The following is a 71,802-nucleotide window of genomic DNA, read 5'->3' on the forward strand; positions in this document are numbered from 1 at the left end:
TTTTCAAAATGTACACCCCGGAAAGGTCCCCCCCTGCCATGATCACCCCCGGTATACCTGCTGTAGGGCTTGGGCCCGTGGGTTGAGTAGTATTTGCGCCGAGTAGTATTTGCGCCGCGTAGCACCAGCGCCGCGCCAGCTAATTAAATGAGGGTTAGCAGTTTTGACAGGTTAACAAAGGCGGAACCAATCAACTGCACTAATAGGATTATTGAGGACTTATGTTCCTACCACATTTTACTTTCAGCGTAAAGTGGTTGCATGCAGTCACCTCGTGACCCATAATTTTAAATCTAATACGCCTAACTGCAAAATTGATGACACCAAAAATATCTGCAAATATTGTTCACTGGTTGACAACAATACACAGTACACTCCGCCGTTTCAGTATAAGAGCTACCTAAAACCAATTAATTACCAATAACTCAAAAGAGAGGAAATTACGAAAAAAATAGTTTGTTTCTGTACCAGGTTTGGTAGTAATACATTGCGCTTCGTGAAGCCTGGGAGTTGACAGGCCTTATATCAATTTAAGTTTATCTTAAGTCTAGAAATACAAGTACATATTAAGTTTACAAAATAACTCTCTAAAACGTGTAGTGGCAATACCAGAAAGATACCCCACTTTAGGTGTTTTCCCCATAAAAATAACGTGGGGATCATTTTTTAGCCACTTATTCCAAAAATCCTGATCTTTGCCTACATATCCCTACATATAATCCTCATATACTATATTAGAAATCAAGCTAAAAAAGCTAATTCTTTCATTTATTGACCCATTAAATGTAAAGGAGGTATACTATAGTAATATGACCTCACTTTAGGCACTTTTTCTCCATAAGAATAACATGGGTGAGTTTTTTTAGCCATTTTCTAAAAACCCTGCTTTGGGCCTATACAAGCTCATGCAAATGTTCAATACTATTGTACAACTCAATAAACATTACAAATCCCCATCCATTCCCACGAATATTTTAAAAATCATCAACTTGACGGTGCGAGGTTTGCACGTGAACTCGGGCGCGCTCCCGGCCTATGCTTATCGCTTCTCGTGCGATTTTGATTAAATTTGGCATGAAAATTGAATCACCTTGATTAAGTTTACGAACCACCGATATCGGAATGAAACCTGTTGTTATTTACCTACACATATAGGTATAATATAAATAAATTAACGATACTTACGTCTTCTGTACCATAATGTTAAATTCGCAAAAAATTGATGTTTTTAAGATTAATCAGTGTGGCAGATTGCGTGTAATAAATATAAAGGTTACTTACAGTCTTCGCAATCCTGTTAATTGAGCACTACGGCCGTTTCGGAGATAACTCCATCGTCGGGTGCGTAGTCATTATACACTAATCTGAGCTATTTACATATTTACATTTTTTACGTGGTTTCTTCATTTTCATTGCGTCAAAGTTTAATAAATAGTACATGCACAAAACACGAACACGACACGAAAACATTAGGCATGTGCACGGCTAAAAACTGACGACCGACTGATCGAACTTTAACTGCAAAGGTTTGGTGGACGACTGGAACAGCTGATAACACGTGTACCAACATAGCTGCTCAAATTATACTTGTCCTGTTTGATTTGTATTATTTTCAAAAATTGGATTGGCTGCTGAATAAGTCTGGGAATTAATTATTAAGTTCGGTTCTTTACTGTACTATTTACTAAACTATGTACTATTTATGTACTTTGACGCAATGAAAATGAAGAAACCACGTAAAAAATGTAAATATGTAAATAGCTCAGATTAGTGTATAATGACTACGCACCCGACGATGGAGTTATCTCCGAAACGGCCGTAGTGCTCAATTAACAGGATTGCGAAGACTGTAAGTAACCTTTATATTGATGTTTTTAGCGAATTCCCTATAGGGAAGTAACTATTACCGTAGGTGGCACCGTAAGACCTAGGCCCGTGACCAATTCACTTTTTAATTTTGTATAGATTTATATACGTCCGTGAGTAACTTGAGTAATTTTAGTTTGCTTGTATATGGATATATTTTGATCAAACTTGGCAAATTTATTTATTTTATACTAAGCTATCCACATTTTACTAAAACTCCACTTTAATAGTTTCCTTGTAGCAGCTAACCTAGGTACTCGTTAAACCTAATTTTATTTATATACATTCAATTGAAAATCAATTCAGACAAATGGAAATTCGCTTAGTCGGCAGGTTTGCTGCGGCGGGGGTATTGTCTGTTAAGTTTAGCTAAGTGTTAACACACATTGCAACTGTGTACCTGATACCATAAGGTTTTTTTTTTTAATAACTTTTCACCCGTTTTGATTAACCAATGTTTTCGATGTAGGTGTCCTTGTACATCTTATGATATAGCAGAGAGACGAATGGTAGCTAAAAGTGTCATTTTGGGCTTGCCCCCCCCCCCTCAAGTTATTAATTTATTTACATGGTTAACTTTTTTAGAACATGTAATTATGACAAACCTTTTTATAATGGGGTGTTATGTATGAACCCGTGATCCTTCACTTCGATGTATAACCTTTAGATAACAAACAAAAGACGAAACCATATGGGTCTAAACTATATAACGTTTTAATCACCAGTAGTAAAAAGCCTTTTTAGTCCCTAGGGAGTACAAGTCAACTGTTGTGAACAGTTGTAAATGTCGATTGTAAGCAATTGCATGGTTCGAAATTATTTGTACGACATATCGATGATATAATGTACAGTAGGTCAATTGTAGTAGACGAAATGATTTAAAACCGAGCCCTTCTTTGTGGATTCGACGATGTTCATTCTGCTAAATTCTACTCGAAACTGACAATGACAACACCATTGAGTGACCAAAGGTAACATAAGGGAGTGGGTTACTACGAAAGGTATGGGGATATATACCTCTAGAAAATCCCCCTAATACCAATATGCCGAGCTGTTTGCATTCCACATAGCACCGCAGACTATCCTGGTGCAACTATTTTCTAAAAACTTCATAGGAAAACAAAAGTCCCCCTTTCTCCTAAATTAGTAATGTGATAAGTAGAAATGTCTACTGGTTATAATAATTATAGTTCAGGAAAAATATCTATACTAACTCAATACTGCATGTGGTGGTATACAAGTGTTCTTTTTTATGTGCAATAGTGCACTGCTAGTACAAGTTAATTAGGAGTATGGAAAACGACACTATTTACAAGCAACTCAGTCAAGTAATGTGTAAGTAATTATGACCCTCGTCACTTCTGCATCATTGAACTAATCTAACTCCGCGGCGCTGGAAGCACGATTTAATCCGCGGCGCAAATGCTACTCGGCGCAACTGCTACTACACGGGGCCCGTGACTCGAGCCAGCTATTGTTCACAAGGGTGAGGCCTGTCCCATATTACCACCGCTCGACTTAACTCTCGTGAATGTGAAGGATTTTAACTTCCATGAATGGGAAGGATTTTTATTACGCAAATTTTGTTGATATTAAGATAAATACAAATTAATACTTCGATATTGTGCTTTCTCTAGACATTTCCCGTTAATTTTATACATCAAATGTATAAATCTTACTATTATAAATGTGAAAGTTTGTGTGTTTGTTTGAAGTTCAATCACGCATTAACTACTGGACGGATTGGGCTGAAATTGACATAATAGCTCATATTCCCGAATAACATATATGCATATTCTTATTTCAAAAACCCTTTCGGGCTCCGCCCCAGTGGCTCTGTAGTTCTCCATATTAACCTTATGAGTATTCATATTTAAAGGGAATTAAAGAATTTAGTCAGCTGTTACAACTAACAAAGTTGGTTCTATGATATGCAAAATCATTAAAAAGTTATAAGATTTACCAACAGGTAGCACTATTATTTTGTAATGAATAAAAACAGCTATTGAACTAAGCAGCAACGAACAACTGTGATACGCAATGAGAACTGTATAAGTAGGATTGTTTACAGTTATGTTTATGTTTTAAATTTCATGAATAATTTGTGATATTTTACAAATTTATCGTAATTTATTGTTTTCTATTGTTTAGGTGAAGCGGTAGAACATTATGGCTATCGTAGATGTGTAATACTATAGTATACCGTAAATTTAAGTATGCAAATTTTATCAAACTGTGTCCTCCCCCATTGCAAACGCAAAGCTCGAGTACAACTTTACTGCAATTGGAGTTCGGAGTAACGTACGAAAGGATTATTGAGACTTCCTGTACACTGGTCACTCTAATAAATTCTTTCACCTTTCCAAGTACTGTTTATCAGCTTCCTTTCAGTAGTCAACACAACAATAATATTAAAAAGTTGAACTCACGTATAGGTCTATATTCCACTTAGTAATAATGAAACATAATTTTGCAAACTTCAGTAGCAAAACGGCTTTCTAAATATATACATCTTATAACAAAACTAATTTATTGGTATTTCAACACTGATTGCAAGTAATCTTCTCGATTTAAAGTGATTCTGATATTTTTATTATACTTTCATTAAATTTTGACTCTATTCCAGTGATATGATTCTAGCCTAGGCTGTTTCTGGATTAAGATACTTTTTGGCATAACCTTTAGAATAGATCGTGGCCAAACCTAAAGCAATGCGATTTATTTTTAATACATTTAGAAATTATTATATCTTAAACAAATATGTTGCTTAACAATTACCATAGGGTGTAAGATGAGTTTACTGATGTTGATAAGTATAACTACTATTTTTAATGCAACAGAAAATGTATACGCATTATCGCTGGTAGTTTTTTTATGAATTGAGTATAAAATAATTATTCTTTAAAGTCAAACTATGCTCTTATTATTTAGTTGTCTTAGAAGTTTATACACATCTAAATGTACTGATTGATATTCCACCACAACGTCTGTTATTTTTTCTGTGGAAAAGTGGTTGTCCAAGCGACAGTAATAATGAACTAGCGGCCGCCCTCAGAACAATGGGCTGGGGAGGACGGGCAGCAGGTAGGCTGCCGAGCAGCCCAGCCCTACTAGGGGTAGCGTTTCAGGGGGGGACGATTCCGGGGTGTACATAGGGGATGTCTTGCCGGGGGAACCTTTCCGTTTCTACTTGTTTGAATTAAAATTAATAACATAATTAGTTCATATCAACTAGACTTTGATAAATTACTTGTCAAGCCCTTGGGGGGTACGATTCCGGTCGCGGACATAGATTTTATACCAGCTGGTTGTCTGGTTTCGTGACGTCACGTTTAGCCTGGGGGGTGATGTTTCCGGGGGCGACCATTCCGGCGACCCCTCCTACGGGTGTCACCGTAGTTTACCCACTAAACCAACTACCCCCTCCCTGTCCTTGCTCCCGGGAGGGCGGTCGCAGCGTAGCAGGCTGGTGCTGTGCTGCTTGTTAAGAATTGTGATTCTGCGCCCTGACCTACGTACCGTACAGAATATGCTTGGTGGACGTTTCTCTCAAGACTTTAGCAAACGGTTGTTTTGGAAAATTTACAATTAATAGTTGGCCTCCAGAGTCATGCAGAGACAGATGGATGTCCTGTCCCCGGGGCCTGACACCGCAGTCTGCTTCGTGAAGCGCCGGAATAGACGACGTGGCCAACCTCCCGCAGTGATGCTGGATGCAACGCCGATCCCGTGGAGACATACGGTCAAGTACCTGGGCGTCACGTTGGACTCGAAGCTTTACTCTCGGCATCATGTAAACAGGAAGGTGTCTGAGGTGTCCGGAAAGATGGGGACGAAGAAACTTAGGGACACGGAAACTTGGGGACAAATCGGGTTTTGAGCCGAGGGGGAGGCAAACGGAGGCTGACTAAGCTCTGAGAACGACTCTTTAAATCGACTCGTTCTCTATTGTTATTGTACCTAGGTCTAGTTGTCTAGTAGGTCTAGTTGTTGTAACTACGACACACTTGTTGTATTTATATCTAGTTCTACCTCCCCTTACATTTTTCACCTTGTTTAAATGGTTACTATTTGTAGAGCTTAGGGACAACAGATTTAGTACATTTAAGTGTATTTGTAGGGTTATTTTATTAATCACGGAGTAAACCCGAATTTTAAATGATTATTCAAGCATACATTTTTTTAATCAAAAATGCACTTGAATATTTCTAAAACAGTAGCATCAACTTCGTGATGATGTTATAGCCTTCAATTTATGTTATGCGACCGTGAACATGGACGAATTTCTCTCGTTTGTATTAGAACAATAATACAATATAATTCAGGAACAATCCGTGACTAGCTATTACTGAGAAAGATTAAAGAAATGCCTGTTGTAAAATGTAGTCATAGGCATCTGGTACAAAGTATTCCACCTATTGTTTAATCCAAGCAAACCCAGAAACATTCAGTACTTGGAAAGGTAAAGGAAATATGAGTGAACAGAATACATCGATGTCCCGTTAATCCCCTCTCCGAATCGACTTCATTTGCAATTTGCAGATTTTCCTTTCAAACAGGCCAGTTATTGGGGTGTCAGGTCACTCGGGTCAGTTAACTTTTGTGTAGTTGCGAGAGTGTGATTGACCTCCAATTTCCAACATAATTATTGTTTTGGTTTTACGTGGCAATCGCAAAAGAGGAACTCTAAGGATCAGCTGTTGGTAAAACTATTTTTTTCTGAATTCTTAAAAGTGGTGGTAATTTAGGCCTAATTTATTCCTTCGTCGTCAATATATACTGATTGAAATATTTATATACAAAATTACCCAAAACACTGATTTGTATGATATTAGACACGTTTTCTTCAATTCTGTACTGCGAACGTCACTTACCAAATACCAATAATGTGACGATATAATATTTCGTCTAAAAACAAATGCCGATCTGTTTAGAATTGTGTTCTTCCTACAAAATTGCACTTGTATCTTTAAGTTATAAGTTATTTACAATCAGTGACGTGTTTTGGAATCACTTCCAGGACAATTAATTTAGTGACAAATTTTACACGTTCGTTATCAGTACAGGTTTTTGAAAAAAATGTATTATTGGTTCAAAGTACCAGTAAACAGTACAATCGGTACATAATAACTCATGTCACAGACTCGCAGGCAAGAATAACTCGTAGTAGTGAATCAATAGTACTAAGTCCTACAAAGAAATACATTTTGATCAATTTTTGGTCAGGGAGTAAACATCATTTTTATTCTCTAGGGAGTAAAAATCAGCTGTTGTAAACAGTTGTAAATTACGATTGTGGCAATCGTATCGATATAAATTATTTATCGATCGATTTATTAGGTAAGGGTTTAGCCCATTGTTATCGATTGCTCGACCTATCGATGGTACAATGAACTGTAACACAATCGTAATAGACGAAATGATTGAATCACTTACTAAACAGCTGCTTATTTGCATTGACAGAATTCAAAACAAGCTGGAATTCGTTTTGAAAAGTTATCTTTACATAACAATTATTATGTTTTCTAGCTTTGTTTGTTAATTAATTATGAAATATGACAAAAAATATAGTTCACCGCACGGTCAAAAAGTGTCACTTTAGGCCCTAGCGATGAAATATGCTATTAGTTACAACTATCTATAAGAGAAAATGAATTCGGTCCATCCAACTCCAAGCTAACATCTACATATTAATATGCAAAGCTTGTTTCTTGAAAACCTTTTTTCTCAGCTCGTGTGCATCGCAGGGTAAATCTACGCATACTGTTGAAAAGATATTTTTCCGTAGATGTGAAAAATCCCTTTATTAATTAAAATGGGCTAAAAAAACACAAACAATTTAATTTTAATTTTAATAAATTAATATGGACCTTTTGGGTTGCCATGCTGGTGACGAAATAACGCAAAAAATATTCAAAATCAAAACAAATGGAAAAAATTCCAATCACCTGTTTCATTTACAGCGTGGGTCAATATAGAAAAGTCTGTAAATTACATATTTTTGGTCGAGATTTCGACCACTGGACAACCTATAGTTTATTTAAAACCTTTACATTAAAAAAGTTATAAATTTATTACATTAATTTATTACCTCAGCCTATGTTGGGTAATTTATTGCCGAGAGATATATAGTTTGTATTTTACTTTTAAGTCTAATTTTAAAAGGTTTAGCTTTTAAACCCTCCCCATAAATGAAACAAGCAAATCAAGTATACTGTGAAGTTACAAACAGTTAAACAATAAAATTGGTCAGTTTTTTAAAATGTTCACCAGTTCCACATTTCACATTTAAACATTCAAAACTACTTGAACTCGATAGTATGCGACCGTTATTGCCAAGTGTTCTACGAAATAGACCCCCCAACGGACGACATTCATTATTTCCATGTTCTGCAAATTCATTGAATAGAATACTGAACCTCTCAGAGAATTCGAGATAGTTTTGCCAATGTTAGACCTTCCACGAAATACAGGTCCACTGAACTATACCCCAATCCGTTATGTACACATATTAAAAAAAAAAATACATTGGGCCATTTTCACCAATTTAGTGAATATAAAAAAAAGAGTTTAATCCCGTGGCGGATCCAGCCAAGGATCCCTTGGCCAGAAAATCTTTAACCATCGGGTAATATCATATAACATATTTCGCTTTAATTTTACAAAGCCTTGTAAACCGATTTGAACCCCTTAAAAAAAATACTGAATTTTCGTTGAAAATATATGTCAAAATATTCAATCTTGACCGCGCAGTCGGGCAGTCCTATAATTTTCCCAGAGTAGGCCGCATAAAATATTGTCTTCTTAAGCGTTTCCGAAAAAAAAAATGACAGCGGATCAGAAATTCAGAGATAAAATGTCTATCTGACATAAAAGTAACCAAATACACGCAATGTACAAACAAAAATACAATTTATTTCATAACGTTTATCGTAGGCCTACACAATCACAAAAATATTTTAATTTTAAACTAATTATAACAATATATCTTAACAATGTGTCATAACATTATATTCAGTAATATTATTGCATAGAATGCGTTTATATTTTCTGTAATATATATTCAACTTACCCAAAATGGGTAAAAAAAGAAGCTAGCTAACCTAGGCGATTAGGCCTGGATCAATCAGAACTTGTCTGACTTTTAACATTTTTAGGTTTACTGTTTGGAAATATTCAAATTATGATTTTAAAGTCAATCCCGTTACTGTAGCTAAGCTCTCTGTGGACTGAAACAGGGGAACGATTCGTTCTAAAAGAGTCGTTTCAGAGCCTAGTTCAGCTAATCTCTCCCTCCCCCCCGGTCGAACCCCTATTTGGCCCTAACTTTCCGTGTCCCTAACTTTCCTTGTCCCCATCTTTCCTAAACTCGGTGTCTGAGAATACCGGCATTCTCGGACTGATGTGGCCACTCCTCAAGGTGAGAATTCCTCTGCCGCTGAAGACGAAGATCACCGTGTTTCTACTCCTTGTACGCTCCTGCATGATGTACGCTTCGGAGGCCTGGTGGGCCCTCGCCAGCAGGACCAACAGGAGGAGGAGACTGGAAGCCGTCCAGTCGAGGACACTGCGCCGGATCACCGGCAAGCCCTGGTTCGTCCGGAACACCACCATCAGAGCAACGGCTGGGGTTCCAACGCTGGAGGACTTCACCAAGGCGAAATCAGCGAAGCTCTTCCAGAAGGCTGCGGAGTCGGCGTTCGACCACATCAGGGAACTCTACAGCCACAACGACATCGCAGAGGATCGGGGACCTACTTTGAAGATATACTGTGTGCAGCAGAAACCAAAGAGGTGTTGTACAAAATTGTACTTGAAGTTATCAATGTGGCAAGGAAAAACCACATTCAACTGAATAAGGATCAAATTCAATACTTTGTTGAAAAAGTGCGATTTTTAGGACAAGAATTTGATTGTAATGGCGTTAAACATGACTGTGACAGAATCAGAGCTTTTAATGAACTGGAAATACCTAAGAATAAGACAGAACTTCAACGAATTTTAGGCACTGTGAATTACCTTAGGCCTTTCATTCCTAACTTAGCAGAGCAACCAATTTCGTCTATTGTTGTTATTTATACTTCGTTTTAGTGTTCACTCATTAAAAAAAAACCTACGTGTAGCCTACTTTCTCCGTCATGGATAGATAACAACTTACAAAACAATTTTCGAATTGTATATAAATGTTTTCATTCTTGAATGTGTATTTGTTTCTGACTCACACACAAAAATACAACATATTAACTATATCGTCTCAAGAAACAAATTATTTCTCCCCACGGCACATGTGATTTACCAAGTGTGCGACTATGGCATGACCGATGTCGCGTTAAGTGTACACCTACAACTACATCAGTAACACACAAGTTAAGTCTATTATTATATAACACGAACATTATTTTGTTGGGGTTTTTTATTATTTGCTAAAATAAACCAACTAATCTAATAAACAATATCAAATTTTGATATTATGAATTGACACACACTGACAACCGTTGTTCGGAAAACGTCTCGAGTTGTGTCTAAGACGCGGTGGACATAAGTGGCTGGTGTTGGAACTGACGGATCGCTCAACATGCAGTAGCTGATTTTGTTTAATCCAATGTTTCGCTTAACCTTATTATCGCTCTTTACATTAATCAAAAGTAGCACATTCGGATTACAAACGTTTTTATAACTGCTTACAGTGTTGCGTGGGGGTACTGTCGCAGCGACGACACTATTCAACACGCGATAAAACGTTGTCTATGTCTTGGAATCCACACACTCCGTTACACCAATTAGTAATGTACAGTTTTAAATGAAAACGGAATCTTAATATTTTTATTTTCTTTCGAAAAAAAAAACCAACTGTTAATTGTAAATTTTCCAAAACAACCGTTTGCTAAAGTCTTGAAAGAAACGTCCACCAAGCATATTCTGTACGGTACGTAGTGTTAGATAGTTAAATCTGTAAGTGATTAATTCATCAGCTGATTTATTATTGTTTGTTAGTAAATATTCTGTTTACATTGATGTGTTTAAGAATTAAATAAAATGGTTCTTGTGTATCATAAATATCTTTTAGTGTAATTCTATATTGGCGACGATGAGTAAACGAACCAAAAGAAGAAATAGTTATTTCAACGAAGAAGAGAAGTATGAAACTAAAGAAGACACATTACAATCAAAGATAGAGAAGTTCAAATGTCAAAGCTATGATGAGTCTAGTAGGTGGGACGATTATGAAGCACATTTTCTATTATTATGCAAGGTAAAAGGATTGAGAGAAGACTCTCATAGAGCAGAGGATGCTCGAAGGGATCTTTTGCTTGCATATGTGGGTCCTGCACCATTAAGAAAAATTTCAAACTTTCTACTGCCTTTGAAAGTACATCAGGCTACATGGGCAGAACTAGGTAATGGTTTCAGGTCAGTATACAAAGCTAGAAAAACTATATTTTCAGCTAGAATGGAGTTTGAAAAATGCATCAGAGAAGATAGCGAAAGCCTTTAAGAATTTGTAATACGTTTGAAAAATGTAGCAGAATTTTGCAAGTATGAGAATAAGTTTGATGAAAGAATAAGAGACAGATTGGCAGGAGGTATACATTTTCCAGAGTTTGAAGTAGAAATTAGACAACGATGGCCTGATGGTGTAAAAGAAAATGGTGACAAATAAACATCTGAAGATATTTTTGAACTGGCCACTTCAATGGAAAGAGCTCGTCATGAAATATTCAAGAATAACGATAAAGAGCTGGAAGTATCGCAAGTAAGAAGAAACAATAGGGGGTCTAAGAGAGAAGTGGAATATAACGGAAAGACAAATCATCCATGTAGTAGATGTGGAACAAAACATGAATTTGGCAAATGCCCAGCCTACCAAAAACAGTGTTTGAATTGCAAAAAAAATAGGACATTTTGGAAAGGTATGTCGGCAAAAACGAGTGAATAATTTGCATGAAAAATCAGAAGATAAAGAATCTGAAGCAGACTCTCATGACATGAGGATAAACGATGTTAAAAAGGAAAGAGGACATATTTTTAAAGCACGTATTTATTTAAAGTTAAATAAGGTAGCTACAAACATGGAATTTGACTCAGGAGCTTGGGCCTCAATGATAGGTAAGCCTCTTTGGGAGAAGATTGGTTCACCACGACTTGACAAGACTAATCCAAAATTTGTGGCATATAGGAACAATATTTTAGATATACTTGGTGAATGTTATGTCAATGTTTCAGTAAGTAATGAGACACGTAGATTAAAAGTAGCAGTAGTAAATGGAAATGAGAAACCATTATTTGGTTTACCATGGATATTAGCTTTTAATATGGAACTCCCTCCTGATGTAACTATTAGTAAAGTAAGATGTAAGCAAAATCTAAAACAACAAAAGATGGATGATGTGAGGGTTAAGGAAGTACTAAAAGACTTTGAAGATGTATTCTCTGAAGGACATGGGAAAATCAAGGGTTATAAAGCACAAATTCACGTTCAAGAAGATGCAAACCCCCAACATTTTTCTGCGCGCAGGGTTCCATTTCCCTTGAAAAAACGAATTGAGAGTGAACTTGCAAGACTTGTCAATGAGGATATCATTGAAGAGGTAGATCCTGCTACTACAGCTATTCCATGGGCCACTCCAACAGTCAACGTAGAGAAGGACGATGGTTCAATAAGAATTTGTGGAGATTTTCGAGTCACGTTGAATCCAAATTTGGTCCCAGAAAATGCTATTATTCCAACATTTGAGGAACTAACAAATAAAGTTGCAGGTGGACAAGAGTTTTCCAAGATAGACCTACGAGATGCTTACCTACAAATGGAGGTTGCAGAAGAACACCGAAAGTATTTAGTAATAGCAACGCATAGTGGTTATTATAGATACAAACGTTTACCTTTTGGGATATCATCCAGCCCAGGTATTTTCCAGAGATATATGGAAAGACTCTTAGCTGGAATACCACAGGTTGGAGTTCTTCTGGATGATATTATAATATTTGGAAAGAATAAGAACGAACATCTAAGAAATTTAAGAGAGGTTTTGAAACGAATGAAAGAATCTGGTATAAAAGCAAAATCTAGCAAATGCAAATTTTTTGAAGAGTCAGTAACTTACTTGGGACATACAATCAACCGAAATGAAATATATCCTACTGAAGAAAAAATAAAAGCCATACGAGAGGCACGGTCAGAGGTCGGAGATGGAATGCTAGCTCTTCAAAATGTTCTTTTTAGCTACCGAAACTCGCCTCAGAAAACAACCGGTAGGGCTCCGGCAGAATTGTTTCTCGGTCGTAGACTACCAACACTTTTTGATAATATGAAACCTAATCTTAGGAAAAAGATGGAAATGAAGCTTTGGAAAGAACAAGGGAGAAACAACAAGAAAGTTCGATCTTTTGAAGAAGGAGAAGATGTGTGGATTAAGAATGAACATGGAAATGGTTGGTCAGCTGGAATGGTGAAAAATAGAAATGAACTGTATTCATATGATGTACTTTGTGGAGGTGTTATAAAAAGAAAGCATGCCAACCAGATGAGACAAAGAATGGGAGCTGTAGAGTCTGCGTAAAAAGAAGGAGGGGAAAAGTGTTAGACAGTTAAATCTGTAAGTGATTAATTCATCAGCTGATTTATTATTGTTTGTTAGTAAATATTCTGTTTACATTGATGTGTTTAAGAATTAAATAAAATGGTTCTTTTGTATCTTGAATATCATTTAGTGTAATTCTATACGTAGGTCAGGGCGCAGAATCACAATTCAATATGACTGCATCTCTACTATGTGGGCTTGGTACAAGTCGTTTATTCCCTCAACATCTACATTACGATTGGTATAGTTTTTCCTAGCAGGTTTGTGCAGTTCTTCCGCTATGCCTTCCATGGTGAAAATTATGTATATTAACACCGGTTACGTATAATATAGCTTAGTTTTGGATAGGGTTTGAGAATAAATCCCTACTGGACTGAGGCTGTTTTAGGACTTAGTCCTCTTCAGCCAGGGAAAGGATAGCAGCAGTAGCAGAGACGTGTAAATAACGAGAGAGTGTGTAACTACGAAGCGCTATTCTGCCACCGCTGCCGGTTGAGGTTGGGTTGAGTGGTATTTGTTTTATTGAGGATAGCTTTACGGTTGGATTGTGGTTTTCGGAAAGGGAGGTTTGGTTTTGGTTGGGTCGGGTTGCGGGTTTACATCGTTGATTTGACCGACGATGCTCTAAATTTGTCCCGGTAAGAATTGTGATTCTGCGCCCTGACCTACGTTCCGTACAGAATATGCTTGGTGGACGCTTCTCTCAAGACTTTAGCAAACGGTTGTTTTGGAAAATTTACAATTAATAGTTGGCCTCCAGAGTCATGCAGAGACAGATGGATGTCCTGTCCCCGGGGCCTGACACCGCAGTCTGCTTCGTGAAGCGCCGGAATAGACGACGTGGCCAACCTCCCGCAGTGATGCTGGATGCAACGCCGATCCCGTGGAGACATACGGTCAAGTACATGGGCGTCACGTTGGACTCGAAGCTTTACTCTCGGCATCATGTAAACAGGAAGGTGTCTGAGGCTACCGGCATTCTCAGACTGATGTGGCCACTCCTCAAGGTGAGAATTCCTCTGCCGCTGAAGACGAAGATCACCGTGTTTCTACTCCTTGTACGCTCCTGCATGATGTACGCTTCGGAGGCCTGGTGGGCCCTCGCCAGCAGGACCAAAAGGAGGAGGAGGAGACTGGAAGCCGTCCAGTCGAGGACACTGCGCCGGATCACCGGCAAGCCCTGGTTCGTCCGGAACACCACCATCAGAGCAACGGCTGGGGTTCCAACGCTGGAGGACTTCACCAAGGCGAAATCAGCGAAGCTCTTCCAGAAGGCTGCGGAGTCGGCGTTCGACCACATCAGGGAACTCTACAGCCACAACGACATCGCAGAGGATCGGGGACCTACTTTGAAGATATACTGTGTGCAGCAGAAACCAAAGAGGTGTTGTACAAAATTGTACTTGAAGTTATCAATGTGGCAAGGAAAAACCACATTCAACTGAATAAGGATAAAATTCAATACTTTGTTGAAAAAGTGCGATTTTTAGGACAAGAATTTGATTGTAATGGCGTTAAACATGACTGTGACAGAATCAGAGCTTTTAATGAACTGGAAATACCTAAGAATAAGACAGAACTTCAACGAATTTTAGGCACTGTGAATTACCTTAGGCCTTTTATTCCAAACTTAGCAGAGCAACCAATTTCGTCTATTGTTGTCATTTATACTTCGTTTTAGTGTTCACTCATTAAAAAAACAACAAAAAAAACCTACTTGTAGCCTACTTTCTCCGTCATGGATAGATAACAACTTACAAAACAATTTTCGAATTGTATATAAATGTTTTCATTCTTGAATGTGTATTTGTTTCTGACTCACACACAAAAATACAATATATTAACTATATCGTCTCAAGAAACAAATTATTTCTCCCCACGGCACATGTGATTTACGAAGTGTGCGACTATGCCATGACCGATGTCGCGTTAAGTGTACACCTACAACTACTTCAGTAACACACAAGTTAAGTCTATTAATATATAACACGAACATTATTTTGTTGGGGTTTTTTTATTATTTGCTAAAATAAACCAACTAATCTAATAAACAATATCAAATTTTGATATTATGAATTGACACACACTGACAACCGTTGTTCGGAAAACGTCTCGAGTTGTGTCTAAGACGCGGTGGACATAAGTGGCTGGTGTTGGAACTGACGGATCGCTCAACATGCAGTAGCTGATTTTGTTTAATCCAATGTTTCGCTTAACCTTATTATCGCTCTTTACATTAATCAAAAGTAGCACATTCGGATTACAAACGTTTTTATAACTGCTTACAGTGTTGCGTGGGGGTACTGTCGCAGCGACGACACTATTCAACACGCGATAAAACGTTGTCTATGTCTTGGAATCCACACACTCCGTTACACCAATTAGTAATGTACAGTTTTAAATGAAAACGGAATCTTAATATTTTTATTTTCTTTCGAAAAAAAACCAACTGTTAATTGTAAATTTTCCAAAACAACCGTTTGCTAAAGTCTTGAAAGAAACGTCCACCAAGCATATTCTGTACGGTACGTAGTGTTAGATAGTTAAATCTGTAAGTGATTAATTCATCAGCTGATTTATTATTGTTTGTTAGTAAATATTCTGTTTACATTGATGTGTTTAAGAATTAAATAAAATGGTTCTTGTGTATCATAAATATCTTTTAGTGTAATTCTATATTGGCGACGATGAGTAAACGAACCAAAAGAAGAAATAGTTATTTCAACGAAGAAGAGAAGTATGAAACTAAAGAAGACACATTACAATCAAAGATAGAGAAGTTCAAATGTCAAAGCTATGATGAGTCTAGTAGGTGGGACGATTATGAAGCACATTTTCTATTATTATGCAAGGTAAAAGGATTGAGAGAAGACTCTCATAGAGCAGAGGATGCTCGAAGGGATCTTTTGCTTGCATATGTGGGTCCTGCACCATTAAGAAAAATTTCAAACTTTCTACTGCCTTTGAAAGTACATCAGGCTACATGGGCAGAACTAGGTAATGGTTTCAGGTCAGTATACAAAACTAGAAAAACTATATTTTCAGCTAGAATGGAGTTTGAAAAATGCATCAGAGAAGATAGCGAAAGCCTTTAAGAATTTGTAATACGTTTGAAAAATGTAGCAGAATTTTGCAAGTATGAGAATAAGTTTGATGAAAGAATAAGAGACAGATTGGCAGGAGGTATACATTTTCCAGAGTTTGAAGTAGAAATTAGACAACGATGGCCTGATGGTGTAAAAGAAAATGGTGACAAATAAACATCTGAAGATATTTTTGAACTGGCCACTTCAATGGAAAGAGCTCGTCATGAAATATTCAAGAATAACGATAAAGAGCTGGAAGTATCGCAAGTAAGAAGAAACAATAGGGGGTCTAAGAGAGAAGTGGAATATAACGGAAAGACAAATCATCCATGTAGTAGATGTGGAACAAAACATGAATTTGGCAAATGCCCAGCCTACCAAAAACAGTGTTTGAATTGCAAAAAAAATAGGACATTTTGGAAAGGTATGTCGGCAAAAACGAGTGAATAATTTGCATGAAAAATCAGAAGATAAAGAATCTGAAGCAGACTCTCATGACATGAGGATAAACGATGTTAAAAAGGAAAGAGGACATATTTTTAAAGCACGTATTTATTTAAAGTTAAATAAGGTAGCTACAAACATGGAATTTGACTCAGGAGCTTGGGCCTCAATGATAGGTAAGCCTCTTTGGGAGAAGATTGGTTCACCACGACTTGACAAGACTAATCCAAAATTTGTGGCATATAGGAACAATATTTTAGATATACTTGGTGAATGTTATGTCAATGTTTCAGTAAGTAATGAGACACGTAGATTAAAAGTAGTAGTAGTAAATGGAAATGAGAAACCATTATTTGGTTTACCATGGATATTAGCTTTTAATATGGAACTCCCTCCTGATGTAACTATTAGTAAAGTAAGATGTAAGCAAAATCTAAAACAACAAAAGATGGATGATGTGAGGGTTAAGGAAGTACTAAAAGACTTTGAAGATGTATTCTCTGAAGGACATGGGAAAATCAAGGGTTATAAAGCACAAATTCACGTTCAAGAAGATGCAAACCCCCAACATTTTTCTGCGCACAGGGTTCCATTTCCCTTGAAAAAACGAATTGAGAGTGAACTTGCAAGACTTGTCAATGAGGATATCATTGAAGAGGTAGATCCTGCTACTACAGCTATTCCATGGGCCACTCCAACAGTCAACGTAGAGAAGGACGATGGTTCAATAAGAATTTGTGGAGATTTTCGAGTCACGTTGAATCCAAATTTGGTCCCAGAAAATGCTATTATTCCAACATTTGAGGAACTAACAAATAAAGTTGCAGGTGGACAAGAGTTTTCCAAGATAGACCTACGAGATGCTTACCTACAAATGGAGGTTGCAGAAGAACACCGAAAGTATTTAGTAATAGCAACGCATAGTGGTTATTATAGATACAAACGTTTACCTTTTGGGATATCATCCAGCCCAGGTATTTTCCAGAGATATATGGAAAGACTCTTAGCTGGAATACCACAGGTTGGAGTTCTTCTGGATGATATTATAATATTTGGAAAGAATAAGAACGAACATCTAAGAAATTTAAGAGAGGTTTTGAAACGAATGAAAGAATCTGGTATAAAAGCAAAATCTAGCAAATGCAAATTTTTTGAAGAGTCAGTAACTTACTTGGGACATACAATCAACCGAAATGAAATATATCCTACTGAAGAAAAAATAAAAGCCATACGAGAGGCACGGTCAGAGGTCGGAGATGGAATGCTAGCTCTTCAAAATGTTCTTTTTAGCTACCGAAACTCGCCTCAGAAAACAACCGGTAGGGCTCCGGCAGAATTGTTTCTCGGTCGTAGACTACCAACACTTTTTGAAAATATGAAACCTAATCTTAGGAAAAAGATGGAAATGAAGCTTTGGAAAGAACAAGGGAGAAACAACAAGAAAGTTCGATCTTTTGAAGAAGGAGAAGATGTATGGATTAAGAATGAACATGGAAATGGTTGGTCAGCTGGAATGGTGAAAAATAGAAATGAACTGTATTCATATGATGTACTTTGTGGAGGTGTTATAAAAAGAAAGCATGCCAACCAGATGAGACAAAGAATGGGAGCTGTAGAGTCTGCGTAAAAAGAAGGAGGGGAAAAGTGTTAGACAGTTAAATCTGTAAGTGATTAATTCATCAGCTGATTTATTATTGTTTGTTAGTAAATATTCTGTTTACATTGATGTGTTTAAGAATTAAATAAAATGGTTCTTTTGTATCTTGAATATCATTTAGTGTAATTCTATACGTAGGTCAGGGCGCAGAATCACAATTCAATATGACTGCATCTCTACTATGTGGGCTTGGTACAAGTCGTTTATTCCCTCAACATCTACATTACGATTGGTATAGTTTTTCCTAGCAGGTTTGTGCAGTTCTTCCGCTATGCCTTCCATGGTGAAAATTATGTATATTAACACCGGTTACGTATAATATAGCTTAGTTTTGGATAGGGTTTGAGAATAAAACCCTACTGGACTGAGGCTGTTTTAGGACTTAGTCCTCTTCAGCCAGGGAAAGGATAGCAGCAGTAGCAGAGACGTGTAAATAACGAGAGAGTGTGTAACTACGAAGCGCTATTCTGCCACCGCTGCCGGTTGAGGTTGGGTTGAGTGGTATTTGTTTTATTGAGGATAGCTTTACGGTTGGATTGTGGTTTTCGGAAAGGGAGGTTTGGTTTTGGTTGGGTCGGGTTGCGGGTTTACATCGTTGATTTGACCGACGATGCTCTAAATTTGTCCCGGTAAGAATTGTGATTCTGCGCCCTGACCTACGTTCCGTACAGAATATGCTTGGTGGACGCTTCTCTCAAGACTTTAGCAAACGGTTGTTTTGGAAAATTTACAATTAATAGTTGGCCTCCAGAGTCATGCAGAGACAGATGGATGTCCTGTCCCCGGGGCCTGACACCGCAGTCTGCTTCGTTAAGCGCCGGAATAGACGACGTGGCCAACCTCCCGCAGTGATGCTGGATGCAACGCCGATCCCGTGGAGACATACGGTCAAGTACATGGGCGTCACGTTGGACTCGAAGCTTTACTCTCGGCATCATGTAAACAGGAAGGTGTCTGAGGCTACCGGCATTCTCAGACTGATGTGGCCACTCCTCAAGGTGAGAATTCCTCTGCCGCTGAAGACGAAGATCACCGTGTTTCTACTCCTTGTACGCTCCTGCATGATGTACGCTTCGGAGGCCTGGTGGGCCCTCGCCAGCAGGACCAAAAGGAGGAGGAGGAGACTGGAAGCCGTCCAGTCGAGGACACTGCGCCGGATCACCGGCAAGCCCTGGTTCGTCCGGAACACCACCATCAGAGCAACGGCTGGGGTTCCAACGCTGGAGGACTTCACCAAGGCGAAATCAGCGAAGCTCTTCCAGAAGGCTGCGGAGTCGGCGTTCGACCACATCAGGGAACTCTACAGCCACAACGACATCGCAGAGGATCGGGGACCTACTTTGAAGATATACTGTGTGCAGCAGAAACCAAAGAGGTGTTGTACAAAATTGTACTTGAAGTTATCAATGTGGCAAGGAAAAACCACATTCAACTGAATAAGGATAAAATTCAATACTTTGTTGAAAAAGTGCGATTTTTAGGACAAGAATTTGATTGTAATGGCGTTAAACATGACTGTGACAGAATCAGAGCTTTAAATGAACTGGAAATACCTAAGAATAAGACAGAACTTCAACGAATTTTAGGCACTGTGAATTACCTTAGGCCTTTTATTCCAAACTTAGCAGAGCAACCAATTTCGTCTATTGTTGTCATTTATACTTCGTTTTAGTGTTCACTCATTAAAAAAACAACAAAAAAAACCTACTTGTAGCCTACTTTCTCCGTCATGGATAGATAACAACTTACAAAACAATTTTCGAATTGTATATAAATGTTTTCATTCTTGAATGTGTATTTGTTTCTGACTCACACACAAAAATACAATATATTAACTATATCGTCTCAAGAAACAAATTATTTCTCCCCACGGCACATGTGATTTACGAAGTGTGCGACTATGCCATGACCGATGTCGCGTTAAGTGTACACCTACAACTACTTCAGTAACACACAAGTTAAGTCTATTAATATATAACACGAACATTATTTTGTTGGGGTTTTTTATTATTTGCTAAAATAAACCAACTAATCTAATAAACAATATCAAATTTTGATATTATGAATTGACACACACTGACAACCGTTGTTCGGAAAACGTCTCGAGTTGTGTCTAAGACGCGGTGGACATAAGTGGCTGGTGTTGGAACTGACGGATCGCTCAACATGCAGTAGCTGATTTTGTTTAATCCAATGTTTCGCTTAACCTTATTATCGCTCTTTACATTAATCAAAAGTAGCACATTCGGATTACAAACGTTTTTATAACTGCTTACAGTGTTGCGTGGGGGTACTGTCGCAGCGACGACACTATTCAACACGCGATAAAACGTTGTCTATGTCTTGGAATCCACACACTCCGTTACACCAATTAGTAATGTACAGCTTTAAATGAAAACGGAATCTTAATATTTTTATTTTCTTTCGAAAAAAAAACCAACTGTTAATTGTAAATTTTCCAAAACAACCGTTTGCTAAAGTCTTGAAAGAAACGTCCACCAAGCATATTCTGTACGGTACGTAGTGTTAGATAGTTAAATCTGTAAGTGATTAATTCATCAGCTGATTTATTATTGTTTGTTAGTAAATATTCTGTTTACATTGATGTGTTTAAGAATTAAATAAAATGGTTCTTGTGTATCATAAATATCTTTTAGTGTAATTCTATATTGGCGACGATGAGTAAACGAACCAAAAGAAGAAATAGTTATTTCAACGAAGAAGAGAAGTATGAAACTAAAGAAGACACATTACAATCAAAGATAGAGAAGTTCAAATGTCAAAGCTATGATGAGTCTAGTAGGTGGGACGATTATGAAGCACATTTTCTATTATTATGCAAGGTAAAAGGATTGAGAGAAGACTCTCATAGAGCAGAGGATGCTCGAAGGGATCTTTTGCTTGCATATGTGGGTCCTGCACCATTAAGAAAAATTTCAAACTTTCTACTGCCTTTGAAAGTACATCAGGCTACATGGGCAGAACTAGGTAATGGTTTCAGGTCAGTATACAAAGCTAGAAAAACTATATTTTCAGCTAGAATGGAGTTTGAAAAATGCATCAGAGAAGATAGCGAAAGCCTTTAAGAATTTGTAATACGTTTGAAAAATGTAGCAGAATTTTGCAAGTATGAGAATAAGTTTGATGAAAGAATAAGAGACAGATTGGCAGGAGGTATACATTTTCCAGAGTTTGAAGTAGAAATTAGACAACGATGGCCTGATGGTGTAAAAGAAAATGGTGACAAATAAACATCTGAAGATATTTTTGAACTGGCCACTTCAATGGAAAGAGCTCGTCATGAAATATTCAAGAATAACGATAAAGAGCTGGAAGTATCGCAAGTAAGAAGAAACAATAGGGGGTCTAAGAGAGAAGTGGAATATAACGGAAAGACAAATCATCCATGTAGTAGATGTGGAACAAAACATGAATTTGGCAAATGCCCAGCCTACCAAAAACAGTGTTTGAATTGCAAAAAAAATAGGACATTTTGGAAAGGTATGTCGGCAAAAACGAGTGAATAATTTGCATGAAAAATCAGAAGATAAAGAATCTGAAGCAGACTCTCATGACATGAGGATAAACGATGTTAAAAAGGAAAGAAGACATATTTTTAAAGCACGTATTTATTTAAAGTTAAATAAGGTAGCTACAAACATGGAATTTGACTCAGGAGCTTGGGCCTCAATGATAGGTAAGCCTCTTTGGGAGAAGATTGGTTCACCACGACTTGACAAGACTAATCCAAAATTTGTGGCATATAGGAACAATATTTTAGATATACTTGGTGAATGTTATGTCAATGTTTCAGTAAGTAATGAGACACGTAGATTAAAAGTAGCAGTAGTAAATGGAAATGAGAAACCATTATTTGGTTTACCATGGATATTAGCTTTTAATATGGAACTCCCTCCTGATGTAACTATTAGTAAAGTAAGATGTAAGCAAAATCTAAAACAACAAAAGATGGATGATGTGAGGGTTAAGGAAGTACTAAAAGACTTTGAAGATGTATTCTCTGAAGGACATGGGAAAATCAAGGGTTATAAAGCACAAATTCACGTTCAAGAAGATGCAAACCCCCAACATTTTTCTGCGCGCAGGGTTCCATTTCCCTTGAAAAAACGAATTGAGAGTGAACTTGCAAGACTTGTCAATGAGGATATCATTGAAGAGGTAGATCCTGCTACTACAGCTATTCCATGGGCCACTCCAACAGTCAACGTAGAGAAGGACGATGGTTCAATAAGAATTTGTGGAGATTTTCGAGTCACGTTGAATCCAAATTTGGTCCCAGAAAATGCTATTATTCCAACATTTGAGGAACTAACAAATAAAGTTGCCGGTGGACAAGAGTTTTCCAAGATATACCTACGAGATGCTTACCTACACAAGGAGGTTGCAGAAGAACACCGAAAGTATTTAGTAATAGCAACGCATAGTGGTTATTATAGATACAAACGTTTACCTTTTGGGATATCATCCAGCCCAGGTATTTTCCAGAGATATATGGAAAGACTCTTAGCTGGAATACCACAGGTTGGAGTTCTTCTGGATGATATTATCATAACTGGAAAGAATAAGAACGAACATCTAAGAAATTTAAGAGAGGTTTTGAAACGAATGAAAGAATCTGGTATAAAAGCAAAATCTAGCAAATGCAAATTTTTTGAAGAGTCAGTAACTTACTTGGGACATACAATCAACCGAAATGAAATATATCCTACTGAAGAAAAAATAAAAGCCATACGAGAGGCACGGTCAGAGGTCGGAGATGGAATGCTAGCTCTTCAAAATGTTCTTTTTAGCTACCGAAACTCGCCTCAGAAAACAACCGGTAGGGCTCCGGCAGAATTGTTTCTCGGTCGTAGACTACCAACACTTTTTGACAATATGAAACCTAATCTTAGGAAAAAGATGGAAATGAAGCTTTGGAAAGAACAAGGGAGAAACAACAAGAAAGTTCGATCTTTTGAAGAAGGAGAAGATGTGTGGATTAAGAATGAACATGGAAATGGTTGGTCAGCTGGAATGGTGAAAAATAGAAATGAACTGTATTCATATGATGTACTTTGTGGAGGTGTTATAAAAAGAAAGCATGCCAACCAGATGAGACAAAGAATGGGAGCTGTAGAGTCTGCGTAAAAAGAAGGAGGGGAAAAGTGTTAGACAGTTAAATCTGTAAGTGATTAATTCATCAGCTGATTTATTATTGTTTGTTAGTAAATATTCTGTTTACATTGATGTGTTTAAGAATTAAATAAAATGGTTCTTTTGTATCTTGAATATCATTTAGTGTAATTCTATACGTAGGTCAGGGCGCAGAATCACAATTCAATATGACTGCATCTCTACTATGTGGGCTTGGTACAAGTCGTTTATTCCCTCAACATCTACATTACGATTGGTATAGTTTTTCCTAGCAGGTTTGTGCAGTTCTTCCGCTATGCCTTCCATGGTGAAAATTATGTATATTAACACCGGTTACGTATAATATAGCTTAGTTTTGGATAGGGTTTGAGAATAAAACCCTACTGGACTGACCCTGTTTTAGGACTTAGTCCTCTTCAGCCAGGGAAAGGATAGCAGCAGTAGCAGAGACGTGTAATAACGAGAGAGTGTGTAACTACGAAGCGCTATTCTGCCACCGCTGCCGGTTGAGGTTGGGTTGAGTGGTATTTGTTTTATTGAGGATAGCTTTACGGTTGGATTGTGGTTTTCGGAAAGGGAGGTTTGGTTTTGGTTGGGTCGGGTTGCGGGTTTACATCGTTGATTTGACCGACGATGCTCTAAATTTGTCCCGGTAAGAATTGTGATTCTGCGCCCTGACCTACGTTCCGTACAGAATATGCTTGGTGGACGCTTCTCTCAAGACTTTAGCAAACGGTTGTTTTGGAAAATTTACAATTAATAGTTGGCCTCCAGAGTCATGCAGAGACAGATGGATGTCCTGTCCCCGGGGCCTGACACCGCAGTCTGCTTCGTGAAGCGCCGGAATAGACGACGTGGCCAACCTCCTGCAGTGATGCTGGATGCAACGCCGATCCCGTGGAGACATACGGTCAAGTACATGGGCGTCACGTTGGACTCGAAGCTTTACTCTCGGCATCATGTAAACAGGAAGGTGTCTGAGGCTACCGGCATTCTCAGACTGATGTGGCCACTCCTCAAGGTGAGAATTCCTCTGCCGCTGAAGACGAAGATCACCGTGTTTCTACTCCTTGTACGCTCCTGCATGATGTACGCTTCGGAGGCCTGGTGGGCCCTCGCCAGCAGGACCAAAAGGAGGAGGAGGAGACTGGAAGCCGTCCAGTCGAGGACACTGCGCCGGATCACCGGCAAGCCCTGGTTCGTCCGGAACACCACCATCAGAGCAACGGCTGGGGTTCCAACGCTGGAGGACTTCACCAAGGCGATATCAGCGAAGCTCTTCCAGAAGGCTGCGGAGTCGGCGTTCGACCACATCAGGGAACTCTACAGCCACAACGACATCGCAGAGGATCGGGGACCTACTTTGAAGATATACTGTGTGCAGCAGAAACCAAAGAGGTGTTGTACAAAATTGTACTTGAAGTTATCAATGTGGCAAGGAAAAACCACATTCAACTGAATAAGGATCAAATTCAATACTTTGTTGAAAAAGTGCGATTTTTAGGACAAGAATTTGATTGTAATGGCGTTAAACATGACTGTGACAGAATCAGAGCTTTTAATGAACTGGAAATACCTAAGAATAAGACAGAACTTCAACGAATTTTAGGCACTGTGAATTACCTTAGGCCTTTTATTCCAAACTTAGCAGAGCAACCAATTTCGTCTATTGTTGTCATTTATACTTCGTTTTAGTGTTCACTCATTAAAAAAACAACAAAAAAAACCTACTTGTAGCCTACTTTCTCCGTCATGGATAGATAACAACTTACAAAACAATTTTCGAATTGTATATAAATGTTTTCATTCTTGAATGTGTATTTGTTTCTGACTCACACACAAAAATACAATATATTAACTATATCGTCTCAAGAAACAAATTATTTCTCCCCACGGCACATGTGATTTACCAAGTGTGCGACTATGCCATGACCGATGTCGCGTTAAGTGTACACCTACAACTACTTCAGTAACACACAAGTTAAGTCTATTAATATATAACACGAACATTATTTTGTTGGGGTTTTTTATTATTTGCTAAAATAAACCAACTAATCTAATAAACAATATCAAATTTTGATATTATGAATTGACACACACTGACAACCGTTGTTCGGAAAACGTCTCGAGTTGTGTCTAAGACGCGGTGGACATAAGTGGCTGGTGTTGGAACTGACGGATCGCTTAACATGCAGTAGCTGATTTTGTTTAATCCAATGTTTCGCTTAACCTTATTATCGCTCTTTACATTAATCAAAAGTAGCACATTCGGATTACAAACGTTTTTATAACTGCTTACAGTGTTGCGTGGGGGTACAGTCGCAGCGACGACACTATTCAACACGCGATAAAACGTTGTCTATGTCTTGGAATCCACACACTCCGTTACACCAATTAGTAATGTACAGTTTTAAATGAAAACGGAATCTTAATATTTTTATTTTCTTTCGAAAAAAAAACCAACTGTTAATTGTAAATTTTCCAAAACAACCGTTTGCTAAAGTCTTGAAAGAAACGTCCACCAAGCATATTCTGTACGGTACGTAGTGTTAGATAGTTAAATCTGTAAGTGATTAACTCATCAGCTGATTTATTATTGTTTGTTAGTAAATATTCTGTTTACATTGATGTGTTTAAGAATTAAATAAAATGGTTCTTGTGTATCATAAATATCTTTTAGTGTAATTCTATATTGGCGACGATGAGTAAACGAACCAAAAGAAGAAATAGTTATTTCAACGAAGAAGAGAAGTATGAAACTAAAGAAGACACATTACAATCAAAGATAGAGAAGTTCAAATGTCAAAGCTATGATGAGTCTAGTAGGTGGGACGATTATGAAGCACATTTTCTATTATTATGCAAGGTAAAAGGATTGAGAGAAGACTCTCATAGAGCAGAGGATGCTCGAAGGGATCTTTTGCTTGCATATGTGGGTCCTGCACCATTAAGAAAAATTTCAAACTTTCTACTGCCTTTGAAAGTACATCAGGCTACATGGGCAGAACTAGGTAATGGTTTCAGGTCAGTATACAAAGCTAGAAAAACTATATTTTCAGCTAGAATGGAGTTTGAAAAATGCATCAGAGAAGATAGCGAAAGCCTTTAAGAATTTGTAATACGTTTGAAAAATGTAGCAGAATTTTGCAAGTATGAGAATAAGTTTGATGAAAGAATAAGAGACAGATTGGCAGGAGGTATACATTTTCCAGAGTTTGAAGTAGAAATTAGACAACGATGGCCTGATGGTGTAAAAGAAAATGGTGACAAATAAACATCTGAAGATATTTTTGAACTGGCCACTTCAATGGAAAGAGCTCGTCATGAAATATTCAAGAATAACGATAAAGAGCTGGAAGTATCGCAAGTAAGAAGAAACAATAGGGGGTCTAAGAGAGAAGTGGAATATAACGGAAAGACAAATCATCCATGTAGTAGATGTGGAACAAAACATGAATTTGGCAAATGCCCAGCCTACCAAAAACAGTGTTTGAATTGCAAAAAAAATAGGACATTTTGGAAAGGTATGTCGGCAAAAACGAGTGAATAATTTGCATGAAAAATCAGAAGATAAAGAATCTGAAGCAGACTCTCATGACATGAGGATAAACGATGTTAAAAAGGAAAGAGGACATATTTTTAAAGCACGTATTTATTTAAAGTTAAATAAGGTAGCTACAAACATGGAATTTGACTCAGGAGCTTGGGCCTCAATGATAGGTAAGCCTCTTTGGGAGAAGATTGGTTCACCACGACTTGACAAGACTAATCCAAAATTTGTGGCATATAGGAACAATATTTTAGATATACTTAGTGAATGTTATGTCAATGTTTCAGTAAGTAATGAGACACGTAGATTAAAAGTAGCAGTAGTAAATGGAAATGAGAAACCATTATTTGGTTTACCATGGATATTAGCTTTTAATATGGAACTCCCTCCTGATGTAACTATTAGTAAAGTAAGATGTAAGCAAAATCTAAAACAACAAAAGATGGATGATGTGAGGGTTAAGGAAGTACTAAAAGACTTTGAAGATGTATTCTCTGAAGGACATGGGAAAATCAAGGGTTATAAAGCACAAATTCACGTTCAAGAAGATGCAAACCCCCAACATTTTTCTGCGCGCAGGGTTCCATTTCCCTTGAAAAAACGAATTGAGAGTGAACTTGCAAGACTTGTCAATGAGGATATCATTGAAGAGGTAGATCCTGCTACTACAGCTATTCCATGGGCCACTCCAACAGTCAACGTAGAGAAGGACGATGGTTCAATAAGAATTTGTGGAGATTTTCGAGTCACGTTGAATCCAAATTTGGTCCCAGAAAATGCTATTATTCCAACATTTGAGGAACTAACAAATAAAGTTGCCGGTGGACAAGAGTTTTCCAAGATATACCTACGAGATGCTTACCTACACAAGGAGGTTGCAGAAGAACACCGAAAGTATTTAGTAATAGCAACGCATAGTGGTTATTATAGATACAAACGTTTACCTTTTGGGATATCATCCAGCCCAGGTATTTTCCAGAGATATATGGAAAGACTCTTAGCTGGAATACCACAGGTTGGAGTTCTTCTGGATGATATTATCATAACTGGAAAGAATAAGAACGAACATCTAAGAAATTTAAGAGAGGTTTTGAAACGAATGAAAGAATCTGGTATAAAAGTAAAATCTAGCAAATGCAAATTTTTTGAAGAGTCAGTAACTTACTTGGGACATACAATCAACCGAAATGAAATATATCCTACTGAAGAAAAAATAAAAGCCATACGAGAGGCACGGTCAGAGGTCGGAGATGGAATGCTAGCTCTTCAAAATGTTCTTTTTAGCTACCGAAACTCGCCTCAGAAAACAACCGGTAGGGCTCCGGCAGAATTGTTTCTCGGTCGTAGACTACCAACACTTTTTGACAATATGAAACCTAATCTTAGGAAAAAGATGGAAATGAAGCTTTGGAAAGAACAAGGGAGAAACAACAAGAAAGTTCGATCTTTTGAAGAAGGAGAAGATGTGTGGATTAAGAATGAACATGGAAATGGTTGGTCAGCTGGAATGGTGAAAAATAGAAATGAACTGTATTCATATGATGTACTTTGTGGAGGTGTTATAAAAAGAAAGCATGCCAACCAGATGAGACAAAGAATGGGAGCTGTAGAGTCTGCGTAAAAAGAAGGAGGGGAAAAGTGTTAGACAGTTAAATCTGTAAGTGATTAATTCATCAGCTGATTTATTATTGTTTGTTAGTAAATATTCTGTTTACATTGATGTGTTTAAGAATTAAATAAAATGGTTCTTTTGTATCTTGAATATCATTTAGTGTAATTCTATACGTAGGTCAGGGCGCAGAATCACAATTCAATATGACTGCATCTCTACTATGTGGGCTTGGTACAAGTCGTTTATTCCCTCAACATCTACATTACGATTGGTATAGTTTTTCCTAGCAGGTTTGTGCAGTTCTTCCGCTATGCCTTCCATGGTGAAAATTATGTATATTAACACCGGTTACGTATAGTATAGCTTAGTTTTGGATAGGGTTTGAGAATAAAACCCTACTGAGGCTGTTTTAGGACTTAGTCCTCTTCAGCCAGGGAAAGGATAGCAGCAGTAGCAGAGACGTGTAATAACGAGAGAGTGTGTAACTACGAAGCGCTATTCTGCCACCGCTGCCGGTTGAGGTTGGGTTGAGTGGTATTTGTTTTATTGAGGATAGCTTTACGGTTGGATTGTGGTTTTTGGAAAGGGAGGTTTGGTTTTGGTTGGGTCGGGTTGCGGGTTTACATCGTTGATTTGACCGACGATGCTCTAAATTTGTCCCGGTAAGAATTGTGATTCTGCGCCCTGACCTACGTTCCGTACAGAATATGCTTGGTGGACGCTTCTCTCAAGACTTTAGCAAACGGTTGTTTTGGAAAATTTACAATTAATAGTTGGCCTCCAGAGTCATGCAGAGACAGATGGATGTCCTGTCCCCGGGGCCTGACACCGCAGTCTGCTTCGTGAAGCGCCGGAATAGACGACGTGGCCAACCTCCTGCAGTGATGCTGGATGCAACGCCGATCCCGTGGAGACATACGGTCAAGTACATGGGCGTCACGTTGGACTCGAAGCTTTACTCTCGGCATCATGTAAACAGGAAGGTGTCTGAGGCTACCGGCATTCTCAGACTGATGTGGCCACTCCTCAAGGTGAGAATTCCTCTGCCGCTGAAGACGAAGATCACCGTGTTTCTACTCCTTGTACGCTCCTGCATGATGTACGCTTCGGAGGCCTGGTGGGCCCTCGCCAGCAGGACCAAAAGGAGGAGGAGGAGACTGGAAGCCGTCCAGTCGAGGACACTGCGCCGGATCACCGGCAAGCCCTGGTTCGTCCGGAACACCACCATCAGAGCAACGGCTGGGGTTCCAACGCTGGAGGACTTCACCAAGGCGATATCAGCGAAGCTCTTCCAGAAGGCTGCGGAGTCGGCGTTCGACCACATCAGGGAACTCTACAGCCACAACGACATCGCAGAGGATCGGGGACCTACTTTGAAGATATACTGTGTGCAGCAGAAACCAAAGAGGTGTTGTACAAAATTGTACTTGAAGTTATCAATGTGGCAAGGAAAAACCACATTCAACTGAATAAGGATCAAATTCAATACTTTGTTGAAAAAGTGCGATTTTTAGGACAAGAATTTGATTGTAATGGCGTTAAACATGACTGTGACAGAATCAGAGCTTTTAATGAACTGGAAATACCTAAGAATAAGACAGAACTTCAACGAATTTTAGGCACTGTGAATTACCTTAGGCCTTTTATTCCAAACTTAGCAGAGCAACCAATTTCGTCTATTGTTGTCATTTATACTTCGTTTTAGTGTTCACTCATTAAAAAAACAACAAAAAAAACCTACTTGTAGCCTACTTTCTCCGTCATGGATAGATAACAACTTACAAAACAATTTTCGAATTGTATATAAATGTTTTCATTCTTGAATGTGTATTTGTTTCTGACTCACACACAAAAATACAATATATTAACTATATCGTCTCAAGAAACAAATTATTTCTCCCCACGGCACATGTCATTTACCAAGTGTGCGACTATGCCATGACCGATGTCGCGTTAAGTGTACACCTACAACTACTTCAGTAACACACAAGTTAAGTCTATTAATATATAACACGAACATTATTTTGTTGGGGTTTTTTATTATTTGCTAAAATAAACCAACTAATCTAATAAACAATATCAAATTTTGATATTATGAATTGACACACACTGACAACCGTTGTTCGGAAAACGTCTCGAGTTGTGTCTAAGACGCGGTGGACATAAGTGGCTGGTGTTGGAACTGACGGATCGCTTAACATGCAGTAGCTGATTTTGTTTAATCCAATGTTTCGCTTAACCTTATTATCGCTCTTTACATTAATCAAAAGTAGCACATTCGGATTACAAACGTTTTTATAACTGCTTACAGTGTTGCGTGGGGGTACAGTCGCAGCGACGACACTATTCAACACGCGATAAAACGTTGTCTATGTCTTGGAATCCACACACTCCGTTACACCAATTAGTAATGTACAGTTTTAAATGAAAACGGAATCTTAATATTTTTATTTTCTTTCGAAAAAAAAACCAACTGTTAATTGTAAATTTTCCAAAACAACCGTTTGCTAAAGTCTTGAAAGAAACGTCCACCAAGCATATTCTGTACGGTACGTAGTGTTAGATAGTTAAATCTGTAAGTGATTAACTCATCAGCTGATTTATTATTGTTTGTTAGTAAATATTCTGTTTACATTGATGTGTTTAAGAATTAAATAAAATGGTTCTTGTGTATCATAAATATCTTTTAGTGTAATTCTATATTGGCGACGATGAGTAAACGAACCAAAAGAAGAAATAGTTATTTCAACGAAGAAGAGAAGTATGAAACTAAAGAAGACACATTACAATCAAAGATAGAGAAGTTCAAATGTCAAAGCTATGATGAGTCTAGTAGGTGGGACGATTATGAAGCACATTTTCTATTATTATGCAAGGTAAAAGGATTGAGAGAAGACTCTCATAGAGCAGAGGATGCTCGAAGGGATCTTTTGCTTGCATATGTGGGTCCTGCACCATTAAGAAAAATTTCAAACTTTCTACTGCCTTTGAAAGTACATCAGGCTACATGGGCAGAACTAGGTAATGGTTTCAGGTCAGTATACAAAGCTAGAAAAACTATATTTTCAGCTAGAATGGAGTTTGAAAAATGCATCAGAGAAGATAGCGAAAGCCTTTAAGAATTTGTAATACGTTTGAAAAATGTAGCAGAATTTTGCAAGTATGAGAATAAGTTTGATGAAAGAATAAGAGACAGATTGGCAGGAGGTATACATTTTCCAGAGTTTGAAGTAGAAATTAGACAACGATGGCCTGATGGTGTAAAAGAAAATGGTGACAAATAAACATCTGAAGATATTTTTGAACTGGCCACTTCAATGGAAAGAGCTCGTCATGAAATATTCAAGAATAACGATAAAGAGCTGGAAGTATCGCAAGTAAGAAGAAACAATAGGGGGTCTAAGAGAGAAGTGGAATATAACGGAAAGACAAATCATCCATGTAGTAGATGTGGAACAAAACATGAATTTGGCAAATGCCCAGCCTACCAAAAACAGTGTTTGAATTGCAAAAAAAATAGGACATTTTGGAAAGGTATGTCGGCAAAAACGAGTGAATAATTTGCATGAAAAATCAGAAGATAAAGAATCTGAAGCAGACTCTCATGACATGAGGATAAACGATGTTAAAAAGGAAAGAGGACATATTTTTAAAGCACGTATTTATTTAAAGTTAAATAAGGTAGCTACAAACATGGAATTTGACTCAGGAGCTTGGGCCTCAATGATAGGTAAGCCTCTTTGGGAGAAGATTGGTTCACCACGACTTGACAAGACTAATCCAAAATTTGTGGCATATAGGAACAATATTTTAGATATACTTAGTGAATGTTATGTCAATGTTTCAGTAAGTAATGAGACACGTAGATTAAAAGTAGCAGTAGTAAATGGAAATGAGAAACCATTATTTGGTTTACCATGGATATTAGCTTTTAATATGGAACTCCCTCCTGATGTAACTATTAGTAAAGTAAGATGTAAGCAAAATCTAAAACAACAAAAGATGGATGATGTGAGGGTTAAGGAAGTACTAAAAGACTTTGAAGATGTATTCTCTGAAGGACATGGGAAAATCAAGGGTTATAAAGCACAAATTCACGTTCAAGAAGATGCAAACCCCCAACATTTTTCTGCGCGCAGGGTTCCATTTCCCTTGAAAAAACGAATTGAGAGTGAACTTGCAAGACTTGTCAATGAGGATATCATTGAAGAGGTAGATCCTGCTACTACAGCTATTCCATGGGCCACTCCAACAGTCAACGTAGAGAAGGACGATGGTTCAATAAGAATTTGTGGAGATTTTCGAGTCACGTTGAATCCAAATTTGGTCCCAGAAAATGCTATTATTCCAACATTTGAGGAACTAACAAATAAAGTTGCCGGTGGACAAGAGTTTTCCAAGATATACCTACGAGATGCTTACCTACACAAGGAGGTTGCAGAAGAACACCGAAAGTATTTAGTAATAGCAACGCATAGTGGTTATTATAGATACAAACGTTTACCTTTTGGGATATCATCCAGCCCAGGTATTTTCCAGAGATATATGGAAAGACTCTTAGCTGGAATACCACAGGTTGGAGTTCTTCTGGATGATATTATCATAACTGGAAAGAATAAGAACGAACATCTAAGAAATTTAAGAGAGGTTTTGAAACGAATGAAAGAATCTGGTATAAAAGTAAAATCTAGCAAATGCAAATTTTTTGAAGAGTCAGTAACTTACTTGGGACATACAATCAACCGAAATGAAATATATCCTACTGAAGAAAAAATAAAAGCCATACGAGAGGCACGGTCAGAGGTCGGAGATGGAATGCTAGCTCTTCAAAATGTTCTTTTTAGCTACCGAAACTCGCCTCAGAAAACAACCGGTAGGGCTCCGGCAGAATTGTTTCTCGGTCGTAGACTACCAACACTTTTTGACAATATGAAACCTAATCTTAGGAAAAAGATGGAAATGAAGCTTTGGAAAGAACAAGGGAGAAACAACAAGAAAGTTCGATCTTTTGAAGAAGGAGAAGATGTGTGGATTAAGAATGAACATGGAAATGGTTGGTCAGCTGGAATGGTGAAAAATAGAAATGAACTGTATTCATATGATGTACTTTGTGGAGGTGTTATAAAAAGAAAGCATGCCAACCAGATGAGACAAAGAATGGGAGCTGTAGAGTCTGCGTAAAAAGAAGGAGGGGAAAAGTGTTAGACAGTTAAATCTGTAAGTGATTAATTCATCAGCTGATTTATTATTGTTTGTTAGTAAATATTCTGTTTACATTGATGTGTTTAAGAATTAAATAAAATGGTTCTTTTGTATCTTGAATATCATTTAGTGTAATTCTATACGTAGGTCAGGGCGCAGAATCACAATTCAATATGACTGCATCTCTACTATGTGGGCTTGGTACAAGTCGTTTATTCCCTCAACATCTACATTACGATTGGTATAGTTTTTCCTAGCAGGTTTGTGCAGTTCTTCCGCTATGCCTTCCATGGTGAAAATTATGTATATTAACACCGGTTACGTATAGTATAGCTTAGTTTTGGATAGGGTTTGAGAATAAAACCCTACTGAGGCTGTTTTAGGACTTAGTCCTCTTCAGCCAGGGAAAGGATAGCAGCAGTAGCAGAGACGTGTAATAACGAGAGAGTGTGTAACTACGAAGCGCTATTCTGCCACCGCTGCCGGTTGAGGTTGGGTTGAGTGGTATTTGTTTTATTGAGGATAGCTTTACGGTTGGATTGTGGTTTTTGGAAAGGGAGGTTTGGTTTTGGTTGGGTCGGGTTGCGGGTTTACATCGTTGATTTGACCGACGATGCTCTAAATTTGTCCCGGTAAGAATTGTGATTCTGCGCCCTGACCTACGTTCCGTACAGAATATGCTTGGTGGACGCTTCTCTCAAGACTTTAGCAAACGGTTGTTTTGGAAAATTTACAATTAATAGTTGGCCTCCAGAGTCATGCAGAGACAGATGGATGTCCTGTCCCCGGGGCCTGACACCGCAGTCTGCTTCGTGAAGCGCCGGAATAGACGACGTGGCCAACCTCCTGCAGTGATGCTGGATGCAACGCCGATCCCGTGGAGACATACGGTCAAGTACATGGGCGTCACGTTGGACTCGAAGCTTTACTCTCGGCATCATGTAAACAGGAAGGTGTCTGAGGCTACCGGCATTCTCAGACTGATGTGGCCACTCCTCAAGGTGAGAATTCCTCTGCCGCTGAAGACGAAGATCACCGTGTTTCTACTCCTTGTACGCTCCTGCATGATGTACGCTTCGGAGGCCTGGTGGGCCCTCGCCAGCAGGACCAAAAGGAGGAGGAGGAGACTGGAAGCCGTCCAGTCGAGGACACTGCGCCGGATCACCGGCAAGCCCTGGTTCGTCCGGAACACCACCATCAGAGCAACGGCTGGGGTTCCAACGCTGGAGGACTTCACCAAGGCGATATCAGCGAAGCTCTTCCAGAAGGCTGCGGAGTCGGCGTTCGACCACATCAGGGAACTCTACAGCCACAACGACATCGCAGAGGATCGGGGACCTACTTTGAAGATATACTGTGTGCAGCAGAAACCAAAGAGGTGTTGTACAAAATTGTACTTGAAGTTATCAATGTGGCAAGGAAAAACCACATTCAACTGAATAAGGATCAAATTCAATACTTTGTTGAAAAAGTGCGATTTTTAGGACAAGAATTTGATTGTAATGGCGTTAAACATGACTGTGACAGAATCAGAGCTTTTAATGAACTGGAAATACCTAAGAATAAGACAGAACTTCAACGAATTTTAGGCACTGTGAATTACCTTAGGCCTTTTATTCCAAACTTAGCAGAGCAACCAATTTCGTCTATTGTTGTCATTTATACTTCGTTTTAGTGTTCACTCATTAAAAAAACAACAAAAAAAACCTACTTGTAGCCTACTTTCTCCGTCATGGATAGATAACAACTTACAAAACAATTTTCGAATTGTATATAAATGTTTTCATTCTTGAATGTGTATTTGTTTCTGACTCACACACAAAAATACAATATATTAACTATATCGTCTCAAGAAACAAATTATTTCTCCCCACGGCACATGTGATTTACCAAGTGTGCGACTATGCCATGAACGATGTCGCGTTAAGTGTACACCTACAACTACTTCAGTAACACACAAGTTAAGTCTATTAATATATAACACGAACATTATTTTGTTGGGGTTTTTTATTATTTGCTAAAATAAACCAACTAATCTAATAAACAATATCAAATTTTGATATTATGAATTGACACACACTGACAACCGTTGTTCGGAAAACGTCTCGAGTTGTGTCTAAGACGCGGTGGACATAAGTGGCTGGTGTTGGAACTGACGGATCGCTCAACATGCAGTAGCTGATTTTGTTTAATCCAATGTTTCGCTTAACCTTATTATCGCTCTTTACATTAATCAAAAGTAGCACATTCGGATTACAAACGTTTTTATAACTGCTTACAGTGTTGCGTGGGGGTACTGTCGCAGCGACGACACTATTCAACACGCGATAAAACGTTGTCTATGTCTTGGAATCCACACACTCCGTTACACCAATTAGTAATGTACAGTTTTAAATGAAAACGGAATCTTAATATTTTTATTTTCTTTCGAAAAAAAACCAACTGTTAATTGTAAATTTTCCAAAACAACCGTTTGCTAAAGTCTTGAAAGAAACGTCCACCAAGCATATTCTGTACGGTACGTAGTGTTAGATAGTTAAATCTGTAAGTGATTAATTCATCAGCTGATTTATCATTGTTTGTTAGTAAATATTCTGTTTACATTGATGTGTTTAAGAATTAAATAAAATGGTTCTTGTGTATCATAAATATCTTTTAGTGTAATTCTATATTGGCGACGATGAGTAAACGAACCAAAAGAAGTGATAGTTATTTCAACGAAGAAGAGAAGTATGAAACTAAAGAAGACACATTACAATCAAAGATAGAGAAGTTCAAATGTCAAAGCTATGATGAGTCTAGTAGGTGGGACGATTATGAAGCACATTTTCTATTATTATGCAAGGTAAAAGGATTGAGAGAAGACTCTCAGAGAACAGAGGATGCTCGAAGGGATCTTTTGCTTGCATATGTGGGTCCTGCACCATTAAGAAAAATTTCAAACTTTCTACTGCCTTTGAAAGTACATCAGGCTACATGGGCAGAACTAGGTAATGGTTTCAGGTCAGTATACAAAGCTAGAAAAACTATATTTTCAGCTAGAATGGAGTTTGAAAAATGCATCAGAGAAGATAGCGAAAGCCTTTAAGAATTTGTAATACGTTTGAAAAATGTAGCAGAAATTTGCAAGTATGAGAATAAGTTTGATGAAAGAATAAGAGACAGATTGGCAGGAGGTATACATTTTCCAGAGTTTGAAGTAGAAATTAGACAACGATGGCCTGATGGTGTAAAAGAAAATGGTGACAAGTTAACATCTGAAGATATTTTTGAACTGGCCACTTCAATGGAAAGAGCTCGTCATGAAATATTCAAGAATAACGATAAAGAGTTGGAAGTATCGCAAGTAAGAAGAAACAATAGGGGGTATAAGAGAGAAGTGGAATATAACGGAAAGACAAATCATCCATGTAGTAGATGTGGAACAAAACATGAATTTGGCAAATGCCCAGCCTACCAAAAACAGTGTTTGAATTGCAAAAAAATAGGACATTTTGGAAAGGTATGTCGGCAAAAACGAGTGAATAATTTGCATGAAAAATCAGAAGATAAAGAATCTGAAGCAGACTCTCATGACATGAGGATAAACGATGTTAAAAAGGAAAGAAGACATATTTTTAAAGCACGTATTTATTTAAAGTTAAATAAGGTAGCTACAAACATGGAATTTGACTCAGGAGCTTGGGCCTCAATGATAGGTAAGCCTCTTTGGGAGAAGATTGGTTCACCACGACTTGACAAGACTAATCCAAATTTTGTGGCATATAGGAACAATATTTTAGATATACTTGGTGAATGTTATGTCAATGTTTCAGTAAGTAATGAGACACGTAGATTAAAAGTAGCAGTAGTAAATGGAAATGAGAAACCATTATTTGGTTTACCATGGATATTAGCTTTTAATATGGAACTCCCTCCTGATGTAACTATTAGTAAAGTAAGATGTAAGCAAAATCTAAAACAACAAAAGATGGATGATGTGAGGGTTAAGGAAGTACTAAAAGACTTTGAAGATGTATTCTCTGAAGGACATGGGAAAATCAAGGGTTATAAAGCACAAATTCACGTTCAAGAAGATGCAAACCCCCAACATTTTTCTGCGCGCAGGGTTCCATTTCCCTTGAAAAAACGAATTGAGAGTGAACTTGCAAGACTTGTCAATGAGGATATCATTGAAGAGGTAGATCCTGCTACTACAGCTATTCCATGGGCCACTCCAACAGTCAACGTAGAGAAGGACGATGGTTCAATAAGAATTTGTGGAGATTTTCGAGTCACGTTGAATCCAAATTTGGTCCCAGAAAATGCTATTATTCCAACATTTGAGGAACTAACAAATAAAGTTGCCGGTGGACAAGAGTTTTCCAAGATATACCTACGAGATGCTTACCTACACATGGAGGTTGCAGAAGAACACCGAAAGTATTTAGTAATAGCAACGCATAGTGGTTATTATAGATACAAACGTTTACCTTTTGGGATATCATCCAGCCCAGGTATTTTCCAGAGATATATGGAAAGACTCTTAGCTGGAATACCACAGGTTGGAGTTCTTCTGGATGATATTATCATAACTGGAAAGAATAAGAACGAACATCTAAGAAATTTAAGAGAGGTTTTGAAACGAATGAAAGAATCTGGTATAAAAGTAAAATCTAGCAAATGCAAATTTTTTGAAGAGTCAGTAACTTACTTGGGACATACAATCAACCGAAATGAAATATATCCTACTGAAGAAAAAATAAAAGCCATACGAGAGGCACGGTCAGAGGTCGGAGATGGAATGCTAGCTCTTCAAAATGTTCTTTTTAGCTACCGAAACTCGCCTCAGAAAACAACCGGTAGGGCTCCGGCAGAATTGTTTCTCGGTCGTAGACTACCAACACTTTTTGACAATATGAAACCTAATCTTAGGAAAAAGATGGAAATGAAGCTTTGGAAAGAACAAGGGAGAAACAACAAGAAAGTTCGATCTTTTGAAGAAGGAGAAGATGTGTGGATTAAGAATGAACATGGAAATGGTCGGTCAGCTGGAATGGTGAAAAATAGAAATGAACTGTATTCATATGATGTACTTTGTGGAGGTGTTATAAAAAGAAAGCATGCCAACCAGATGAGACAAAGAATGGGAGCTGTAGAGTCTGCGTAAAAAGAAGGAGGGGAAAAGTGTTAGACAGTTAAATCTGTAAGTGATTAATTCATCAGCTGATTTATTATTGTTTGTTAGTAAATATTCTGTTTACATTGATGTGTTTAAGAATTAAATAAAATGGTTCTTTTGTATCTTGAATATCATTTAGTGTAATTCTATACGTAGGTCAGGGCGCAGAATCACAATTCAATATGACTGCATCTCTACTATGTGGGCTTGGTACAAGTCGTTTATTCCCTCAACATCTACATTACGATTGGTATAGTTTTTCCTAGCAGGTTTGTGCAGTTCTTCCGCTATGCCTTCCATGGTGAAAATTATGTATATTAACACCGGTTACGTATAATATAGCTTAGTTTTGGATAGGGTTTGAGAATAAAACCCTACTGGACTGAGGCTGTTTTAGGACTTAGTCCTCTTCAGCCAGGGAAAGGATAGCAGCAGTAGCAGAGACGTGTAAATAACGAGAGAGTGTGTAACTACGAAGCGCTATTCTGCCACCGCTGCCGGTTGAGGTTGGGTTGAGTGGTATTTGTTTTATTGAGGATAGCTTTACGGTTGGATTGTGGTTTTCGGAAAGGGAGGTTTGGTTTTGGTTGGGTCGGGTTGCGGGTTTACATCGTTGATTTGACCGACGATGCTCTAAATTTGTCCCGGTAAGAATTGTGATTCTGCGCCCTGACCTACGTTCCGTACAGAATATGCTTGGTGGACGCTTCTCTCAAGACTTTAGCAAACGGTGGTTTTGGAAAATTTACAATTAATAGTTGGCCTCCAGAGTCATGCAGAGACAGATGGATGTCCTGTCCCCGGGGCCTGACACCGCAGTCTGCTTCGTGAAGCGCCGGAATAGACGACGTGGCCAACCTCCCGCAGTGATGCTGGATGCAACGCCGATCCCGTGGAGACATACGGTCAAGTACATGGGCGTCACGTTGGACTCGAAGCTTTACTCTCGGCATCATGTAAACAGGAAGGTGTCTGAGGCTACCGGCATTCTCAGACTGATGTGGCCACTCCTCAAGGTGAGAATTCCTCTGCCGCTGAAGACGAAGATCACCGTGTTTCTACTCCTTGTACGCTCCTGCATGATGTACGCTTCGGAGGCCTGGTGGGCCCTCGCCAGCAGGACCAAAAGGAGGAGGAGGAGACTGGAAGCCGTCCAGTCGAGGACACTGCGCCGGATCACCGGCAAGCCCTGGTTCGTCCGGAACACCACCATCAGAGCAACGGCTGGGGTTCCAACGCTGGAGGACTTCACCAAGGCGAAATCAGCGAAGCTCTTCCAGAAGGCTGCGGAGTCGGCGTTCGACCACATCAGGGAACTCTACAGCCACAACGACATCGCAGAGGATCGGGGACCTACTTTGAAGATATACTGTGTGCAGCAGAAACCAAAGAGGTGTTGTACAAAATTGTACTTGAAGTTATCAATGTGGCAAGGAAAAACCACATTCAACTGAATAAGGATCAAATTCAATACTTTGTTGAAAAAGTGCGATTTTTAGGACAAGAATTTGATTGTAATGGCGTTAAACATGACTGTGACAGAATCAGAGCTTTTAATGAACTGGAAATACCTAAGAATAAGACAGAACTTCAACGAATTTTAGGCACTGTGAATTACCTTAGGCCTTTTATTCCAAACTTAGCAGAGCAACCAATTTCGTCTATTGTTGTCATTTATACTTCGTTTTAGTGTTCACTCATTAAAAAAACAACAAAAAAAACCTACTTGTAGCCTACTTTCTCCGTCATGGATAGATAACAACTTACAAAACAATTTTCGAATTGTATATAAATGTTTTCATTCTTGAATGTGTATTTGTTTCTGACTCACACACAAAAATACAATATATTAACTATATCGTCTCAAGAAACAAATTATTTCTCCCCACGGCACATGTGATTTACCAAGTGTGCGACTATGCCATGAACGATGTCGCGTTAAGTGTACACCTACAACTACTTCAGTAACACACAAGTTAAGTCTATTAATATATAACACGAACATTATTTTGTTGGGGTTTTTTATTATTTGCTAAAATAAACCAACTAATCTAATAAACAATATCAAATTTTGATATTATGAATTGACACACACTGACAACCGTTGTTCGGAAAACGTCTCGAGTTGTGTCTAAGACGCGGTGGACGTAAGTGGCTGGTGTTGGAACTGACGGATCGCTCAACATGCAGTAGCTGATTTTGTTTAATCCAATGTTTCGCTTAACCTTATTATCGCTCTTTACATTAATCAAAAGTAGCACATTCGGATTACAAACGTTTTTATAACTGCTTACAGTGTTGCGTGGGGGTACTGTCGCAGCGACGACACTATTCAACACGCGATAAAACGTTGTCTATGTCTTGGAATCCACACACTCCGTTACACCAATTAGTAATGTACAGTTTTAAATGAAAACGGAATCTTAATATTTTTATTTTCTTTCGAAAAAAAACCAACTGTTAATTGTAAATTTTCCAAAACAACCGTTTGCTAAAGTCTTGAAAGAAACGTCCACCAAGCATATTCTGTACGGTACGTAGTGTTAGATAGTTAAATCTGTAAGTGATTAATTCATCAGCTGATTTATTATTGTTTGTTAGTAAATATTCTGTTTACATTGATGTGTTTAAGAATTAAATAAAATGGTTCTTGTGTATCATAAATATCTTTTAGTGTAATTCTATATTGTCGACGATGAGTAAACGAACCAAAAGAAGTGATAGTTATTTCAACGAAGAAGAGAAGTATGAAACTAAAGAAGACACATTACAATCAAAGATAGAGAAGTTCAAATGTCAAAGCTATGATGAGTCTAGTAGGTGGGACGATTATGAAGCACATTTTCTATTATTATGCAAGGTAAAAGGATTGAGAGAAGACTCTCAGAGAACAGAGGATGCTCGAAGGGATCTTTTGCTTGCATATGTGGGTCCTGCACCATTAAGAAAAATTTCAAACTTTCTACTGCCTTTGAAAGTACATCAGGCTACATGGGCAGAACTAGGTAATGGTTTCAGGTCAGTATACAAAGCTAGAAAAACTATATTTTCAGCTAGAATGGAGTTTGAAAAATGCATCAGAGAAGATAGCGAAAGCCTTTAAGAATTTGTAATACGTTTGAAAAATGTAGCAGAAATTTGCAAGTATGAGAATAAGTTTGATGAAAGAATAAGAGACAGATTGGCAGGAGGTATACATTTTCCAGAGTTTGAAGTAGAAATTAGACAACGATGGCCTGATGGTGTAAAAGAAAATGGTGACAAGTTAACATCTGAAGATATTTTTGAACTGGCCACTTCAATGGAAAGAGCTCGTCATGAAATATTCAAGAATAACGATAAAGAGTTGGAAGTATCGCAAGTAAGAAGAAACAATAGGGGGTATAAGAGAGAAGTGGAATATAACGGAAAGACAAATCATCCATGTAGTAGATGTGGAACAAAACATGAATTTGGCAAATGCCCAGCCTACCAAAAACAGTGTTTGAATTGCAAAAAAATAGGACATTTTGGAAAGGTATGTCGGCAAAAACGAGTGAATAATTTGCATGAAAAATCAGAAGATAAAGAATCTGAAGCAGACTCTCATGACATGAGGATAAACGATGTTAAAAAGGAAAGAAGACATATTTTTAAAGCACGTATTTATTTAAAGTTAAATAAGGTAGCTACAAACATGGAATTTGACTCAGGAGCTTGGGCCTCAATGATAGGTAAGCCTCTTTGGGAGAAGATTGGTTCACCACGACTTGACAAGACTAATCCAAATTTTGTGGCATATAGGAACAATATTTTAGATATACTTGGTGAATGTTATGTCAATGTTTCAGTAAGTAATGAGACACGTAGATTAAAAGTAGCAGTAGTAAATGGAAATGAGAAACCATTATTTGGTTTACCATGGATATTAGCTTTTAATATGGAACTCCCTCCTGATGTAACTATTAGTAAAGTAAGATGTAAGCAAAATCTAAAACAACAAAAGATGGATGATGTGAGGGTTAAGGAAGTACTAAAAGACTTTGAAGATGTATTCTCTGAAGGACATGGGAAAATCAAGGGTTATAAAGCACAAATTCACGTTCAAGAAGATGCAAACCCCCAACATTTTTCTGCGCGCAGGGTTCCATTTCCCTTGAAAAAACGAATTGAGAGTGAACTTGCAAGACTTGTCAATGAGGATATCATTGAAGAGGTAGATCCTGCTACTACAGCTATTCCATGGGCCACTCCAACAGTCAACGTAGAGAAGGACGATGGTTCAATAAGAATTTGTGGAGATTTTCGAGTCACGTTGAATCCAAATTTGGTCCCAGAAAATGCTATTATTCCAACATTTGAGGAACTAACAAATAAAGTTGCCGGTGTACAAGAGTTTTCCAAGATATACCTACGAGATGCTTACCTACACATGGAGGTTGCAGAAGAACACCGAAAGTATTTAGTAATAGCAACGCATAGTGGTTATTATAGATACAAACGTTTACCTTTTGGGATATCATCCAGCCCAGGTATTTTCCAGAGATATATGGAAAGACTCTTAGCTGGAATACCACAGGTTGGAGTTCTTCTGGATGATATTATCATAACTGGAAAGAATAAGAACGAACATCTAAGAAATTTAAGAGAGGTTTTGAAACGAATGAAAGAATCTGGTATAAAAGTAAAATCTAGCAAATGCAAATTTTTTGAAGAGTCAGTAACTAACTTGGGACATACAATCAACCGAAATGAAATATATCCTACTGAAGAAAAAATAAAAGCCATACGAGAGGCACGGTCAGAGGTCGGAGATGGAATGCTAGCTCTTCAAAATGTTCTTTTTAGCTACCGAAACTCGCCTCAGAAAACAACCGGTAGGGCTCCGGCAGAATTGTTTCTCGGTCGTAGACTACCAACACTTTTTGACAATATGAAACCTAATCTTAGGAAAAAGATGGAAATGAAGCTTTGGAAAGAACAAGGGAGAAACAACAAGAAAGTTCGATCTTTTGAAGAAGGAGAAGATGTGTGGATTAAGAATGAACATGGAAATGGTCGGTCAGCTGGAATGGTGAAAAATAGAAATGAACTGTATTCATATGATGTACTTTGTGGAGGTGTTATAAAAAGAAAGCATGCCAACCAGATGAGACAAAGAATGGGAGCTGTAGAGTCTGCGTAAAAAGAAGGAGGGGAAAAGTGTTAGACAGTTAAATCTGTAAGTGATTAATTCATCAGCTGATTTATTATTGTTTGTTAGTAAATATTCTGTTTACATTGATGTGTTTAAGAATTAAATAAAATGGTTCTTTTGTATCTTGAATATCATTTAGTGTAATTCTATACGTAGGTCAGGGCGCAGAATCACAATTCAATATGACTGCATCTCTACTATGTGGGCTTGGTACAAGTCGTTTATTCCCTCAACATCTACATTACGATTGGTATAGTTTTTCCTAGCAGGTTTGTGCAGTTCTTCCGCTATGCCTTCCATGGTGAAAATTATGTATATTAACACCGGTTACGTATAATATAGCTTAGTTTTGGATAGGGTTTGAGAATAAAACCCTACTGGACTGAGGCTGTTTTAGGACTTAGTCCTCTTCAGCCAGGGAAAGGATAGCAGCAGTAGCAGAGACGTGTAAATAACGAGAGAGTGTGTAACTACGAAGCGCTATTCTGCCACCGCTGCCGGTTGAGGTTGGGTTGAGTGGTATTTGTTTTATTGAGGATAGCTTTACGGTTGGATTGTGGTTTTCGGAAAGGGAGGTTTGGTTTTGGTTGGGTCGGGTTGCGGGTTTACATCGTTGATTTGACCGACGATGCTCTAAATTCGTCCCGGTAAGAATTGTGATTCTGCGCCCTGACCTACGTTCCGTACAGAATATGCTTGGTGGACGCTTCTCTCAAGACTTTAGCAAACGGTGGTTTTGGAAAATTTACAATTAATAGTTGGCCTCCAGAGTCATGCAGAGACAGATGGATGTCCTGTCCCCGGGGCCTGACACCGCAGTCTGCTTCGTGAAGCGCCGGAATAGACGACGTGGCCAACCTCCCGCAGTGATGCTGGATGCAACGCCGATCCCGTGGAGACATACGGTCAAGTACATGGGCGTCACGTTGGACTCGAAGCTTTACTCTCGGCATCATGTAAACAGGAAGGTGTCTGAGGCTACCGGCATTCTCAGACTGATGTGGCCACTCCTCAAGGTGAGAATTCCTCTGCCGCTGAAGACGAAGATCACCGTGTTTCTACTCCTTGTACGCTCCTGCATGATGTACGCTTCGGAGGCCTGGTGGGCCCTCGCCAGCAGGACCAAAAGGAGGAGGAGGAGACTGGAAGCCGTCCAGTCGAGGACACTGCGCCGGATCACCGGCAAGCCCTGGTTCGTCCGGAACACCACCATCAGAGCAACGGCTGGGGTTCCAACGCTGGAGGACTTCACCAAGGCGAAATCAGCGAAGCTCTTCCAGAAGGCTGCGGAGTCGGCGTTCGACCACATCAGGGAACTCTACAGCCACAACGACATCGCAGAGGATCGGGGACCTACTTTGAAGATATACTGTGTGCAGCAGAAACCAAAGAGGTGTTGTACAAAATTGTACTTGAAGTTATCAATGTGGCAAGGAAAAACCACATTCAACTGAATAAGGATCAAATTCAATACTTTGTTGAAAAAGTGCGATTTTTAGGACAAGAATTTGATTGTAATGGCGTTAAACATGACTGTGACAGAATCAGAGCTTTTAATGAACTGGAAATACCTAAGAATAAGACAGAACTTCAACGAATTTTAGGCACTGTGAATTACCTTAGGCCTTTTATTCCAAACTTAGCAGAGCAACCAATTTCGTCTATTGTTGTCATTTATACTTCGTTTTAGTGTTCACTCATTAAAAAAACAACAAAAAAAACCTACTTGTAGCCTACTTTCTCTGTCATGGATAGATAACAACTTACAAAACAATTTTCGAATTGTATATAAATGTTTTCATTCTTGAATGTGTATTTGTTTCTGACTCACACACAAAAATACAATATATTAACTATATCGTCTCAAGAAACAAATTATTTCTCCCCACGGCACATGTGATTTACCAAGTGTGCGACTATGCCATGAACGATGTCGCGTTAAGTGTACACCTACAACTACTTCAGTAACACACAAGTTAAGTCTATTAATATATAACACTAACATTATTTTGTTGGGGTTTTTTATTATTTGCTAAAATAAACCAACTAATCTAATAAACAATATCAAATTTTGATATTATGAATTGACACACACTGACAACCGTTGTTCGGAAAACGTCTCGAGTTGTGTCTAAGACGCGGTGGACATAAGTGGCTGGTGTTGGAACTGACGGATCGCTCAACATGCAGTAGCTGATTTTGTTTAATCCAATGTTTCGCTTAACCTTATTATCGCTCTTTACATTAATCAAAAGTAGCACATTCGGATTACAAACGTTTTTATAACTGCTTACAGTGTTGCGTGGGGGTACTGTCGCAGCGACGACACTATTCAACACGCGATAAAACGTTGTCTATGTCTTGGAATCCACACACTCCGTTACACCAATTAGTAATGTACAGTTTTAAATGAAAACGGAATCTTAATATTTTTATTTTCTTTCGAAAAAAAACCAACTGTTAATTGTAAATTTTCCAAAACAACCGTTTGCTAAAGTCTTGAAAGAAACGTCCACCAAGCATATTTTGTACGGTACGTAGTGTTAGATAGTTAAATCTGTAAGTGATTAATTCATCAGCTGATTTATTATTGTTTGTTAGTAAATATTCTGTTTACATTGATGTGTTTAAGAATTAAATAAAATGGTTCTTGTGTATCATAAATATCTTTTAGTGTAATTCTATATTGGCGACGATGAGTAAACGAACCAAAAGAAGTGATAGTTATTTCAACGAAGAAGAGAAGTATGAAACTAAAGAAGACACATTACAATCAAAGATAGAGAAGTTCAAATGTCAAAGCTATGATGAGTCTAGTAGGTGGGACTATTATGAAGCACATTTTCTATTATTATGCAAGGTAAAAGGATTGAGAGAAGACTCTCAGAGAACAGAGGATGCTCGAAGGGATCTTTTGCTTGCATATGTGGGTCCTGCACCATTAAGAAAAATTTCAAACTTTCTACTGCCTTTGAAAGTACATCAGGCTACATGGGCAGAACTAGGTAATGGTTTCAGGTCAGTATACAAAGCTTGAATAACTATATTTTCAGCTAGAATGGAGTTTGAAAAATGCATCAGAGAAGATAGCGAAAGCCTTTAAGAATTTGTAATACGTTTGAAAAATGTAGCAGAATTTTGCAAGTATGAGAATAAGTTTGATAAAAGAATAAGAGACAGATTGGCAGGAGGTATACATTTTCCAGAGTTTGAAGTAGAAATTAGACAACGATGGCCTGATGGTGTAAAAGAAAATGGTGACAAGTTAACATCTGAAGATATTTTTGAACTGGCCACTTCAATGGAAAGAGCTCGTCATGAAATATTCAAGAATAACGATAAAGAGTTGGAAGTATCGCAAGTAAGAAGAAACAATAGGGGGTATAAGAGAGAAGTGGAATATAACGGAAAGACAAATCATCCATGTAGTAGATGTGGAACAAAACATGAATTTGGCAAATGCCCAGCCTACCAAAAACAGTGTTTGAATTGCAAAAAAATAGGACATTTTGGAAAGGTATGTCGGCAAAAACGAGTGAATAATTTGCATGAAAAATCAGAAGATAAAGAATCTGAAGCAGACTCTTATGACATGAGGATAAACGATGTTAAAAAGGAAAGAAGACATATTTGTAAAGCACGTATTTATTTAAAGTTAAATAAGGTAGCTACAAACATGGAATTTGACTCAGGAGCTTGGGCCTCAATGATAGGTAAGCCTCTTTGGGAGAAAATTGGTTCACCACGACTTGACAAGACTTATCCAAAATTTGTGGCATATAGGGACAATATTTTAGATATACTGTACTTGGTGAATGTTATGTCAAATGTTTCAGTAGGTAATGAGACACGTAGATTAAAAGTAGCAGTAGTAAATGGAAATGAGAAACCATTATTTGGTTTACCATGGATATTAGCTTTTAATATGGAACTCCCTCCTGATGTAACTATTAGTAAAGTAAGATGTAAGCAAAATCTAAAACAACAAAAGATGGATGATGTGAGGGTTAAGGAAGTACTAAAAGACTTTGAAGATGTATTCTCTGAAGGACATGGGAAAATCAAGGGTTATAAAGCACAAATTCACGTTCAAGAAGATGCAAACCCCCAACATTTTTCTGCGCGCAGGGTTCCATTTCCCTTGAAAAAACGAATTGAGAGTGAACTTGCAAGACTTGTCAATGAGGATATCATTGAAGAGGTAGATCCTGCTACTACAGCTATTCCATGGGCCACTCCAACAGTCAACGTAGAGAAGGACGATGGTTCAATAAGAATTTGTGGAGATTTTCGAGTCACATTGAATCCAAATTTGGTCCCAGAAAATGCTATTATTCCAACATTTGAGGAACTAACAAATAAAGTTGCAGGTGGACAAGAGTTTTCCAAGATAGACCTACGAGATGCTTACCTACAAATGGAGGTTACAGAAGAACACCGAAAGTATTTAGTAATAGCAACGCATAGTGGTTATTATAGATACAAACGTTTACCTTTTGGGATATCATCCAGCCCAGGTATTTTCCAGAGATATATGGAAAGACTCTTAGCTGGAATACCACAGGTTGGAGTTCTTCTGGATGATATTATAATAACTGGAAAGAATAAGAACGAACATCTAAGAAATTTAAGAGAGGTTTTGAAACGAATGAAAGAATCTGGTATAAAAGCAAAATCTAGCAAATGCAAATTTTTTGAAGAGTCAGTAACTTACTTGGGACATACAATCGACCGAAATGGAATACATCCTACTGAAGAAAAAATAAAAGCCATACGAGAGGCACGGTCAGAGGTCGGAGATGGAATGCTAGCTCTTCAAAATGTTCTTTTTAGCTACCGAAACTCGCCTCAGAAAACAACCGGTAGGGCTCCGGCAGAATTGTTTCTCGGTCGTAGACTACCAACACTTTTTGACAATATGAAACCTAATCTTAGGAAAAAGATGGAAATGAAGCTTTGGAAAGAACAAGGGAGAAACAACAAGAAAGTTCGATCTTTTGAAGAAGGAGAAGATGTGTGGATTAAGAATGAACATGGAAATGGTCGGTCAGCTGGAATGGTGAAAAATAGAAATGAACTGTATTCATATGATGTACTTTGTGGAGGTGTTATAAAAAGAAAGCATGCCAACCAGATGAGACAAAGAATGGGAGCTGTAGAGTCTGCGTAAAAAGAAGGAGGGGAAAAGTGTTAGACAGTTAAATCTGTAAGTGATTAATTCATCAGCTGATTTATTATTGTTTGTTAGTAAATATTCTGTTTACATTGATGTGTTTAAGAATTAAATAAAATGGTTCTTTTGTATCTTGAATATCATTTAGTGTAATTCTATACGTAGGTCAGGGCGCAGAATCACAATTCAATATGACTGCATCTCTACTATGTGGGCTTGGTACAAGTCGTTTATTCCCTCAACATCTACATTACGATTGGTATAGTTTTTCCTAGCAGGTTTGTGCAGTTCTTCCGCTATGCCTTCCATGGTGAAAATTATGTATATTAACACCGGTTACGTATAATATAGCTTAGTTTTGGATAGGGTTTGAGAATAAAACCCTACTGGACTGAGGCTGTTTTAGGACTTAGTCCTCTTCAGCCAGGGAAAGGATAGCAGCAGTAGCAGAGACGTGTAAATAACGAGAGAGTGTGTAACTACGAAGCGCTATTCTGCCACCGCTGCCGGTTGAGGTTGGGTTGAGTGGTATTTGTTTTATTGAGGATAGCTTTACGGTTGGATTGTGGTTTTCGGAAAGGGAGGTTTGGTTTTGGTTGGGTCGGGTTGCGGGTTTACATCGTTGATTTGACCGACGATGCTCTAAATTTGTCCCGGTAAGAATTGTGATTCTGCGCCCTGACCTACGTTCCGTACAGAATATGCTTGGTGGACGCTTCTCTCAAGACTTTAGCAAACGGTGGTTTTGGAAAATTTACAATTAATAGTTGGCCTCCAGAGTCATGCAGAGACAGATGGATGTCCTGTCCCCGGGGCCTGACACCGCAGTCTGCTTCGTGAAGCGCCGGAATAGACGACGTGGCCAACCTCCCGCAGTGATGCTGGATGCAACGCCGATCCCGTGGAGACATACGGTCAAGTACATGGGCGTCACGTTGGACTCGAAGCTTTACTCTCGGCATCATGTAAACAGGAAGGTGTCTGAGGCTACCGGCATTCTCAGACTGATGTGGCCACTCCTCAAGGTGAGAATTCCTCTGCCGCTGAAGACGAAGATCACCGTGTTTCTACTCCTTGTACGCTCATGCATGATGTACGCTTCGGAGGCCTGGTGGGCCCTCGCCAGCAGGACCAAAAGGAGGAGGAGGAGACTGGAAGCCGTCCAGTCGAGGACACTGCGCCGGATCACCGGCAAGCCCTGGTTCGTCCGGAACACCACCATCAGAGCAACGGCTGGGGTTCCAACGCTGGAGGACTTCACCAAGGCGAAATCAGCGAAGCTCTTCCAGAAGGCTGCGGAGTCGGCGTTCGACCACATCAGGGAACTCTACAGCCACAACGACATCGCAGAGGATCGGGGACCTACTTTGAAGATATACTGTGTGCAGCAGAAACCAAAGAGGTGTTGTACAAAATTGTACTTGAAGTTATCAATGTGGCAAGGAAAAACCACATTCAACTGAATAAGGATCAAATTCAATACTTTGTTGAAAAAGTGCGATTTTTAGGACAAGAATTTGATTGTAATGGCGTTAAACATGACTGTGACAGAATCAGAGCTTTTAATGAACTGGAAATACCTAAGAATAAGACAGAACTTCAACGAATTTTAGGCACTGTGAATTACCTTAGGCCTTTTATTCCAAACTTAGCAGAGCAACCAATTTCGTCTATTGTTGTCATTTATACTTCGTTTTAGTGTTCACTCATTAAAAAAACAACAAAAAAACCTACTTGTAGCCTACTTTCTCCGTCATGGATAGATAACAACTTACAAAACAATTTTCGAATTGTATATAAATGTTTTCATTCTTGAATGTGTATTTGTTTCTGACTCACACACAAAAATACAATATATTAACTATATCGTCTCAAGAAACAAATTATTTCTCCCCACGGCACATGTGATTTACCAAGTGTGCGACTATGCCATGAACGATGTCGCGTTAAGTGTACACCTACAACTACTTCAGTAACACACAAGTTAAGTCTATTAATATATAACACGAACATTATTTTGTTGGGGTTTTTTATTATTTGCTAAAATAAACCAACTAATCTAATAAACAATATCAAATTTTGATATTATGAATTGACACACACTGACAACCGTTGTTCGGAAAACGTCTCGAGTTGTGTCTAAGACGCGGTGGACGTAAGTGGCTGGTGTTGGAACTGACGGATCGCTCAACATGCAGTAGCTGATTTTGTTTAATCCAATGTTTCGCTTAACCTTATTATCGCTCTTTACATTAATCAAAAGTAGCACATTCGGATTACAAACGTTTTTATAACTGCTTACAGTGTTGCGTGGGGGTACTGTCGCAGCGACGACACTATTCAACACGCGATAAAACGTTGTCTATGTCTTGGAATCCACACACTCCGTTACACCAATTAGTAATGTACAGTTTTAAATGAAAACGGAATCTTAATATTTTTATTTTCTTTCGAAAAAAAACCAACTGTTAATTGTAAATTTTCCAAAACAACCGTTTGCTAAAGTCTTGAAAGAAACGTCCACCAAGCATATTCTGTACGGTACGTAGTGTTAGATAGTTAAATCTGTAAGTGATTAATTCATCAGCTGATTTATTATTGTTTGTTAGTAAATATTCTGTTTACATTGATGTGTTTAAGAATTAAATAAAATGGTTCTTGTGTATCATAAATATCTTTTAGTGTAATTCTATATTGTCGACGATGAGTAAACGAACCAAAAGAAGTGATAGTTATTTCAACGAAGAAGAGAAGTATGAAACTAAAGAAGACACATTACAATCAAAGATAGAGAAGTTCAAATGTCAAAGCTATGATGAGTCTAGTAGGTGGGACGATTATGAAGCACATTTTCTATTATTATGCAAGGTAAAAGGATTGAGAGAAGACTCTCAGAGAACAGAGGATGCTCGAAGGGATCTTTTGCTTGCATATGTGGGTCCTGCACCATTAAGAAAAATTTCAAACTTTCTACTGCCTTTGAAAGTACATCAGGCTACATGGGCAGAACTAGGTAATGGTTTCAGGTCAGTATACAAAGCTAGAAAAACTATATTTTCAGCTAGAATGGAGTTTGAAAAATGCATCAGAGAAGATAGCGAAAGCCTTTAAGAATTTGTAATACGTTTGAAAAATGTAGCAGAAATTTGCAAGTATGAGAATAAGTTTGATGAAAGAATAAGAGACAGATTGGCAGGAGGTATACATTTTCCAGAGTTTGAAGTAGAAATTAGACAACGATGGCCTGATGGTGTAAAAGAAAATGGTGACAAGTTAACATCTGAAGATATTTTTGAACTGGCCACTTCAATGGAAAGAGCTCGTCATGAAATATTCAAGAATAACGATAAAGAGTTGGAAGTATCGCAAGTAAGAAGAAACAATAGGGGGTATAAGAGAGAAGTGGAATATAACGGAAAGACAAATCATCCATGTAGTAGATGTGGAACAAAACATGAATTTGGCAAATGCCCAGCCTACCAAAAACAGTGTTTGAATTGCAAAAAAATAGGACATTTTGGAAAGGTATGTCGGCAAAAACGAGTGAATAATTTGCATGAAAAATCAGAAGATAAAGAATCTGAAGCAGACTCTCATGACATGAGGATAAACGATGTTAAAAAGGAAAGAAGACATATTTTTAAAGCACGTATTTATTTAAAGTTAAATAAGGTAGCTACAAACATGGAATTTGACTCAGGAGCTTGGGCCTCAATGATAGGTAAGCCTCTTTGGGAGAAGATTGGTTCACCACGACTTGACAAGACTAATCCAAATTTTGTGGCATATAGGAACAATATTTTAGATATACTTGGTGAATGTTATGTCAATGTTTCAGTAAGTAATGAGACACGTAGATTAAAAGTAGCAGTAGTAAATGGAAATGAGAAACCATTATTTGGTTTACCATGGATATTAGCTTTTAATATGGAACTCCCTCCTGATGTAACTATTAGTAAAGTAAGATGTAAGCAAAATCTAAAACAACAAAAGATGGATGATGTGAGGGTTAAGGAAGTACTAAAAGACTTTGAAGATGTATTCTCTGAAGGACATGGGAAAATCAAGGGTTATAAAGCACAAATTCACGTTCAAGAAGATGCAAACCCCCAACATTTTTCTGCGCGCAGGGTTCCATTTCCCTTGAAAAAACGAATTGAGAGTGAACTTGCAAGACTTGTCAATGAGGATATCATTGAAGAGGTAGATCCTGCTACTACAGCTATTCCATGGGCCACTCCAACAGTCAACGTAGAGAAGGACGATGGTTCAATAAGAATTTGTGGAGATTTTCGAGTCACGTTGAATCCAAATTTGGTCCCAGAAAATGCTATTATTCCAACATTTGAGGAACTAACAAATAAAGTTGCAGGTGGACAAGAGTTTTCCAAGATAGACCTACGAGATGCTTACCTACAAATGGAGGTTACAGAAGAACACCGAAAGTATTTAGTAATAGCAACGCATAGTGGTTATTATAGATACAAACGTTTACCTTTTGGGATATCATCCAGCCCAGGTATTTTCCAGAGATATATGGAAAGACTCTTAGCTGGAATACCACAGGTTGGAGTTCTTCTGGATGATATTATAATAACTGGAAAGAATAAGAACGAACATCTAAGAAATTTAAGAGAGGTTTTGAAACGAATGAAAGAATCTGGTATAAAAGCAAAATCTAGCAAATGCAAATTTTTTGAAGAGTCAGTAACTTACTTGGGACATACAATCGACCGAAATGGAATACATCCTACTGAAGAAAAAATAAAAGCCATACGAGAGGCACGGTCAGAGGTCGGAGATGGAATGCTAGCTCTTCAAAATGTTCTTTTTAGCTACCGAAACTCGCCTCAGAAAACAACCGGTAGGGCTCCGGCAGAATTGTTTCTCGGTCGTAGACTACCAACACTTTTTGACAATATGAAACCTAATCTTAGGAAAAAGATGGAAATGAAGCTTTGGAAAGAACAAGGGAGAAACAACAAGAAAGTTCGATCTTTTGAAGAAGGAGAAGATGTGTGGATTAAGAATGAACATGGAAATGGTCGGTCAGCTGGAATGGTGAAAAATAGAAATGAACTGTATTCATATGATGTACTTTGTGGAGGTGTTATAAAAAGAAAGCATGCCAACCAGATGAGACAAAGAATGGGAGCTGTAGAGTCTGCGTAAAAAGAAGGAGGGGAAAAGTGTTAGACAGTTAAATCTGTAAGTGATTAATTCATCAGCTGATTTATTATTGTTTGTTAGTAAATATTCTGTTTACATTGATGTGTTTAAGAATTAAATAAAATGGTTCTTTTGTATCTTGAATATCATTTAGTGTAATTCTATACGTAGGTCAGGGCGCAGAATCACAATTCAATATGACTGCATCTCTACTATGTGGGCTTGGTACAAGTCGTTTATTCCCTCAACATCTACATTACGATTGGTATAGTTTTTCCTAGCAGGTTTGTGCAGTTCTTCCGCTATGCCTTCCATGGTGAAAATTATGTATATTAACACCGGTTACGTATAATATAGCTTAGTTTTGGATAGGGTTTGAGAATAAAACCCTACTGGACTGAGGCTGTTTTAGGACTTAGTCCTCTTCAGCCAGGGAAAGGATAGCAGCAGTAGCAGAGACGTGTAAATAACGAGAGAGTGTGTAACTACGAAGCGCTATTCTGCCACCGCTGCCGGTTGAGGTTGGGTTGAGTGGTATTTGTTTTATTGAGGATAGCTTTACGGTTGGATTGTGGTTTTCGGAAAGGGAGGTTTGGTTTTGGTTGGGTCGGGTTGCGGGTTTACATCGTTGATTTGACCGACGATGCTCTAAATTTGTCCCGGTAAGAATTGTGATTCTGCGCCCTGACCTACGTTCCGTACAGAATATGCTTGGTGGACGCTTCTCTCAAGACTTTAGCAAACGGTGGTTTTGGAAAATTTACAATTAATAGTTGGCCTCCAGAGTCATGCAGAGACAGATGGATGTCCTGTCCCCGGGGCCTGACACCGCAGTCTGCTTCGTGAAGCGCCGGAATAGACGACGTGGCCAACCTCCCGCAGTGATGCTGGATGCAACGCCGATCCCGTGGAGACATACGGTCAAGTACATGGGCGTCACGTTGGACTCGAAGCTTTACTCTCGGCATCATGTAAACAGGAAGGTGTCTGAGGCTACCGGCATTCTCAGACTGATGTGGCCACTCCTCAAGGTGAGAATTCCTCTGCCGCTGAAGACGAAGATCACCGTGTTTCTACTCCTTGTACGCTCATGCATGATGTACGCTTCGGAGGCCTGGTGGGCCCTCGCCAGCAGGACCAAAAGGAGGAGGAGGAGACTGGAAGCCGTCCAGTCGAGGACACTGCGCCGGATCACCGGCAAGCCCTGGTTCGTCCGGAACACCACCATCAGAGCAACGGCTGGGGTTCCAACGCTGGAGGACTTCACCAAGGCGAAATCAGCGAAGCTCTTCCAGAAGGCTGCGGAGTCGGCGTTCGACCACATCAGGGAACTCTACAGCCACAACGACATCGCAGAGGATCGGGGACCTACTTTGAAGATATACTGTGTGCAGCAGAAACCAAAGAGGTGTTGTACAAAATTGTACTTGAAGTTATCAATGTGGCAAGGAAAAACCACATTCAACTGAATAAGGATCAAATTCAATACTTTGTTGAAAAAGTGCGATTTTTAGGACAAGAATTTGATTGTAATGGCGTTAAACATGACTGTGACAGAATCAGAGCTTTTAATGAACTGGAAATACCTAAGAATAAGACAGAACTTCAACGAATTTTAGGCACTGTGAATTACCTTAGGCCTTTTATTCCAAACTTAGCAGAGCAACCAATTTCGTCTATTGTTGTCATTTATACTTCGTTTTAGTGTTCACTCATTAAAAAAACAACAAAAAAAACCTACTTGTAGCCTACTTTCTCCGTCATGGATAGATAACAACTTACAAAACAATTTTCGAATTGTATATAAATGTTTTCATTCTTGAATGTGTATTTGTTTCTGACTCACACACAAAAATACAATATATTAACTATATCGTCTCAAGAAACAAATTATTTCTCCCCACGGCACATGTGATTTACCAAGTGTGCGACTATGCCATGAACGATGTCGCGTTAAGTGTACACCTACAACTACTTCAGTAACACACAAGTTAAGTCTATTAATATATAACACGAACATTATTTTGTTGGGGTTTTTTATTATTTGCTAAAATAAACCAACTAATCTAATAAACAATATCAAATTTTGATATTATGAATTGACACACACTGACAACCGTTGTTCGGAAAACGTCTCGAGTTGTGTCTAAGACGCGGTGGACGTAAGTGGCTGGTGTTGGAACTGACGGATCGCTCAACATGCAGTAGCTGATTTTGTTTAATCCAATGTTTCGCTTAACCTTATTATCGCTCTTTACATTAATCAAAAGTAGCACATTCGGATTACAAACGTTTTTATAACTGCTTACAGTGTTGCGTGGGGGTACTGTCGCAGCGACGACACTATTCAACACGCGATAAAACGTTGTCTATGTCTTGGAATCCACACACTCCGTTACACCAATTAGTAATGTACAGTTTTAAATGAAAACGGAATCTTAATATTTTTATTTTCTTTCGAAAAAAAACCAACTGTTAATTGTAAATTTTCCAAAACAACCGTTTGCTAAAGTCTTGAAAGAAACGTCCACCAAGCATATTCTGTACGGTACGTAGTGTTAGATAGTTAAATCTGTAAGTGATTAATTCATCAGCTGATTTATTATTGTTTGTTAGTAAATATTCTGTTTACATTGATGTGTTTAAGAATTAAATAAAATGGTTCTTGTGTATCATAAATATCTTTTAGTGTAATTCTATATTGTCGACGATGAGTAAACGAACCAAAAGAAGTGATAGTTATTTCAACGAAGAAGAGAAGTATGAAACTAAAGAAGACACATTACAATCAAAGATAGAGAAGTTCAAATGTCAAAGCTATGATGAGTCTAGTAGGTGGGACGATTATGAAGCACATTTTCTATTATTATGCAAGGTAAAAGGATTGAGAGAAGACTCTCAGAGAACAGAGGATGCTCGAAGGGATCTTTTGCTTGCATATGTGGGTCCTGCACCATTAAGAAAAATTTCAAACTTTCTACTGCCTTTGAAAGTACATCAGGCTACATGGGCAGAACTAGGTAATGGTTTCAGGTCAGTATACAAAGCTAGAAAAACTATATTTTCAGCTAGAATGGAGTTTGAAAAATGCATCAGAGAAGATAGCGAAAGCCTTTAAGAATTTGTAATACGTTTGAAAAATGTAGCAGAAATTTGCAAGTATGAGAATAAGTTTGATGAAAGAATAAGAGACAGATTGGCAGGAGGTATACATTTTCCAGAGTTTGAAGTAGAAATTAGACAACGATGGCCTGATGGTGTAAAAGAAAATGGTGACAAGTTAACATCTGAAGATATTTTTGAACTGGCCACTTCAATGGAAAGAGCTCGTCATGAAATATTCAAGAATAACGATAAAGAGTTGGAAGTATCGCAAGTAAGAAGAAACAATAGGGGGTATAAGAGAGAAGTGGAATATAACGGAAAGACAAATCATCCATGTAGTAGATGTGGAACAAAACATGAATTTGGCAAATGCCCAGCCTACCAAAAACAGTGTTTGAATTGCAAAAAAATAGGACATTTTGGAAAGGTATGTCGGCAAAAACGAGTGAATAATTTGCATGAAAAATCAGAAGATAAAGAATCTGAAGCAGACTCTCATGACATGAGGATAAACGATGTTAAAAAGGAAAGAAGACATATTTTTAAAGCACGTATTTATTTAAAGTTAAATAAGGTAGCTACAAACATGGAATTTGACTCAGGAGCTTGGGCCTCAATGATAGGTAAGCCTCTTTGGGAGAAGATTGGTTCACCACGACTTGACAAGACTAATCCAAATTTTGTGGCATATAGGAACAATATTTTAGATATACTTGGTGAATGTTATGTCAATGTTTCAGTAAGTAATGAGACACGTAGATTAAAAGTAGCAGTAGTAAATGGAAATGAGAAACCATTATTTGGTTTACCATGGATATTAGCTTTTAATATGGAACTCCCTCCTGATGTAACTATTAGTAAAGTAAGATGTAAGCAAAATCTAAAACAACAAAAGATGGATGATGTGAGGGTTAAGGAAGTACTAAAAGACTTTGAAGATGTATTCTCTGAAGGACATGGGAAAATCAAGGGTTATAAAGCACAAATTCACGTTCAAGAAGATGCAAACCCCCAACATTTTTCTGCGCGCAGGGTTCCATTTCCCTTGAAAAAACGAATTGAGAGTGAACTTGCAAGACTTGTCAATGAGGATATCATTGAAGAGGTAGATCCTGCTACTACAGCTATTCCATGGGCCACTCCAACAGTCAACGTAGAGAAGGACGATGGTTCAATAAGAATTTGTGGAGATTTTCGAGTCACGTTGAATCCAAATTTGGTCCCAGAAAATGCTATTATTCCAACATTTGAGGAACTAACAAATAAAGTTGCCGGTGGACAAGAGTTTTCCAAGATATACCTACGAGATGCTTACCTACACATGGAGGTTGCAGAAGAACACCGAAAGTATTTAGTAATAGCAACGCATAGTGGTTATTATAGATACAAACGTTTACCTTTTGGGATATCATCCAGCCCAGGTATTTTCCAGAGATATATGGAAAGACTCTTAGCTGGAATACCACAGGTTGGAGTTCTTCTGGATGATATTATCATAACTGGAAAGAATAAGAACGAACATCTAAGAAATTTAAGAGAGGTTTTGAAACGAATGAAAGAATCTGGTATAAAAGTAAAATCTAGCAAATGCAAATTTTTTGAAGAGTCAGTAACTTACTTGGGACATACAATCAACCGAAATGAAATATATCCTACTGAAGAAAAAATAAAAGCCATACGAGAGGCACGGTCAGAGGTCGGAGATGGAATGCTAGCTCTTCAAAATGTTCTTTTTAGCTACCGAAACTCGCCTCAGAAAACAACCGGTAGGGCTCCGGCAGAATTGTTTCTCGGTCGTAGACTACCAACACTTTTTGACAATATGAAACCTAATCTTAGGAAAAAGATGGAAATGAAGCTTTGGAAAGAACAAGGGAGAAACAACAAGAAAGTTCGATCTTTTGAAGAAGGAGAAGATGTGTGGATTAAGAATGAACATGGAAATGGTCGGTCAGCTGGAATGGTGAAAAATAGAAATGAACTGTATTCATATGATGTACTTTGTGGAGGTGTTATAAAAAGAAAGCATGCCAACCAGATGAGACAAAGAATGGGAGCTGTAGAGTCTGCGTAAAAAGAAGGAGGGGAAAAGTGTTAGACAGTTAAATCTGTAAGTGATTAATTCATCAGCTGATTTATTGAGCGGAGCGAGCGAAGCGAGCGTAGCTCTTTGGGATCAACTTCAATGCAACAAATAGAGAAACATCACTCAATAACGGCTGAACGCATTTCAGCCAAACTTAACAAAATTACTTAGACTAATAGTGAGATGGTTTTTAAACAAACAAATTTCAATTAGATAATGCTAATGCAATTTAAAACGAACTTAAAATTTCCAAATTTTAACATTAGACTTATGGGACAAAAGTAGCCATATGACAGTTTTTTGTTTACAAAAAAAAATGTAAACAAGAGTACCTTTACGGTATTTCTGAACTTTCTAGACTTTTCTCTTAAACGTTCTTAAACTATTCCTATGATTTTAATAAACAAGAAAATGCCGTTAAAACATTTTTTTAAGGCGCAAAATTCACTGAAAATCGAGAAAATATACGGAACTACTTTCTCAATGCGCGGAGCATAAACAAGGAGCGGAGGGATACGGACCAGTGACTACTTTCTTTGGAACCTATTTGTGTTGCCAGCTGGTTAAAAACAGCCAATGTTAGAAATCAGGTTTTAATAAGCGATATATCGCACCGCATCGAAATCGATATTTAATCCGATAATACATCACAGGTTATATTATGTTGAATTACATCGACGGTGCAGTAAGTTATTACACTTATTAATGAAACGCAGATTGAACACTGATCTAATCTAGGCATGTGGGGAAGGTAGCAAATAAAGCTGAGTTTAACCATGTTTTATCTATGGTTTAACCGATTGCAGGGGTTGAAATGAAGACCAATGTTTATGTTGCACAGTTGAATTTAAATGTCAAATTTCCCCTCCTGTTGTAATACTTTGATACTCGTTTTTTTAATAGTTACTGTTTTTTTTTTATACTTTAATATAGAGCCTACTTTAACCGATTGTAAGGGTGAAAAATGAAGTCCAATATTTTTGTTGTAGGCTACAGTGCTACAGTTGAATTTGAATGTTAAATTTCCTTTCTCTTTTTTATACTTTAATGCCCTTTTTGGATGTTAATACCAGATTCCAACTACTGTAATATTTTCCTGGTCAAAACTACCATAATGCACTTTTGGAAGAGGTATCTGATCTGAATAACAAGATGTAGTAAAAACAAATCTGAATTATTATAATTTTAATCAATAAAACCAGCATTAGTACATCTATTGACTTTTTTACATTTAGTTACTTATACAAATATCAAATCAAGTTTGTTCCGCTCAACTGGCTTTCACCTCTCTGAAAGCAACCCTAGTTATTGTTTGTTAGTAAATATTCTGTTTACATTGATGTGTTTAAGAATTAAATAAAATGGTTCTTTTGTATCTTGAATATCATTTAGTGTAATTCTATACGTAGGTCAGGGCGCAGAATCACAATTCAATATGACTGCATCTCTACTATGTGGGCTTGGTACAAGTCGTTTATTCCCTCAACATCTACATTACGATTGGTATAGTTTTTCCTAGCAGGTTTGTGCAGTTCTTCCGCTATGCCTTCCATGGTGAAAATTATGTATATTAACACCGGTTACGTATAATATAGCTTAGTTTTGGATAGGGTTTGAGAATAAAACCCTACTGGACTGAGGCTGTTTTAGGACTTAGTCCTCTTCAGCCAGGGAAAGGATAGCAGCAGTAGCAGAGACGTGTAAATAACGAGAGAGTGTGTAACTACGAAGCGCTATTCTGCCACCGCTGCCGGTTGAGGTTGGGTTGAGTGGTATTTGTTTTATTGAGGATAGCTTTACGGTTGGATTGTGGTTTTCGGAAAGGGAGGTTTGGTTTTGGTTGGGTCGGGTTGCGGGTTTACATCGTTGATTTGACCGACGATGCTCTAAATTTGTCCCGGTAAGAATTGTGATTCTGCGCCCTGACCTACGTTCCGTACAGAATATGCTTGGTGGACGCTTCTCTCAAGACTTTAGCAAACGGTGGTTTTGGAAAATTTACAATTAATAGTTGGCCTCCAGAGTCATGCAGAGACAGATGGATGTCCTGTCCCCGGGGCCTGACACCGCAGTCTGCTTCGTGAAGCGCCGGAATAGACGACGTGGCCAACCTCCCGCAGTGATGCTGGATGCAACGCCGATCCCGTGGAGACATACGGTCAAGTACATGGGCGTCACGTTGGACTCGAAGCTTTACTCTCGGCATCATGTAAACAGGAAGGTGTCTGAGGCTACCGGCATTCTCAGACTGATGTGGCCACTCCTCAAGGTGAGAATTCCTCTGCCGCTGAAGACGAAGATCACCGTGTTTCTACTCCTTGTACGCTCCTGCATGATGTACGCTTCGGAGGCCTGGTGGGCCCTCGCCAGCAGGACCAAAAGGAGGAGGAGGAGACTGGAAGCCGTCCAGTCGAGGACACTGCGCCGGATCACCGGCAAGCCCTGGTTCGTCCGGAACACCACCATCAGAGCAACGGCTGGGGTTCCAACGCTGGAGGACTTCACCAAGGCGAAATCAGCGAAGCTCTTCCAGAAGGCTGCGGAGTCGGCGTTCGACCACATCAGGGAACTCTACAGCCACAACGACATCGCAGAGGATCGGGGACCTACTTTGAAGATATACTGTGTGCAGCAGAAACCAAAGAGGTGTTGTACAAAATTGTACTTGAAGTTATCAATGTGGCAAGGAAAAACCACATTCAACTGAATAAGGATCAAATTCAATACTTTGTTGAAAAAGTGCGATTTTTAGGACAAGAATTTGATTGTAATGGCGTTAAACATGACTGTGACAGAATCAGAGCTTTTAATGAACTGGAAATACCTAAGAATAAGACAGAACTTCAACGAATTTTAGGCACTGTGAATTACCTTAGGCCTTTTATTCCAAACTTAGCAGAGCAACCAATTTCGTCTATTGTTGTCATTTATACTTCGTTTTAGTGTTCACTCATTAAAAAAACAACAAAAAAAACCTACTTGTAGCCTACTTTCTCCGTCATGGATAGATAACAACTTACAAAACAATTTTCGAATTGTATATAAATGTTTTCATTCTTGAATGTGTATTTGTTTCTGACTCACACACAAAAATACAATATATTAACTATATCGTCTCAAGAAACAAATTATTTCTCCCCACGGCACATGTGATTTACCAAGTGTGCGACTATGCCATGAACGATGTCGCGTTAAGTGTACACCTACAACTACTTCAGTAACACACAAGTTAAGTCTATTAATATATAACACTAACATTATTTTGTTGGGGTTTTTTATTATTTGCTAAAATAAACCAACTAATCTAATAAACAATATCAAATTTTGATATTATGAATTGACACACACTGACAACCGTTGTTCGGAAAACGTCTCGAGTTGTGTCTAAGACGCGGTGGACATAAGTGGCTGGTGTTGGAACTGACGGATCGCTCAACATGCAGTAGCTGATTTTGTTTAATCCAATGTTTCGCTTAACCTTATTATCGCTCTTTACATTAATCAAAAGTAGCACATTCGGATTACAAACGTTTTTATAACTGCTTACAGTGTTGCGTGGGGGTACTGTCGCAGCGACGACACTATTCAACACGCGATAAAACGTTGTCTATGTCTTGGAATCCACACACTCCGTTACACCAATTAGTAATGTACAGTTTTAAATGAAAACGGAATCTTAATATTTTTATTTTCTTTCGAAAAAAAACCAACTGTTAATTGTAAATTTTCCAAAACAACCGTTTGCTAAAGTCTTGAAAGAAACGTCCACCAAGCATATTCTGTACGGTACGTAGTGTTAGATAGTTAAATCTGTAAGTGATTAATTCATCAGCTGATTTATTATTGTTTGTTAGTAAATATTCTGTTTACATTGATGTGTTTAAGAATTAAATAAAATGGTTCTTGTGTATTATAAATATCTTTTAGTGTAATTCTATATTGGCGACGATGAGTAAACGAACCAAAAGAAGAAATAGTTATTTCAACGAAGAAGATAAGTATGAAACTAAAGAAGACACATTACAATCAAAGATAGAGAAGTTCAAATGTCAAAGCTATGATGAGTCTAGTAGGTGGGACGATTATGAAGCACATTTTCTATTATTATGCAAGGTAAAAGGATTGAGAGAAGACTCTCATAGAGCAGAGGATGCTCGAAGGGATCTTTTGCTTGCATATGTGGGTCCTGCACCATTAAGAAAAATTTCAAACTTTCTACTGCCTTTGAAAGTACATCAGGCTACATGGGCAGAACTAGGTAATGGTTTCAGGTCAGTATACAAAGCTAGAAAAACTATATTTTCAGCTAGAATGGAGTTTGAAAAATGCATCAGAGAAGATAGCGAAAGCCTTTAAGAATTTGTAATACGTTTGAAAAATGTAGCAGAATTTTGCAAGTATGAGAATAAGTTTGATGAAAGAATAAGAGACAGATTGGCAGGAGGTATACATTTTCCAGAGTTTGAAGTAGAAATTAGACAACGATGGCCTGATGGTGTAAAAGAAAATGGTGACAAATAAACATCTGAAGATATTTTTGAACTGGCCACTTCAATGGAAAGAGCTCGTCATGAAATATTCAAGAATAACGATAAAGAGCTGGAAGTATCGCAAGTAAGAAGAAACAATAGGGGGTCTAAGAGAGAAGTGGAATATAACGGAAAGACATATCATCCATGTAGTAGATGTGGAACAAAACATGAATTTGGCAAATGCCCAGCCTACCAAAAACAGTGTTTGAAGTGCAAAAAAAATAGGACATTTTGGAAAGGTATGTCGGCAAAAACGAGTGAATAATTTGCATGAAAAATCAGAAGATAAAGAATCTGAAGCAGACTCTCATGACATGAGGATAAACGATGTTAAAAAGGAAAGAGGACATATTTTTAAAGCACGTATTTATTTAAAGTTAAATAAGGTAGCTACAAACATGGAATTTGACTCAGGAGCTTGGGCCTCAATGATAGGTAAGCCTCTTTGGGAGAAGATTGGTTCACCACGACTTGACAAGACTAATCCAAAATTTGTGGCATATAGGAACAATATTTTAGATATACTTGGTGAATGTTATGTCAATGTTTCAGTAAGTAATGAGACACGTAGATTAAAAGTAGCAGTAGTAAATGGAAATGAGAAACCATTATTTGGTTTACCATGGATATTAGCTTTTAATATGGAACTCCCTCCTGATGTAACTATTAGTAAAGTAAGATGTAAGCAAAATCTAAAACAACAAAAGATGGATGATGTGAGGGTTAAGGAAGTACTAAAAGACTTTGAAGATGTATTCTCTGAAGGACATGGGAAAATCAAGGGTTATAAAGCACAAATTCACGTTCAAGAAGATGCAAACCCCCAACATTTTTCTGCGCGCAGGGTTCCATTTCCCTTGAAAAAACGAATTGAGAGTGAACTTGCAAGACTTGTCAATGAGGATATCATTGAAGAGGTAGATCCTGCTACTACAGCTATTCCATGGGCCACTCCAACAGTCAACGTAGAGAAGGACGATGGTTCAATAAGAATTTGTGGAGATTTTCGAGTCACATTCAATCCAAATTTGGTCCCAGAAAATGCTATTATTCCAACATTTGAGGAACTAACAAATAAAGTGGCCGGTGGACAAGAGTTTTCCAAGATATACCTACGAGATGCTTACCTACACATGGAGGTTGCAGAAGAACACCGAAAGTATTTAGTAATAGCAACGCATAGTGGTTATTATAGATACAAACGTTTACCTTTTGGGATATCATCCAGCCCAGGTATTTTCCAGAGATATATGGAAAGACTCTTAGCTGGAATACCACAGGTTGGAGTTCTTCTGGATGATATTATCATAACTGGAAAGAATAAGAACGAACATCTAAGAAATTTAAGAGAGGTTTTGAAACGAATGAAAGAATCTGGTATAAAAGTAAAATCTAGCAAATGCAAATTTTTTGAAGAGTCAGTAACTTACTTGGGACATACAATCAACCGAAATGAAATATATCCTACTGAAGAAAAAATAAAAGCCATACGAGAGGCACGGTCAGAGGTCGGAGATGGAATGCTAGCTCTTCAAAATGTTCTTTTTAGCTACCGAAACTCGCCTCAGAAAACAACCGGTAGGGCTCCGGCAGAATTGTTTCTCGGTCGTAGACTACCAACACTTTTTGACAATATGAAACCTAATCTTAGGAAAAAGATGGAAATGAAGCTTTGGAAAGAACAAGGGAGAAACAACAAGAAAGTTCGATCTTTTGAAGAAGGAGAAGATGTGTGGATTAAGAATGAACATGGAAATGGTCGGTCAGCTGGAATGGTGAAAAATAGAAATGAACTGTATTCATATGATGTACTTTGTGGAGGTGTTATAAAAAGAAAGCATGCCAACCAGATGAGACAAAGAATGGGAGCTGTAGAGTCTGCGTAAAAAGAAGGAGGGGAAAAGTGTTAGATAGTTAAATCTGTAAGTGATTAATTCATCAGCTGATTTATTATTGTTTGTTAGTAAATATTCTGTTTACATTGATGTGTTTAAGAATTAAATAAAATGGTTCTTTTGTATCTTGAATATCATTTAGTGTAATTCTATACGTAGGTCAGGGCGCAGAATCACAATTCAATATGACTGCATCTCTACTATGTGGGCTTGGTACAAGTCGTTTATTCCCTCAACATCTACATTACGATTGGTATAGTTTTTCCTAGCAGGTTTGTGCAGTTCTTCCGCTATGCCTTCCATGGTGAAAATTATGTATATTAACACCGGTTACGTATAATATAGCTTAGTTTTGGATAGGGTTTGAGAATAAAACCCTACTGGACTGAGGCTGTTTTAGGACTTAGTCCTCTTCAGCCAGGGAAAGGATAGCAGCAGTAGCAGAGACGTGTAAATAACGAGAGAGTGTGTAACTACGAAGCGCTATTCTGCCACCGCTGCCGATTGAGGTTGGGTTGAGTGGTATTTGTTTTATTGAGGATAGCTTTACGGTTGGATTGTGGTTTTCGGAAAGGGAGGTTTGGTTTTGGTTGGGTCGGGTTGCGGGTTTACATCGTTGATTTGACCGACGATGCTCTAAATTTGTCCCGGTAAGAATTGTGATTCTGCGCCCTGACCTACGTTCCGTACAGAATATGCTTGGTGGACGCTTCTCTCAAGACTTTAGCAAACGGTGGTTTTGGAAAATTTACAATTAATAGTTGGCCTCCAGAGTCATGCAGAGACAGATGGATGTCCTGTCCCCGGGGCCTGACACCGCAGTCTGCTTCGTGAAGCGCCGGAATAGACGACGTGGCCAACCTCCCGCAGTGATGCTGGATGCAACGCCGATCCCGTGGAGACATACGGTCAAGTACATGGGCGTCACGTTGGACTCGAAGCTTTACTCTCGGCATCATGTAAACAGGAAGGTGTCTGAGGCTACCGGCATTCTCAGACTGATGTGGCCACTCCTCAAGGTGAGAATTCCTCTGCCGCTGAAGACGAAGATCACCGTGTTTCTACTCCTTGTACGCTCCTGCATGATGTACGCTTCGGAGGCCTGGTGGGCCCTCGCCAGCAGGACCAAAAGGAGGAGGAGGAGACTGGAAGCCGTCCAGTCGAGGACACTGCGCCGGATCACCGGCAAGCCCTGGTTCGTCCGGAACACCACCATCAGAGCAACGGCTGGGGTTCCAACGCTGGAGGACTTCACCAAGGCGAAATCAGCGAAGCTCTTCCAGAAGGCTGCGGAGTCGGCGTTCGACCACATCAGGGAACTCTACAGCCACAACGACATCGCAGAGGATCGGGGACCTACTTTGAAGATATACTGTGTGCAGCAGAAACCAAAGAGGTGTTGTACAAAATTGTACTTGAAGTTATCAATGTGGCAAGGAAAAACCACATTCAACTGAATAAGGATCAAATTCAATACTTTGTTGAAAAAGTGCGATTTTTAGGACAAGAATTTGATTGTAATGGCGTTAAACATGACTGTGACAGAATCAGAGCTTTTAATGAACTGGAAATACCTAAGAATAAGACAGAACTTCAACGAATTTTAGGCACTGTGAATTACCTTAGGCCTTTTATTCCAAACTTAGCAGAGCAACCAATTTCGTCTATTGTTGTCATTTATACTTCGTTTTAGTGTTCACTCATTAAAAAAACAACAAAAAAACCTACTTGTAGCCTACTTTCTCCGTCATGGATAGATAACAACTTACAAAACAATTTTCGAATTGTATATAAATGTTTTCATTCTTGAATGTGTATTTGTTTCTGACTCACACACAAAAATACAATATATTAACTATATCGTCTCAAGAAACAAATTATTTCTCCCCACGGCACATGTGATTTACCAAGTGTGCGACTATGCCATGAACGATGTCGCGTTAAGTGTACACCTACAACTACTTCAGTAACACACAAGTTAAGTCTATTAATATATAACACTAACATTATTTTGTTGGGGTTTTTTATTATTTGCTAAAATAAACCAACTAATCTAATAAACAATATCAAATTTTGATATTATGAATTGACACACACTGACAACCGTTGTTCGGAAAACGTCTCGAGTTGTGTCTAAGACGCGGTGGACATAAGTGGCTGGTGTTGGAACTGACGGATCGCTCAACATGCAGTAGCTGATTTTGTTTAATCCAATGTTTCGCTTAACCTTATTATCGCTCTTTACATTAATCAAAAGTAGCACATTCGGATTACAAACGTTTTTATAACTGCTTACAGTGTTGCGTGGGGGTACTGTCGCAGCGACGACACTATTCAACACGCGATAAAACGTTGTCTATGTCTTGGAATCCACACACTCCGTTACACCAATTAGTAATGTACAGTTTTAAATGAAAACGGAATCTTAATATTTTTATTTTCTTTCGAAAAAAAACCAACTGTTAATTGTAAATTTTCCAAAACAACCGTTTGCTAAAGTCTTGAAAGAAACGTCCACCAAGCATATTCTGTACGGTACGTAGTGTTAGATAGTTAAATCTGTAAGTGATTAATTCATCAGCTGATTTATTATTGTTTGTTAGTAAATATTCTGTTTACATTGATGTGTTTAAGAATTAAATAAAATGGTTCTTGTGTATTATAAATATCTTTTAGTGTAATTCTATATTGGCGACGATGAGTAAACGAACCAAAAGAAGAAATAGTTATTTCAACGAAGAAGATAAGTATGAAACTAAAGAAGACACATTACAATCAAAGATAGAGAAGTTCAAATGTCAAAGCTATGATGAGTCTAGTAGGTGGGACGATTATGAAGCACATTTTCTATTATTATGCAAGGTAAAAGGATTGAGAGAAGACTCTCATAGAGCAGAGGATGCTCGAAGGGATCTTTTGCTTGCATATGTGGGTCCTGCACCATTAAGAAAAATTTCAAACTTTCTACTGCCTTTGAAAGTACATCAGGCTACATGGGCAGAACTAGGTAATGGTTTCAGGTCAGTATACAAAGCTAGAAAAACTATATTTTCAGCTAGAATGGAGTTTGAAAAATGCATCAGAGAAGATAGCGAAAGATTTTAAGAATTTGTAATACGTTTGAAAAATGTAGCAGAATTTTGCAAGTATGAGAATAAGTTTGATGAAAGAATAAGAGACAGATTGGCAGGAGGTATACATTTTCCAGAGTTTGAAGTAGAAATTAGACAACGATGGCCTGATGGTGTAAAAGAAAATGGTGACAAATAAACATCTGAAGATATTTTTGAACTGGCCACTTCAATGGAAAGAGCTCGTCATGAAATATTCAAGAATAACGATAAAGAGCTGGAAGTATCGCAAGTAAGAAGAAACAATAGGGGGTCTAAGAGAGAAGTGGAATATAACGGAAAGACATATCATCCATGTAGTAGATGTGGAACAAAACATGAATTTGGCAAATGCCCAGCCTACCAAAAACAGTGTTTGAATTGCAAAAAAAATAGGACATTTTGGAAAGGTATGTCGGCAAAAACGAGTGAATAATTTGCATGAAAAATCAGAAGATAAAGAATCTGAAGCAGACTCTCATGACATGAGGATAAACGATGTTAAAAAGGAAAGAGGACATATTTTTAAAGCACGTATTTATTTAAAGTTAAATAAGGTAGCTACAAACATGGAATTTGACTCAGGAGCTTGGGCCTCAATGATAGGTAAGCCTCTTTGGGAGAAGATTGGTTCACCACGACTTGACAAGACTAATCCAAAATTTGTGGCATATAGGAACAATATTTTAGATATACTTGGTGAATGTTATGTCAATGTTTCAGTAAGTAATGAGACACGTAGATTAAAAGTAGCAGTAGTAAATGGAAATGAGAAACCATTATTTGGTTTACCATGGATATTAGCTTTTAATATGGAACTCCCTCCTGATGTAACTATTAGTAAAGTAAGATGTAAGCAAAATCTAAAACAACAAAAGATGGATGATGTGAGGGTTAAGGAAGTACTAAAAGACTTTGAAGATGTATTCTCTGAAGGACATGGGAAAATCAAGGGTTATAAAGCACAAATTCACGTTCAAGAAGATGCAAACCCCCAACATTTTTCTGCGCGCAGGGTTCCATTTCCCTTGAAAAAACGAATTGAGAGTGAACTTGCAAGACTTGTCAATGAGGATATCATTGAAGAGGTAGATCCTGCTACTACAGCTATTCCATGGGCCACTCCAACAGTCAACGTAGAGAAGGACGATGGTTCAATAAGAATTTGTGGAGATTTTCGAGTCACGTTGAATCCAAATTTGGTCCCAGAAAATGCTATTATTCCAACATTTGAGGAACTAACAAATAAAGTTGCAGGTGGACAAGAGTTTTCCAAGATAGACCTACGAGATGCTTACCTACAAATGGAGGTTGCAGAAGAACACCGAAAGTATTTAGTAATAGCAACGCATAGTGGTTATTATAGATACAAACGTTTACCTTTTGGGATATCATCCAGCCCAGGTATTTTCCAGAGATATATGGAAAGACTCTTAGCTGGAATACCACAGGTTGGAGTTCTTCTGGATGATATTATCATAACTGGAAAGAATAAGAACGAACATCTAAGACAATTAAGAGATGTTTTGAAACGAATGAAAGAATCTGGTATAAAAGCAAAATCTAGCAAATGCAAATTTTTTGAAGAGTCAGTAACTTACTTGGGACATACAATCAACCGAAATGGAATATATCCTACTGAAGAAAAAATAAAAGCCATACGAGAGGCACTGTCAGAGGTCGGAGATGGAATGCTAGCTCTTCAAAATGTTCTTTTTAGCTACCGAAACTCGCCTCAGAAAACAACCGGTAGGGCTCCGGCAGAATTGTTTCTCGGTCGTAGACTACCAACACTTTTTGACAATATGAAACCTAATCTTAGGAAAAAGATGGAAATGAAGCTTTGGAAAGAACAATGGAGAAACAACAAGAAAGTTCGATCTTTTGAAGAAGGAGACGATGTGTGGATTAAGAATGAACATGGAAATGGTTGGTCAGCTGGAATGGTGAAAAATAGAAATGGACTGTATTCATATGATGTACTTTGTGGAGGTGTTATAAAAAGAAAGCATGCCAACCAGATGAGACAAAGAATGGGAGCTGTAGAGTCTGCGTAAAAAGAAGGAGGGGAAAAGTGTTAGATAGTTAAATCTGTAAGTGATTAATTCATCAGCTGATTTATTATTGTTTGTTAGTAAATATTCTGTTTACATTGATGTGTTTAAGAATTAAATAAAATGGTTCTTTTGTATCTTGAATATCATTTAGTGTAATTCTATACGTAGGTCAGGGCGCAGAATCACAA

The 71,802-nt window shown here is 38.2% G+C and overlaps 11 protein-coding genes across 11 annotated transcripts; all 11 read left to right on the forward strand.

Annotated features, from left to right (window-relative positions):
- The first annotated feature begins 12,245 nt into the window (after window positions 1-12,245).
- Window positions 12,246-13,424, forward strand: LOC129005191 (uncharacterized protein K02A2.6-like). The gene has a single exon (XM_054434023.1). The coding sequence runs from the start codon at window positions 12,246-12,248 to the stop codon at window positions 13,422-13,424; it is 1,179 nt and encodes a 392-aa protein (XP_054289998.1).
- Window positions 13,425-17,423: 3,999 nt separating this feature from the next.
- Window positions 17,424-18,602, forward strand: LOC129005192 (uncharacterized protein K02A2.6-like). Its single transcript, XM_054434024.1, has one exon. The coding sequence runs from the start codon at window positions 17,424-17,426 to the stop codon at window positions 18,600-18,602; it is 1,179 nt and encodes a 392-aa protein (XP_054289999.1).
- A 3,999-nt stretch (window positions 18,603-22,601) lies between these two features.
- On the forward strand, window positions 22,602-23,780 carry LOC129005193 (uncharacterized protein K02A2.6-like). The gene has a single exon (XM_054434025.1). The coding sequence runs from the start codon at window positions 22,602-22,604 to the stop codon at window positions 23,778-23,780; it is 1,179 nt and encodes a 392-aa protein (XP_054290000.1).
- Window positions 23,781-27,778: 3,998 nt separating this feature from the next.
- LOC129005194 (uncharacterized protein K02A2.6-like) lies at window positions 27,779-28,957 on the forward strand. The gene has a single exon (XM_054434026.1). The coding sequence runs from the start codon at window positions 27,779-27,781 to the stop codon at window positions 28,955-28,957; it is 1,179 nt and encodes a 392-aa protein (XP_054290001.1).
- A 3,993-nt stretch (window positions 28,958-32,950) lies between these two features.
- LOC129005195 (uncharacterized protein K02A2.6-like) lies at window positions 32,951-34,129 on the forward strand. Its single transcript, XM_054434027.1, has one exon. It carries the CDS (start codon window positions 32,951-32,953, stop codon window positions 34,127-34,129), a length of 1,179 nt encoding a protein of 392 aa, XP_054290002.1.
- A 3,991-nt stretch (window positions 34,130-38,120) lies between these two features.
- LOC129005196 (uncharacterized protein K02A2.6-like) lies at window positions 38,121-39,299 on the forward strand. The gene has a single exon (XM_054434029.1). It carries the CDS (start codon window positions 38,121-38,123, stop codon window positions 39,297-39,299), a length of 1,179 nt encoding a protein of 392 aa, XP_054290004.1.
- Window positions 39,300-43,296: 3,997 nt separating this feature from the next.
- Window positions 43,297-44,475, forward strand: LOC129005197 (uncharacterized protein K02A2.6-like). Its single transcript, XM_054434030.1, has one exon. The coding sequence runs from the start codon at window positions 43,297-43,299 to the stop codon at window positions 44,473-44,475; it is 1,179 nt and encodes a 392-aa protein (XP_054290005.1).
- A 4,003-nt stretch (window positions 44,476-48,478) lies between these two features.
- Window positions 48,479-49,657, forward strand: LOC129005198 (uncharacterized protein K02A2.6-like). Its single transcript, XM_054434031.1, has one exon. The coding sequence runs from the start codon at window positions 48,479-48,481 to the stop codon at window positions 49,655-49,657; it is 1,179 nt and encodes a 392-aa protein (XP_054290006.1).
- Window positions 49,658-53,653: 3,996 nt separating this feature from the next.
- On the forward strand, window positions 53,654-54,832 carry LOC129005199 (uncharacterized protein K02A2.6-like). Its single transcript, XM_054434032.1, has one exon. The coding sequence runs from the start codon at window positions 53,654-53,656 to the stop codon at window positions 54,830-54,832; it is 1,179 nt and encodes a 392-aa protein (XP_054290007.1).
- A 3,997-nt stretch (window positions 54,833-58,829) lies between these two features.
- LOC129005200 (uncharacterized protein K02A2.6-like) lies at window positions 58,830-60,008 on the forward strand. Its single transcript, XM_054434033.1, has one exon. It carries the CDS (start codon window positions 58,830-58,832, stop codon window positions 60,006-60,008), a length of 1,179 nt encoding a protein of 392 aa, XP_054290008.1.
- Window positions 60,009-65,259: 5,251 nt separating this feature from the next.
- On the forward strand, window positions 65,260-66,438 carry LOC129005201 (uncharacterized protein K02A2.6-like). Its single transcript, XM_054434034.1, has one exon. The coding sequence runs from the start codon at window positions 65,260-65,262 to the stop codon at window positions 66,436-66,438; it is 1,179 nt and encodes a 392-aa protein (XP_054290009.1).
- The last annotated feature ends 5,364 nt before the right edge of the window (window positions 66,439-71,802 follow it).

This window comes from Macrosteles quadrilineatus, unplaced genomic scaffold (genome assembly GCF_028750875.1).
Source record: "Macrosteles quadrilineatus isolate MER2022 unplaced genomic scaffold, UCM_ALF_1.0 Scaffold_17__1_contigs__length_3442018, whole genome shotgun sequence".
Lineage (NCBI taxonomy): Eukaryota > Metazoa > Arthropoda > Insecta > Hemiptera > Cicadellidae > Macrosteles > Macrosteles quadrilineatus.

Coding starts and splice junctions, on each gene's coding strand:
- LOC129005191 (XM_054434023.1), top strand. CDS start 12,246: ATGGATGATGTGAGGGTTAAGGAAGTACTAAAAGACTTTGAAGATGTA.
- LOC129005192 (XM_054434024.1), top strand. CDS start 17,424: ATGGATGATGTGAGGGTTAAGGAAGTACTAAAAGACTTTGAAGATGTA.
- LOC129005193 (XM_054434025.1), top strand. CDS start 22,602: ATGGATGATGTGAGGGTTAAGGAAGTACTAAAAGACTTTGAAGATGTA.
- LOC129005194 (XM_054434026.1), top strand. CDS start 27,779: ATGGATGATGTGAGGGTTAAGGAAGTACTAAAAGACTTTGAAGATGTA.
- LOC129005195 (XM_054434027.1), top strand. CDS start 32,951: ATGGATGATGTGAGGGTTAAGGAAGTACTAAAAGACTTTGAAGATGTA.
- LOC129005196 (XM_054434029.1), top strand. CDS start 38,121: ATGGATGATGTGAGGGTTAAGGAAGTACTAAAAGACTTTGAAGATGTA.
- LOC129005197 (XM_054434030.1), top strand. CDS start 43,297: ATGGATGATGTGAGGGTTAAGGAAGTACTAAAAGACTTTGAAGATGTA.
- LOC129005198 (XM_054434031.1), top strand. CDS start 48,479: ATGGATGATGTGAGGGTTAAGGAAGTACTAAAAGACTTTGAAGATGTA.
- LOC129005199 (XM_054434032.1), top strand. CDS start 53,654: ATGGATGATGTGAGGGTTAAGGAAGTACTAAAAGACTTTGAAGATGTA.
- LOC129005200 (XM_054434033.1), top strand. CDS start 58,830: ATGGATGATGTGAGGGTTAAGGAAGTACTAAAAGACTTTGAAGATGTA.
- LOC129005201 (XM_054434034.1), top strand. CDS start 65,260: ATGGATGATGTGAGGGTTAAGGAAGTACTAAAAGACTTTGAAGATGTA.